This window comes from Tiliqua scincoides, chromosome 1 (genome assembly GCF_035046505.1).
Source record: "Tiliqua scincoides isolate rTilSci1 chromosome 1, rTilSci1.hap2, whole genome shotgun sequence".
NCBI classification, from domain to species: Eukaryota; Metazoa; Chordata; class Lepidosauria; order Squamata; family Scincidae; genus Tiliqua; species Tiliqua scincoides.
In genome coordinates, this window is record NC_089821.1 from 228686829 (window position 1) to 228757088 (window position 70260).

At 43.4% G+C, this 70260-nt stretch overlaps 1 protein-coding gene across 1 annotated transcript; it reads left to right on the forward strand.

Moving 5' to 3' along the window:
* Positions 1-5864: 5864 nt before the first annotated feature.
* Positions 5865-23737, forward strand: KCNK1 (potassium two pore domain channel subfamily K member 1). The gene is made up of 3 exons (XM_066611444.1): positions 5865-6219; positions 20908-21303; positions 23484-23737. The coding sequence occupies exons 1-3, from the start codon at positions 5865-5867 to the stop codon at positions 23735-23737; spliced, it is 1005 nt and encodes a 334-aa protein (XP_066467541.1).
* The last annotated feature ends 46523 nt before the right edge of the window (positions 23738-70260 follow it).

Below are 70260 nucleotides of genomic sequence, written 5' to 3' on the forward strand. Positions count from 1 at the left end.
GTAAGGTAGGGATGGTCAGCATAGTGTGGGAACTTTCTCCACCCTACAAACAGACTGAGGGGACAAGCCTTCACATTTAGCTACAGTTGGGGCTAAATAAGTAATTTCAACTCATTCTTGGTATACAAAAATTGGTATACAAAAACTGGACAACATTCCAGCTCAGGTTTCTGATATACTTCATAGGTCACACTTTTATGATATGTGAAGTTTATTGACTGCTGTTCATTCAAAGTATAATAGGAACATATGCATCCTGTCCTTTACAAGGAGAGTCAGTAGAATGTACTTCTTAAATACATTAAATAATGTATAAACTATCTCAGCATAAGTTTTTTAAAAGTGTGCTACAGTTCTTGGTTCACATTACTGTCTTCTATTTCAGTTTCACTTTTATTTTTATCCGCAAGTGATACATACTAATGCACAAAATGAACTTCCAAAGATGCAATACTAGAGGTGTCCTTGTTTATCTAGTGTGGCAGAAGAAAGCTGAATTTTGACTCTATTGAAATGACCTGCATTTAAATATGGAAAAGAAAACAGAAGTTTTAAAGCACAGGACTTACTATTAAAGGAAAGTCATTAGAATTAAAGTATGGATTAATCTACTGTTTATAGCTGCACTTGGCAGCCACAGTGACTTACATAATCTTTTGAAAGCCAACAACATGTAGTTAACAAACACCATGTATACCTAGAATTTAACCAGCCAGTCCTTTGAAATAAAGAGTAAGAAATAGGCCGATAATGCTTTAAAAATCAAATGAAATATTGAGAACTAGCCAGATTGGTGTATCTTTGTCATTAGCTGTAGGGTTGATCACCTTGTTGCTCCATTCCACTGTTCTCTTTTGTTGGTTATTTGGTGGACCATGGCAAGAGAAAGTGGACTTGCAGTTGCCTAGCAACTGTAGACCCTGCAATTACCACCTGAAGGAGAGACTGAAGAATGCATTCTGTAGCTGTTATACCACTAGAACTATCCTTAATCTGCTTCCCTAGCCTGGAAACAAAGTCAACAACAAAAAAAGTGGTTACCTGCACCTGAAGTGCAACAGTAGGGGAAGAATTTAAATATAAAGAATGAAGAACTGATTATAATTTGTCATAGAATTTTGGTTTCATGATTGGGCTAAATTTTTTTAAGCCATACGTGTGTACATACAGTGCAGGTGCAGGTGGGACCTCGGTATTCACTGATTTGGCATCCACTGGTTTGACTCACCACTGATACCGAGGGTCACCTTCAAATGCATTGTTACAAGGAAAAAACCCACCAAAATGCAATTATCTACCTTCATGCTATTAAATAATTATAATTTCATTCCATTACATGCCATTAGTAGAAATGGATGCTACCCCCTGCCTCATTGCCTGATATGTCCCCTTTTCTCTCTTCAGAACTACACCAGCTAAACAGCTGGCAGAAGTCTGAGGAAACTCATTGGTGAAAGGAAGGCTTATGGGGAGATTTTCCCCTACTTCTTTCAAGCCTCTTGATCTGCCATCCCCCCCATCATAGCATGCAGTACAACCCATTTTGGCACAGCTGCATGCTATGGTGGAGGAAAGGATAGGATTGGGCTATAGCAATGTTTTTCAAACTGTGGGTTGGGACCCACTAGGTGGGTCGCAAGCCAATTTCAGGTGGGTCCCCATTCATTTCAATATTTTATTTTTAATATATTAGACCTGATGCTCCGATGGTATGTGACTGTATTTGGGGAAATGTTATACACCTGTATTTTTAACAAGCTACTATGTATATTCTTTATACCTAGTAGGTAGGTAGGATTGCAGCCTAGGATTGTTAAAAATTTTCCTGCTTGATGATGCCACTTCTGGTCATGACATCACTTCTGATGGGTCCTGACAGATTCGCATTCTAAAAAGTGGGTCCCAGTGCTAAATGTGTGAGAACCACTGGGACTTACATGTGGACATGTGGACTTACTGCCCAATCCTATGCTTCCTGGAACTGTGAAGTACCCCTATAGGGTTTGTGGATTTTTCGTGAAAGTTTCACAACTCAGAAAACTACTGACCCATGGCCTACATTCAGGTACTTCCCTTTTGTTTGTGAATGTTTTTTTAAAAATCTAAATACTATAGTAGAGATTCTTGCATTTACAGTGGTTCCCAAACTTCTACACGGGAGTTGGGAACCTGGTATGTCCTGGTGGGGGGCAGCAATAGCACCAGTACCAAGGGGCTTTTAAACCTACTGGGGGGGGGTGCACTGGTCTACAACAGGGTGTGGAAGGCTTGCAGCCTTTGAGTCAAAAACTGGAAGTGGGCTCCAATCAGTCATCAGAGCTATTTACAGCAGTGGGGAGGTCCACAGAAGTGGCGGAGAGCAATTACTGTGGTGCCATCAGGGCACTCATTTCTAAACCCCTTAAGGGAGAATGGTCTTCTTCCAGTTCCCCTGGAAAGGCCAGACCCACCAGTTTGGGGACCATTCTGAGTTCAAAATTTTTATTCTGAAAAGGTTGGAACTGCTGTATGAATATAGAATCCATTATAACTTTCATTTTCCTACAAAGTCAATGGTTGTCCTTTTGTTGGGTGAAGGATACAATAGGAACCTGATTATTCACAACCATCTAAATTTAGGAGTCCTTGGAACTGCCCTTTTCTTTGGTAAGCTGAGCTTTACCTTCTTCCTTGAATCCTGCCACACACAATTTGGAAGCACGTGCAACTGACATCATAGTCATAGCCTGAACAAAAGTAGAATACTTATGTTCTATTGCAGGAGAGAGAAAATGGTTGGCTTTGTAAGCCTGCAGTTAATAACAACTTAGTTCCCACATGTTTCTGAATTGCCCAACTGTTAATGTTCAATTAAACCAAACTGGTTTGCTGCAGCTTCATCTACAGTCACACCTATAGACTACCCTTCAGCATTATTCTCCTAGCAACATTGTAAAATCAACAACGAAAGCATGCTTTGACCTATGAATCACTACCAAAAATATGTATATAATTACCACATATAACAGAGTTTGATTCTCCCAACTAAGATTCTGTTTCCGAGTATGTGTCACAAGCCAATTCAACTAGGTTTACTTATAGGTAAATATGCAGAGTATTGTAACTAGTCATGATCAAATGTGGTCAGTCCAGCATGATCAGTGTAGCAAGGATAATTTGTGATGTGACTGAAAGTAACAGCCTAAAATGTGAGCATTTGTGGTTGTGCTTAAGATGGGCAAATTGTTATTGTAATAGATGGAATATTACTTCTGTTATAACTAAACCTCTGTAGTAATTCAGTGGTGTATAAAGTTCTAATCTTGTGTAGCAACTTGATATTTCATACATGAGTTGATGCCAAAAAAAATTTATGGTGAAATGTTAGGGAATGCTTGCTTTCCTAATGCAAGGTTAAGGAAGGAGTGTGTCCCTAGAAACTGTCTGTCTCTTTTAGACAACACTGACTACTGATTTTTGTAGTACTGAAGATGGAGGCAAAGCTACCTATCAAGTATAGAGTTTGTGTGAGTCATTTTACATGACTTTCTATGGGTATCTTTCTTCCATGTATGTGCCCTCCACTTTATGATCTGGTTTGCATAGGTAAAAATGGAAAGGGAAATGGTGATACAATCTCTATTTGAGATATTTTTTGTGAAATATCACTCACAACCATAGCTAGCTGACTTGTCTTGGATATAAACCAGAAGCTTATTCCCTAAGCAATCTAAAGAGCAAGTAAGTGGCTCAAACTGTGCAGTAGCCATACCTAATGAGGCCAGTCACTCTGGGGATGTGAAACCAGAAGACAGAACCCCATTGCTCAGTCCTACTCCCATGATGTTATAGCATGCAGCCACACCAACAGAGGCTGTGTTGCATGCTATAGTGGTGGTGGTGGGAAGGATAGACTGCAGGAATTAAAAAAAAAACATACTTACCCTCTGGTAAGCTGCCTGATCACCTCAGACCCCCATCAGCCATTTTGCTGGTGTAAGACCAAGGAGAGCCTGAGGGCATTTTGGGGTGGGCTTTTGGGATATGATCTAGGAGCAAGTTGCTGCCACCATATTCACCCCTTGATTTCTCCTCCAACATGCCCCATTACTCCCGCTCCCCACCCACAGCTTGCCCCTGCCACCAGCTCACTAGGGCCTGTGGAGTCTCCCAAAGCCACTGCCACATGTGATACACCTCTGGCTATTTACAGCACTGGTCTGGCTTTCACATAACCTTAAAGCACCTCACACTGCCAGAATGCTAGTTTGGGCAGTGCAAGTCCTCAATGGGTCTATTCAAACAGTACTAGTGTGTCATAGGAGGTTGTGTGCCCACTTTCCTCCTTGTGTGAATGTGTCTATGGCTGTTTTTTCTTAGGCACTTTGCTTCCTAAGAGTTTCTTGGCATACTGTGAGCCCACAAATGTCATCAACCTTCCTTCTAAAACAGAAAGAGGTGAGGCAGTCATCCTTTGGTCATAATTACTATAGTGGGCTGGACATTTCTGGTGCCAAACCAGAACCACACAAAGAGTGTGATGTGCAGTACGGTGGCATTGCAACCTACTCTATTTTAAATGCAACTGCAGTGGCATATAAAGCTGTGATGGGGTTATGCTGTGTTGAGCATACATATATCATTCTAAAAGTCTTTGAAGCATAGAGAGCCAACTACACCACCATAATGCTAAGTAGTGATTTGCAGCAGCCTCTTATCAAGGGAATCACACCTGATAAGCTATATAGCAGCACTTTCCAAAGTGTGGGTCATGAGCCCAAGCACATTGGGTCACAATCTGGGTCTTCCTGCCCACGCTTGCACTGGTTTGGCTCCAAATAGAAGGCATTCTGGAAGCCCAATACTTACCAGAGGGTCTCCTGCCCTGGTAACCCTCTCTGCAGGCCTCAGAATGGCCCTCTGAAGCCACTTTGTGTTTGCTTCTGAGGCCTGTAGAGAGGGTGGCCAGGCCAGGACAGGACTCTGGCACCAGCAGGAGCATCAAGACCCATCCCAGAGGCAAAGGTAGGTTGCGGCGCAGCAAGGTTTGGGAACCCCTGCTATATAGCATGTCCCACTTAGCTGGGGGTGCCTTGGGAGTAGCTGACCCCCACACACACACCACTGCAGCTATAGATCTGAATAAAAGCTCAAGTAAAGGCCATCCTAGAGGGCTCTAATTTCAGGGATCAAGTGTGCCATTGGGGGCAGCTGATTTCCAGGCGCTTGTGCCAGCCTCCCACCTGCCCCCATAGGAATAATATGGGCCAATTCCACTACAGGGCGCAATCCGAACCAACTTTCTGGCGCTGACCTGTCCACAGTGCAGACCCCGGGTAAGATTCACAACCCTGCCCTTACCGTGGGGAGGGCCTGCAGGGTGCAGTGCACGCCACACTGGCAGTGCTGGCAAACTGGTCCGGATTAGGCTTGAGGGTCACAGGCTGTGTGTTCCCGGGCCTCCTTGCTGCGCCTTACTGGCGTGAGCCCTCCAGCAGAAGGCAGCGCAAGCAGCTCCTGCGCCCTCCAGAAAGGGGGTGGGATGAGCCAGAGGCCAGCGTGGAAGGCGACGGCGCCGGGTCCTGGCGATGCCTCCTGTGGTCCAGCCAGGCTCTCCTTCCCCTCCCGGCTGGCAGCAGCCTGTGCTGACGCGCGGGCCCATTCATTGCCTGCCGCTACCTGAGCGGGGAACCACGTGAGCGCCACATCATCTAGGCTCGGGCTACCGAAAGGAGGAAAGGAGGAAACAGGAAAGGAAGGAGGCGCGCGGCTGCCTGCTGGAGCCAGCTCTGCAGCCTGGCTGCTCCCGCGGCCGAGGAGAGGAGAGGAGCCGGGCGCGAGGCGGGCTGGCGCTGGCGGAGGCGGCCGGGCGCTGGCGGGAGAAGATGCTGCAGTCGCTGGCGGGCAGCTCGTGCGTGCGGCTGGTGGAGAGGCACCGCTCCGCCTGGTGCTTCGGCCTGCTGGTGCTGGGCTACCTGCTGTACCTGGTCTTCGGCGCCGTGGTCTTCTCGTCGGTGGAGCTGCCGCACGAGGACCTGCTGCGCCAGGAGCTGAGCACCCTGAAGAGGCGCTTCCTGGACCAGCACGGCTGCCTCTCCGAGCAGCAGCTGGAGCGCTTCCTGGCGCGCGTGCTGGAGGCCAGCAACTACGGCGTGTCCGTGCTCAGCAACGCCTCCGGCAACTGGAACTGGGACTTCACCTCGGCCCTCTTCTTCGCCAGCACCGTGCTCTCCACCACCGGTAAGGCGGGCCCTCTCCCTGCAGTGCTCCCGAAGGGAAGGAGCGGCCGCGTGCCTGGGCCCCGCTGCCAAGGGATGCCGGGCACTTTCCACCCCCGCCCAGGACAGATCCCGTGGAGGGCGGGGTGCCTGGACCTCCAGCCGTCGCACAGAAAGGGGAATCGGGGCTCAGCAGGGAAGGCTGAGCTGCACCTGCCCCCATCCCCTCTCCTGTGCAGTGGCTGAAGGTCCAGGCACTCCGGCCTCCGTTGCATCTGGTCACGCGGTTCGCAGGAATTCCCACCACTTGCTCTTCCAGGCCTCCAGCTGGATGCAGGAAATAACTGAGCAGAGCGGGAGTAGAGCTGCCATCCAAGCATCCCCACTTATCTGGGAGTAAGCCTCACTGGCTACTATTGAACCCACTTACAAGTAGACATGCATAGGATTGGGCTGCCAGTCCGTTCCGGGGCTCACCAGGAATCCTGAATCTGTCTTCTGTACCTGGAATAAGACCTGGAACAAGTGAAGCTTCTGAGCACTTGCAAAGTGCCTTCCCCCCCAGAACAAGTAAACTCAGGTTCCCCACTGCCCACCATGTAGGCTTAGAGGGCTGATATTCCACAGCAATTTACATGTCTTGCAATCATGTCAAGAGACCGGGTACCTGCTTGTTTAGAAATTAAACACGGGCAGAGTTTACAGAGTGAACCACAATACAGGGCAGAGTTCTAGGGTCCATTCAGGCATGAGGTTTAAATTAGATTTTACTTAGCTATAATGCAATGTGAAAGCCACCCTGGGCATGCTACATGTTCAGTCTCTCATCCACCATTACCCCACAGTGACAATGTAAATGTGTACATACAGTATGACAGTCACTAAAAGGGCTTTTTCACAGGTGCAGTTAAATTGTTTTTTGTTTAAAATTGACTTCAAGAAAATTAATATAAAATCTATATTGACTAAAAAAATCAGTTTCTGTTCTATATTGTGTTGCCTCTTGTGAAAACAGTCAAAGGTACTTTTAGGGCACAGCCCTAACCAACTTTCCAGCACCAAGGAAAGGGTAATGCAGCTCCAAGGTAAGAGACTGCCCCTCAACTGCAAGATGCAGCACATGCCCCAATGGCACAGCTATGTCAGTACTAAAAAGTTGGTTAGAATTTGTACCTTATTGTCATTGGTGAAAATATTTTACACAATTTCCTGAGTAATGTTTAAATGAATACAGAGGCTTGTACGTTTCCTACATCTACAATTCAAATGTAAAATTCAGAAATAATATGCAGTTTAAATATGACCCTATTCGGCTTTGTTACCCATGGTATGAGTATTCACAGTGAATGCATTCCAGGATAATAAGTTTTCTTAGCATTACGTGTGAAAATGTCTTAGGGAGCTGTGCTGGCTCTTGCTGCACATGAAATATAAATCAAGTGAAATGATGCATTTTTATTAACTTGAGTTTCTAAATGTGGGAAGCTTTTGGGTTGTAGATAACTCTTCATCAGCCCTAGGTGACTTGTCTGAGAAATATAAAGTATTTACTAACAATGTTAAAAATGTTCAGGCTTGATGGCTGTGGTCCAATAAAAACTCTTATCTCCTGACATTTTGCCTTCAGTTTTGGCAAGCATTTTTAAAGGTATAGGAGCACCAGACTCCAAACCATCCTGTTGGTTTGGAGCAGTGATTCTCAAATGTTTAGCACTGGGACCCACTGTTTAGAATGAGAATCTTTTGGGACCCACCTGAAGTGATGTCATGACTGGAAGTGACATCATTAACCAGGAAAACTTTTAACAATCCTAGGCTGCAATCCCACCCACACTTACCCAGGAGTAAGTCCCATTGACTATCATTGTTAAAAACATATACATAGTAGCCTGTTAAAAGTACAGATCTGTAACATGTCCCCAAATGCAGTTACATACTATGGGAACATCAAGACTAATATATTAAAAGTAAAATATTGAAATGAATGGGAATCCACTTGAAATTGGCTCATGACCCACGTAGCGAGTCCTGACCCCCAGTTTGAAAAACACTGGTTTGGAGTGTTCCTATACTCTGGTGTTCCTATACCTTTGAAAATGATTGCCAAAGCTGCAGGTGAAAAGTTAGGAGGTACTGTAGTTTTTATTGGATTGCGGCCATCAAGCCGGAACAGTTTTAATATTGTTGATCCTATCAGTCACAAAAGCCTGAGACTGTATGTAAAGCACAGTATTTATATTACTAGTTCACCAGTGTTCACGCAGCAATGGCCTCAGGCTTCCAAGGAATGAAAAGTTAGGTAATACTGTGTCATCTTGCTGATCAGGAAAATCAAGGGCTACTTGCTACATGTTTCCATTTAACAGCGTGTTCTTGTGTGGTTCTTGTTCTCAGGGCTAATTGAGGAACTGAATCTTGAGCAAAGACAAAGTTCTGTTGTTGGGTCCTCTTGATAAGAAGGTTGGCAACCATTGATTAGATGTCCTCTATTGATGTGAAACTAGAAATACAGTTTAAAATATTGAAATGCTGTCAAAAAGATTTACAGGCCAATTCTAAACACAGTTATTCAGCAGTAAATACTATCTTTTCCCTTGGAACATTCTTGTTATCTAGGGTAGCTTAGAATGGGTAGCTTTGGGAAAGAGTGGATAAATACTGACACATATTTTGAAGGGCAAGTTCTAAGGGCAAATTTTTGATGTCACTAGATCGTTAGGTTGTATGGGGAATAATATGAGGGCCTTACTGTTGAAGAGTGTACCATTGGAAAAAAAAAAATCTGCATGTTCCCAGGCAGTTTGAGTACTCTGAATCTTTCCAGAAGAACCCTTTAAATAGCTCTAAATGTGTGAAAAAACGAATGTGGTCAAGCATTTTTTTCAAGTACTGCAGAGAGAGGTTTCCAAAGATTGTTGACAGGAAGAGCAACCTTTGCCCTTTATCCAAAATGAAAGTCTCTGGTGCCTCTGATCTCCATTTATACCCATGGAAATACAAAGTATTTTACTGTAAAGCTTTTCTTTCTGAAAATCATATTTTGACCCAGGAGTCAGCAGGTTTGCCACTCATTTATGTGATGTGTAGAGTCAACAAGAAAAAGTTTCAAAGCCAATATTTTGCAACAATAGGAGAACTGATCTAGGTTCTAGTCTGTTTAGCTTCAGTGTTTTTATCTTAACTGCAGACTTGGAAAATTCAGAAGCCTCGTTTTCATACACTGAAACTGTAAGTTTTGCAAGTCTCATCAAATATTAATGCTCAGAAGATGGCTGAGCTGATGCAAGTTTGCTGCTGCACTTCTCTTGGTTTCTGAATAAGGTGACCTGGTGTGGTCAAGTGGGTGTTATGTTTCTGTTACAATGGAAAAACCAATTGCTCATCATGTGTGGCTGAAAAGAGGAAGCGCACCCATAACTAATTCATCAGTCTGGATAGCTTGTGTGACTCACATTACTGTGTGCTGTGGCCCAGTGTTTTAGATGTAAATTGTGGTTGTTTTTGCCCTGAACTCTTAAGATTCTCTTCATTTATGTATCTGTGTTTTCTCCTAATTAAAAATAAAACAAAGCAACAGCAAAGTTAAGCATAAAACCAAGAGGGAGCACAATAAATGAGGCACAAGGTAAACCAAATGCTTGCAAAAAAATAAAAATAAATCTTTAAATGATGCCAGAAGACTATCAAGGATGGGGCAAAATGATTCTCTGAAGGTAGTGTCCCCCCATTCTGGATGCTGTCATAGAAAGCTCTTGTCCTTACTCCCACCAGTCACACCTCAGCCCGCTTGGAGGCAGGCTGTGCAACATGGCCTTTCCCAGTTTGAAGAGACACTTGGCCAACAGTCTGAGGCTAAGAGGCAAAGAAGGAAGGCCCATAGACCAGGGACAGACTGCACTTGCTCCCAGTGTGGAAGGGATTGTCACTCCCGAATCGGCCTTTTCAGCCACACTAGAGACTGTTCCAGCACCACCTTTCAGAGCGCGATACCATAGTCTTTCGAGACTGAAGGTTGCCAACTACAACTACACCTCAGCCAGTAGTCAGACCCACAAAGAACCCACAAGAACTCCACTGCTGATTTCAGAGGCTCGTAAAAGAAAAAGCAACCCTATTTGTATGCACAACAATATAGGATAAAATACATGGCTCTCTAATCATAGATGCTATAGTTCAAACAATTTCAGAAACAGAGAAATAAGTATAGAGAGAGCAGAGCAAAAGTTTCTGTTCAGGGCTCTCAGTGATAGTGCTGCAATATGACTCTTCACTCTGACAGCAGTGAGGAAATCCCAAATGGGGCAGCAGTCCTCAGCATTGGTGCTTTTGCACTGGGAGATTACTCCTAAAGAGTTATTTAGGAGTTCCAAGAGGTCTTTTCAGGCCAGGAAGCTATTCTGAGGACTTAGCTATTCTGAGAGAGAGAGAGAGAGAGAGAGAGAGATCAGGGTGTAAGAGTTATTCCATGTTATATTGCAGTAACAGAGCATAGGATCAGGGGCTTCTGTCAGTGTTCACAGAGGGAAACTCTGTATTCTGGGGTGTAAAACATAAGGCCTGCAGGGCGAATGCAGCCCCTGGAAGCTGCATTGGGTTCTCCCAGCATGATGATTGGCTCTCTCATATCTTGAAAATATAAACAAGCTTTGCACATTTTCTCTTCTGTCATTTGCAGCTAATGACTTCCTAGGTAAGAACAAAATGTTCATTTCTGGCCATCATCTGCTTAATGATGTCACTTTGGCCCTCAGCAGGCAGGCCATGAATGCTAACTTCAGGGCTCTGTATGAAACATTTAACACCCCTGATCTATTCATTTCTTCCAGCACCAAAGGGCTTTGGGATTAGGGAATGTAAAGGAATGTAGGGTTGCCTAGGACCACACCCTAAGAGTTGTAGGAGTGAGTCTATCCTCGAAGCACTAATGTAAACTTGCATCAGCAAATGAATGTGGCAAAAAGTATATAAGGAGTTTTCTAGAGGCAGAGGCAAGAAATAGAAGAGGTGGGTGCTTTACCTTGTTCTGCGTCACATCGGTTGCTGTTTTAGCTATGCTACCTACCGGTAGTTTCACATCTCTTTCCTTTTTGGTTTTTTAGCTTTCAGTTTGCCTGACTAGCAGATAGTCAAAGTTTAAAATAGTAAAAGAAAAGGTCGAAGTGGAAAAAAGATAAAAATAAAAAACTTTACCATATAAATGGTAAAAATTTCTTTCACCAGATTTTAAAATGTATCTCCTTTGGTAAAGACTAGTAATGTTAATAATATTGTTTTAAGAAAAAGAAAAAAGCTGTACCTGGGTGCAATTAGTGTGTTAATTCACTGTGCAGGAAAGTGAGTCACTGAGACATTTTAACAAGGCTTCATAAGCATGAGAGGTGTTTTTGAAAATTGACTCACAGATTGCAATGCCTAAACTGAGAATGTTGACTTTCCAGTCATATTTAACAGGATTCTGGTATTTTAGCCTTCTTAGAAAGCACCTCATATTTCCATTGCACCCCAGCTGATAACAGGAGTAACTCTTCAAAAACATGGGGAGCAGTTTGCAGTGTTTTTAATGATTTCCATTTTAAAAGGGAAGGAGATAACACATAGTCTTAATTAATATAGCCTTGAAAATAAATTCACCAAAGTTACTGTTCCAACAAATACTCACTGTCGGAGCTATCTTTACATGATAGTAATTTGTGATCTTCAGGAACAAACTCTTTTAAGTTTCCTTTCGTTGTTCCCTGGAGGCAATCTATTATTTTTATGCCTTAAAATTAAGGTGCCCAAGGCAGGTGACAACATTAAAAAAAACCCAAAACCAATCAAAAACATCAATAAAATACAATAAAATCAGTACAATAAAAACAATAGAAACATGCACCTTATGCCCCTTTTGGAGGGGGAGCTCAGCAGCAACAATTAAAGGGAACAAGCTGAAATGAAAAAATAAGGTTTTTAGCCTCCGCCAGTAAGTCAATAGACAAAGAGCTGTTTTTAGCTCTAGTGGGAGAGAGTTCCAGAGCTATGGTACTGCCATAGAGAAGTCTCTCCTCCTTGTCACTGCCAACCTAGCTTTGGCTAAAGGCATCACATGTAGAAGGACCCCCCCCCCAATGACTTAGGGCATGCTTGTTTCATACCGTAGACAGTGGTCCTTCAGGTACTTTGGTTCTAAGCCACAAAGGGCTTTAAAGTTCAAAACAAACACACTGAATGGTACCTACAAATGAACTAGGCAGCTACCTGTAGTACAGCAGCGTCCTGACAAAGTCAGACTACCACACTCCCATTCACCCCCAAACGTCTGTGCCCACTTATTCTGTACTAATTACGATTTCTGGACTATCTTCAAGGGCAGCCCCACATAGAGTATATTACAGTACTCCAGTCCTGATGTCACCAATGCATAGACCACTGAGATCAGGTTTGATTGGTGCAGTTGGTGCACCAGCCTAACCTGATTAAATGTCCCTGACTGTTGCTGTCATCTGATTATCTTGGAGGAAACTCAAACTTTGAATTGGCTCCTGCAGGGGAAGTGCAGTCCCATTCAGAATTTTCAGATATACAATATCTGCACCATAGTTCACAGAACCAAGAGTTTTTCCAACTGTAATGCCTATTTCCTGGATGAAGCCCTCATTCACTTGCTTGATTCTTAACTTTTATAAATACATTCTGTAAGACTATGATAAATAATGCTTCTCATGATTTTTTTAAAATAATGTGACATCATCATGCAGAGCTGTGGTATGTTGGTGCCTGAAGCTCACACAGTTGGTGGAAACTTTTACTCAAAAATTCCTGTTAGGTAAAACAAAGTGTTTTACTAGACGTGGCTATTTCTCAGTATTTTCAGCTGTTTGAAGGTGCAGGGAGCCTTGCAGAGGGCTCTGCAGACTCCCCAAACCCCCTGGAGGACCTGCAGGAACCACAGTAAGTTAAAAACAAAGCAAAACAAAAAAACCCTTTGTCCATGGCAGTGCATGATCCTGGGGATCACATTGCTGCCTTCTCCCTACCCTTGCAAAGATTTGGTGCTTCCCAAATTTCTGAGAAGTTTGGGCACCTCCTTCAGTCTTGGAAGACTATGGTATCGCACTCTGAATAGTGTTCCGGAACAGAGTGTCCTCTCCAGTGCATGAAGCCTGGGTAAAGTAGATATGGAGGATAGACTGTTACCCATGCAGCAAATCCCCCCTCTCCACGTCGCTGGTCCAATGGAAAGGCAGAAGTCAATACGGCTGGTTCCAGCGACGTCGCAGGAGTTGCCAGAACGTGACTGTGTTCAGCCATGAACTGCTTCAGGGACTCCGGCTCCGGATTTTGCCTCGAGGTTGACTCCTGAAGCCTTTTCCATAACTGGATGTAGCCACAAGGCAGTGGAGGTTTGGGATCAGAGTTTTCCTTCTCTTGGTTTAGATATTTAAAGGGTTGGGCACAGGAAAATAGGGATAAGGTAGGAATTTTAGTGGATCTTCTGACTGATATTCTTCAGACCTGAAATAACTATATAAACTAGTGGAATGTGACAAAAAGATACATTATATATCACATTTGTAGTACTGTCTCTTTTTTCACTGTAAAGTTGTAGAAGATATTACTGATCTAACAAAAAAAAATGGATTATTGCAATATGGCAGCGGTTTTCAAACTCTCAGGGAGAGTTTGAACCGTAGTAAGTTCTGGCAGGGGTGGGGGACGAGGCAGCTACGTAATCCCCAGGATCGAGTTGCTCAGGGGGCTGCAGGGACTGGGATGCACTCACCAGTCCCTGCGGCAGCCTCCCGGTGGTGCGGGAAGCCCTGCATGAGTGTCTGCAGAGCTCCCCAGGTCTTGAAAAGTGAAAGCACAGCGATTGCGCTCCACTTCCACAAAACCAGAAGTGGAACATGATAGCTGTGCTTTCACTTTTCAAGATTTGGGAGCCCTGCAGACCCTTGCGCAGCACCCCTGGGAGGCTGCTGAAGGGACTAGTAAGTAAATGCCAGTCCCTGCAGCCCCCTTAGTGAGGCGATCCTGGGGATCGCATCGCTGCCTTCCCCCTGCCTCTGCTCCCGCCCCTTAAGGGGAAAGTGACCAGGGCTTACGCGACACCCCAGTTTGAAAAGCCCTGCAATATGGTATAGACTGTACATTACTGTTGGGGACAAACCGTGATGATGATTGAAAAAGTGGATGGTCTGAAAGCACTTTCAATTGGTGTGGTGTATTTCTGTCGTATATACACCCATAAAACAATTTAAGGGCACAATCCTAACCCCATATGTCAGTGCTTTCCAGCACTGGCATAGTGGTGCCAATGGGAGATGCGCTCCATCCTGCACTTGGTTGTCACTCATGGAGACCTCCTCAAAGTAAGGGTATGTTTATTCCCTTACCTCAAAGTTGCATTGCCCTTATGTCAGGGCTGGAAAGCCCTGACATAAGGGGTTAGGATTGTGCCCTAAGTGTATTTTCAAATGATTTATTTGGAGTTTTCCATGTGTGCTGTACACTGTGAAAATCAGGTGTAACTTACTCTCTGTTGCTTCTTTAACGTAAAGAAGTCCTTATAGTCCAAATATATATAAATTGGGCAATCATACTTTTCATATTGTTTTGGATAAAATCTTTGATGTGAATTAATGAAACTTCTACAGATATAAAATACCTTATCATTTCATTCTGTTTCCCCTTGTCCTTAAACATACATGCATACATGCATGCTTACATTATGTACCTTTAGGTCAGAAGCTGTCTTTTGAAATTCACTTTGTATACCTCTTCCAGGAGGAAGTTCACAAGGCTTCCTAGATATAGCTACCAAATAAATAGTATATTTCTGCAGATAAAAGAGTATGTCAGCTCTTTTACACAGAGATACATTTTGAGTACTGTACAGTGTATGTCATCTTTTCAGGTCATCTGAAATACATTTTTTTTTTCCAAAAATAGGCTGATGGCATTTTCCAGAAACTTGTGCAGCAGAAATCTGTCCATGTTTACTCAGAAGTCAATCTCATTTTATTTAATTGGGGCTTACTCCCAAATAATTGTTTATAGGATTGCAGCCATGATAATCAGATGGTTACCCATTGGTGACTCCAGTGGATAAGATGGAGTTACAGGCATGCCCCAGTATCTGCAGGGGTTCTGTTCTGGAACCCTCTGCAGATATGCGGGATGCCCCACTCCCATCTACTGGAGGGCTTTCCCAATGCCTTATAAGGCATTAAAAATGTCACTTTCAGTTTCCATGGAGAAACCAGAAGTAGCAGTTTCTCCATGGACGCGTGGACAGGCGAACATGTGCGGCCTCCACCATGCTCAGAAGACTCTCCAGAGGTGAGGGGAGTGCAGGATGGGGTTGGGGGCCCTCCTGCATCCACAGATAAGTGAATCCATAGATGCAGAATCTGCATATGTGGAGCCCCCTGTAATATACACTGTAGTACAACCGTGATGCAAATGTACATTTCTCTGGTGTAATTTGTAAATGCAGACATTCAGAAGGAGATGTAAATCAAAACCCTGTAGCAGTTATGTCTGTGAGATTGGTTGTTTACAGTATAATCCTGTGCATGTCTACACAGAAATAAATCCCACTGGGTTCAGTGAGAAGGGCAGCATAATCCTAACTCCCCATAGCACTGAGTTGCACAGGCTCTACCAGTTTTTTAAAAATCTGTGAGCAGATGGACCTGAGCTGCTGAATCTCTCAAACAAAGGAATAGAAAACCTGCTTGCTTTTCCACGGCCTGGGTGTTTGTTGCAGATCTAGCACAGTAAGGGTTTCTACACACCAATCTCTGTGTGGGAGGAGCAGGTTTGGGCCCTTTATGTTCTTTCACTTGCTCCTGGATTTTGCTTTTTCAGTTGCTTGTCAGTGTGCAGCAGCCACAGCTCCTCAACTAATTTTCCCTGCAGGCACTAAAATCAAAGCATTCCTGGTTTAAACAGTTTGTGCATCATTCCTTGCCATCCTTCTCTCATGCAACTCATCTAACAGGATGAGCATTAGGATCTCCTGCAACTCATCTAACAGGAAGAAATAACTCATCTAAGCTATATAACATTCCTGACTGGTTAGATACTTGATTTATTAAATACATCAGTAGATTGCAATGTATTACTGTCACGCTGTTGACCAAATCATACTGCTTGTAAGCTGGTGATAGATGCCATATATCGCTACTGGAAGCCTGATTTGGATTAATTGCACCTGACATTTGTTCTTCTCAGGCTGAGTCACCATCCTGCACAGGTGCTTCCCTCAGCAGGAGCAATGTCCACAGCTGGCACTTGCCTCAGTGGGCTAGGAATGAGCAATATTTTTCAGGAGCTTGAATTAATTAGGATGAGTTTTAAAAACTGATGCACATTTGTAAATGATGCTACAGGGGATGAATAATTATAAGATTTAAACTCATCTTTATGCCTCAGAGAAGCAATTGACTCTCCAAATTCCGCTATGTTCTGTGCTAGGCAAGATAACTAGTAGTTTTGTGTTTGCATACCCATGTGCTTTTTGTTACCTGTAGGAGGCACAACTAAGAGCAGGGCCTGATTGGTTTTAATGTACATTTTTAGTAAATGCTGATATTTCATGCTATATATCCATATGTTACTCCACAGCCTAAGTTTTTTAGGATAGGGCAAGCTGCACATTGAAATAGACAGTTTGTCTTGTAATGTTGGACTTACTGGATAATACTAGTCATTCTGCTTCCTTCAGAACCCTTTTGTATTCCTTGTAAATACCTTTGTAGTTAGGTGCTATTTATTGATTGAGCTGTGCCAGACAACAACCGCCGCTTGTTAGTAGACATTTCAGCCTGATAACAGGTCAACTATTTGCTGCCTAGCAGGCAAGAAAACCAATAAATGACTACATTGGGAGTTTTCCAGATTGAATTCTCAAAGGAACCTTTGAAGTCTGGCTTTGAAAGCTTTTGCCATTTTGATTGATTAGGGGTTCTTTGCACAGAAATGTAGTTCTCTTTCCTAGTTTAGTTGGTAATACGGGAAGGTCAAGATGACTGTCAAACGGAATGTTAATATTTACAAAGAATGCCCATTAATAATTTACCCTATTTTATAACTTTGTTTACAAAAATTTTATAACTTGGCATGCTCAGAAACAAAAGGTAATAAAAGTTACTATTTTTGGATTGTGTATTTGGATTCCCAAGTCCTGTTCTTATTCCTGCTTTTGGAATTAATTATCAGAATGAATCTGATTTAAATAAACATAAGGAATTAGGTCCAGTTTATGAAGTAAACCATGACATCCATGGCTGTTTCATTGTGTATTCAGGAGGCCAGTCTGGGGAAAATATTTGAAACTCATGACAATTTGCTTGGGTGGCTACATATACAGATATAGTCCTAAATATGCAACATTTAAAAAGGTGAAGTTTTTCCTGGCAGAGAGAAGTCATGATGGAAAAACATTCACTTGCTTTACTTTCTGTAACCTACAGTTAAAGGCTTAAGAGCAGAGAAGTCATTAAAAATTGGCAACTTGCATAATGTTAGGTTTGAGCAGCTAAGGCTATATAGGAAGTCTTCAAAACAACACTCAAGAATGGCTTCGATAACTTAGAGGTAGGAATTTTTTAATTAAAAGTTTACACCTCAGTCCTTTCACTGAGTTAACATTCTCACTGATATCTTTGGGTCATTATGGATACCCAAATTCATTCATGGGAAGTCTTTTCAATGTATATGCATTGACTAGCATGATACCCCTGCTTTGCTGTGGTTTTTAACTACTTTAAATTCGTTTTGACTCCAATAAACTTTCCTTTGATTGCAATTGCAATTTAGCACAACTACCCCCATGTCAAGGCAACACCCTGTAATTATTGAAAGTCATAGTTCTATCACATTTTTTAAAATTGTTATTTTTGTATTTTGAATTGGTTTTGTGCTATAACAGCATAGTACCCATGCTTTGTAAAGGTATTTGCAAAAGTAAAGGAAAACAAATTAAGAAAAAGTATATGTAGTTTGAATAAAGCAAAGCATGTTGATGCAGAAAAATGATGAAGTGAAATTCAAAATGTAACATTTAATGAAGAAATACCAAGAGAAGATTGTAGTGAAAAAAATCACAAAAAATACCTATGAGCTTTGGTTTTCTACTCAAGGACCTCTTTGTACAGAATATTGGTGGTTCTCTCCTCAAGTCCTAGGATCACCAGGCTGCTGGGTGAGCTCAGTATGAAGCAGACCATGTAGAACTGCCCATGTGTGAAGCAGCCCTCCCTCAAGTCAGTCCCTGCCACTTTCAGCGACTGCCCAGGGACTTGTTGATGGTCATAGCAAAGGAGACCTTGAGGAGGAACTGCAGCCTCTTGAACTCAAAGGGGTACTCTGATAGTATGTATGTTCTTACACTGACTCTCCCCAAGCACAGCTGGTGAACACTGTGCTTGAGCCAATGTCCCTTCTTAACTCTCCTCTAACTGGAACACAGGGATAAGCAGAGCAGTGACCTCGCTTCGAGAGGGTTCATGGGGGTTGGACCTGCAGGTTCGGGGACCTGCAGATATTGAAATCTATGGGTCCCAAATCCATGGATACTGTGGGCTTACACTGTTTAAATGTTGTTGTTAACAGTATTTATATACCGCTTTTCAGCAAAAGAAGTTCACAAAGTGGTTTACAGAGAAAGTCAAACAACTAAATGGCCCTTAATATAATACCTATACTTATAAATAAATTTATGGTTATAGTAATATTTATACTTATTAATAATTAAGTGTTAATGAGTATATTAATACATAAATATGTAAATATTACATACATATTTATATTAATACTTAATATAAAACTGTATTCTTAATGTAATATATATATATTGTGTCATAATGAACAATTGAAAAAAATGAACAATGATTTTTTTTATGTGTGGAGTAGCAGGACTAGCATTATCATTGAGACTTAAAAAAATCAGCTTGCTCACTGACTGCCCAGGTACAAAATGAAGAGCACTATTTCTGGTGCAGAATTCAGAATTTGGCCTTTTTAACATGCTTAAAGAAATAGCTGCAGTCACAGTGATTTTGCAGTCTTTTTTCCTCTTCATCTTCTTATGAGTGACTAGAGTGCATGTTTTCATATAGACTTGCTAATTAGGCTCTTACATTGTGATGGTTCATCCTGAGCTGACACTGCGTGCTGAGTTCATGTATAATGCAAGCTGAGCAGGAAAGCAAGCATGGAAGAGTATACCTTATTAGGAAGGGCTGGTGTCATTGCCCTCCACTTAGTCATTTCTGTTTTGGAAAAAAAGCGAACATGCATTTCTCTCTGGTGATGTAGCAGATACTACTTTCACATGTTTTTAACACAAGTTTACTTAATAATGCATGTCTGCTCCTGCTCCTGCTCCTGCTCCAGGACAATAATGCATGTCCTGCTCCATCATGGGGACTCGAACTGCCCATCACAACCATGGTGGGGAAGCATGCCACCAGCATCATAAGGCCAATGCATGAAATTATGGTTGACTGCAGTCACTTTAAAGATAGCATTAAGAATAGGAAAGGATTGTCTGAAGTTTCTGGGGATGTGGCAGGGTGGGGAAGAGAATGACAAAAACCATCCATACTGAGATTATCAGCAAACAGACAGGAGAAGTAGGTGGAAAAATGAAACCAGAACAAAACTCACACCAAATTTAAATGACTGGTTTTTGCCCAACAGCTATTTTTGGTAGATTGTAAATTGGTAGATTTGGTAGTGTTGTTCCCCTGGTTATACATATTCACATCACATGAAATCATGTTATAGGTAGCCCAATCCTAACCTATTCTGAAACAGGCAGGTCAAGTGGCCTGCGCTGTATCCAGCACAAGTTAGGAAGTGGCTGCGCCACAACTCAGAGTAATGGGATATTTATCCCCTTACCCTGTGTCACACACCAGCCACTCCATGGAGCTACTCTAATCTCTGCCAGTGAAGTAGCTGATTATGTAAATCTGGGCTGGCCAAGAGGGGAGGTTAGGATCCTGCCTAAGTTGCTGATGCCAGTCTCCCCCTTTCCTAGGTCTGGTCCATCCGCCAGCCCACCCTCCCCCCACCCAAAAATGCCCCTGTTCTGCCCTCCCACCACCCTCTCCCACCCCCTGCTCTAACCTCCCTTGGCTGGCATGAACTCACCAGCTCCAGGTGGCACAGAGGCTGGATCTGGTCTCAGGAAGCTGGCGCAGGTCTCTGTGCCAGCCCAGCTGACTGACAAGGAGATGCAAATGTGCCTTACAGCATGTTTGCGACACTCCTAAGCTGGCGTAGGGGGCCCGCACCAGGTCAGCTGGCACTCAGAATTGTGTTTGTAGTTGCATAGACAATAGTGGCTGCCATTCCTATATACATTTACAGTGAGAGAGTGGCACAGCTAAACTTTTATTTGACTATGTCCTCTGACTGCTGAGGCAACACTATGTTTTTTAGTTTCAAGAGTGAGTGGCTTGTGTAGAAATTTTTTAAGAAACCATTTGCCCCTGTGCATGGTTCTATTATTCCTAGCAGAGAAATATGTTTGAAGGAAATATTGAGAAATAGCTCCTCTGATTTAAAGATGCATTTCTTCATCTTTTTTAAACTCCATGAAACATATCCTTTAACAACTTGTGGACAGTCACATAAAAATGAAAAATGATGCACTGTGTTGCAAAGTGTCTGTGTTTTTCCAAGCCTCATATCTACTCTTCTTGCTATATTGCAGGTTATGGTCACACGGTGCCTTTATCAGATGGAGGAAAGGCCTTCTGTATCATCTATTCTGTCATTGGAATCCCCTTTACGCTGCTTTTCCTAACAGCAGTGGTGCAACGCATTATAGTCCACGTCACCAGGAGGCCTGTGCTGTATTTCCACGTTCACTGGGGCTTCTCAAAGCAGATTGTTGCCATCATCCATGCAGTGCTTCTGGGCTTTGTTACCGTCTCGTGCTTTTTCTTCATCCCAGCAGCGATATTTTCTGTCCTTGAAGATGATTGGAACTTTCTGGAATCGTTTTACTTTTGCTTCATTTCTTTGAGTACCATTGGCCTTGGTGACTATGTTCCTGGTGAAGGTTATAACCAAAAATTCAGAGAGCTGTATAAAATAGGAATTACATGTGAGTAGCAAACTCTTGGTATAAATAAGAAACACTTCACTGAGCATTTTTCAGAGGTTTGTTACCTCTTGTTGCTATGTTCCCCCCCCCCCCCGTAATAAATAGTTAGTTTAGCATATAAGCAATAAAATAAAATGCAAAAGGGATTAAGCTGCTTTGGCTCCCCTTGGAGGGAGAAAGGTGGGATAGAAATATGGTAAATAAACAGGTTATCACACTCCTGTTAAGTGTGTGTAAAAAGTATGAAATAATACACACTTCAGTTTCAGTATTCCAAAGTCCTGATTGCTATGGAAAGCATGCCTTACAGTTCTGTTAAAGAGTCTCAAGTCAACTAGAGTCTATTGATCGAAGCGAGTTCTGGATCAAAGCTGTAGTGATCAGTCCAAGGACCACTTGCCCTCTTATAGAGCTACTGTAATAAAGTGAGAATGAATCTACTATAGTGTGCCTAGGCAATTTCAGAATACTGGAGGTGGCCAGAACCTTACATGGCTTTAGAAAAGGATTAGATAAGTTCATGAAGGAAAGTGTGTTAATAAGCTATGATTAGCTAGAATTGCTACATAGAACTGTGATGGTCAAAGGCAGTATATTTGTGAATATACAAGATGATGTAGAGGGTATACATGCTCTGCTTTGAGCTTGCCAGAGACATCTGGCTAGCCATTGTTGGCTGCAAGATGCTGGACTAGGTAGACTCCTACTTGGTACTTTGATCTAGCAGGGCAACTGGTTAGCAAGGGTACGGAACTCTTTTTTCATGTAACAAACTCCAGAAGGCAGGACAAGGTGCACTTCCCCAGTAGCCAACTGGAGTTGGAGAGTTTTTCTAGTATTTGCTCCTTGCTATATCCCATGTTCATGGCTAAGAGGGAACACTTCCACTGCTACCTCCACAAAGTCCTGGCTCTTAGCAACTGTCAGCTGCATCTTCCCGTTGTTCCCCCTTTTTTGCAGCAGTAAATACACTTAATGCATTGAACCTGCTGGGAAAATGAGGCACAGTGACTCTCTTCACTATATTCTTTTGCTATCCATTACACAAACATATATTTTACACTTCCCATACATATATACAGCACTTTCTACAGTAGATTAATGCACATACAGGTCGTGCCTATTTATACGTGTGAGTTCCGTTCCGCGACCCGGCGTGATTAAGAAAAAACTCCTGCTAAATTCCATCGAGTTAAGCCAGTGCTATTCAAACTAGGGCGTTGCGACGCCCCAGCCTGAGGGCCCTGGTCTCTGCCCCCTTATGGGGCGGGGGCAGCCTAGAGGCGGGGGGAAGGCAGAGGCGCGATTCCCAGGATCGTGCCGCTCAGGGGGCTGCAGGGACTTGGGTGTACTTACCCAAGCCTCCTGCAGCCTCCCTGGGGTACGGGGAGCCTGGCACGACTTCTGGCAGGGCTCCCCACAGCAGGGAAAGTGTAATGCCTTTGGATGTACATAAGCTCAGCTCCAAAACAGTTGGAGCTCCAAAACTATAGCTCACCAGCTATCAGACACACAGTATGACTTTGGGCATATTGTTAACTCTCAGCCTAACCTACCTCATGGGGCTAAAATATTCTTCTTTTCATGGGAAAAGTCAAGATGCAAATATAATAAATCTAAATGCTATAGGTGCCATGGGTCATATGTAAGGACCTGGTGAGCTGCAGTTTATATACACAGCATATCTGTCCTCTGCAGATATTTTACCTCTCCATATGGCATGACTTAGGGCCAAATCCTAAGCAATTTTCCAGTGCCAGAGCAGCTGTGTGAATGGGGCGTTCACTGCAGTGTGGTGGGGAGGCAGTCACAGAGGCTTCCTCAAGTTATGGGAACATTTATTCCTTTAACTTTAGTTTAGCCATTTAGTTATTTAGTTTTTAGCCATTTAGTTATTTGATTTTTCTCTGTAAACCGCTTTGTGAACTTTTAGTTGAAAAGCGGTATATAAATACTGTTGATGATAATAATGATAATAATAATAATAATAAATAACTTGGGGCTGCACTGTAGCTTCACTGGTGCTGGAAAGTTGGATAGGATTGGGCCCTTAGCTTCATAATAGCTTTGAGTCCAAATCATGCATCCCTTTGCACCTGAGATAATCTCCAAGTTAGAGCATTGTTGTAATGTGCATTTCCCCAACTTGTACTTTAAGCGTTGTTTTCCTTCATTTCCAGGTTACCTGTTGCTGGGCCTCATTGCAATGCTGGTGGTTCTAGAGACGTTCTGTGAACTTCATGAACTAAAAAAGTTTAGGAAAATGTTCTATGTGAAGAAGGATAAGGAAGAGGACCAAGTAAACATAGTAGAGCATGACCAATTGTCCTTCTCTTCAATTTCCGACCAGGCAGCTTCCCTGAAGGAAGATCAGAAAGTAAATGAGCCTTTTGTGACTCAACCTGCAGTTAACTGTGATGGCTGTATAAACTAAGGGCTTCCTCTCTAATATTAACAGTGCACTTACATTCTTGCAGTTAGAACTAGTACTATTAGTGAAACTCTAGGGACAGGAAGGCGATATTATTGAGTATTCATTGTCTGGAGTATTTAAAAAGGAGTGGGCCAAATTAAGCTTTCTTTAGCTGGATCTACAGGATTGACATTCTGAGAATGTTGGCTGAAACATTGTATGCCACTAGGAACCCTTGGATCCATGGTGTGTAAATGGAACCGAAATAGGTGAGGCTAGATTTAAAGAACTGTTCAGTTCTAATTTCTCTAGCCTGTTGTGGTCTTTACATTCACATTCTCCCCTCCCCCCATCTCAGTATGTTGTTGACAAAATGTCAATGGTTTTATGCCAAGTATTTGCTTGGGTTTTGAAACATGTATTGGAAATGAAGTATTTGGAAAAACCATAATGTTTTCCGGGTAGTGTGAGTTGGAAGGCCATGTAGTTGTAGTCATAACCTCACTTGAAAAATGGGAATAGTCTTTGCCAGGCCCCTTTCAATGAGGGCCCCTAGGGCATGGTCAGTGCACTGTGAGTTATGGTTATATCTGTATCCAACAAAGATTAAAGCTTTCAGTTGTGGATGACCTTCCTCATTGTGATTCTGGGGCTCAACTGATACCTTCAAGGGTGCCAAACTCTTGGATCAGTACGAGTGCAGATCAGCACATACACATCCGAATGTATACCTGATTTTACTCAATGTATTTTGCAGTCGGTAGACATAACTGAACAAGAATTCTACATCCTACTTCCTGTAGGAAATCAATTTGGGTGCTTTCCTTCTGGCCTTAAAAAAAACACCTAGCAAAAGGATGTTTCACAGCTGATTCCAATGGATGTAGGATCAGGGATCCATGAGCACCAGCATACACAGCACTGTAGGTACAACATAGGGGAAAGCCATCTTCCTTAGTGTTCACATATCCCCCTTTGGCCCTAGTTTTGCCCCATATTCTCTGATTCTCAGATAGTGTATTTCTAAGTGGTTTTGAAGTTATAGTCCTCTCCGTTCAAAGAAGGTGAATACGTTGTTGTCATCATGCTAAATACTGACTTTTACAAGAAGAAAAAAATACTTGAAACCTAAAAGCACTGCATATGAGTGTTGTGAATTCCGAGTGTTATTAACAGATTTTATACCTTTACTGGGAAAGTTGACCTTAATGATAAATCTGCTTTAAAATCTATGTGAGCTGAAATTTATATTTAAAACAACAAACTACTCAGAGATGCTTTTTAAACCTGATTTGAAACGTACAGTAATTGCATGTTCTCATCCAAGTGGCTATTTTTGTACAGCTTACGTTGGTTTTGTTTAATGTTTAACCTTTGTTTGTGTACATAAATATATAGATTTATTTATATACTGTACATACATTGTAGATCATCAGAATTTATCTGACTCAGCTTTGAAATTTTAAAGATTTATTTCCACATAGATTTCTCTTTATAGAGAAGAAATAATTCCAACTGTGGTACTGAAAACAATGACTTTAAATCCTGACCAAATGAATGTGGGAAGGTAAGTCTGTAGGGCTGCAATTTTCAAATTCTTATTTTTTTCATAAGTCAGGTCCACTCATCTCAGTGATGCTACTCTTACATGGTTTGAAGAGTGTGGCCTTTATAGTGTGAAATATACCATGAAAATAAATCTGTTTCTCAGTGAAGTTTTTTTGAGAGCTTGTACCGATTGTAACTAGAAGCAGGTACAGTTTGCATAATTTCAGTATACAGCTAAACTGTGAGGAAGATGATATACCTAGTACAGGTTGAGTATCCCTTATCTAAAATCCAAAACTTTTGCAGTTTCATGGCCACAGGTTTTTTGTTTTCTTTGTTATGGTTGGTGCTCATGTTCTGTTCCTGCACCTTTAAACAGCAGCTTGACAGAAGTGAAGGTGAGGAGAGGCTTTTCCTTACTCAGAAAGTGGAGTCTAGCTTCTGTAAAAAGGATAGGAAAAGAACACGAGTTTCAAAAGGAAAGATGATTCCTGCTGCAATTTTTCACAGTTCCAGTTCCTGCATTTCCCTTCCAGAGCCCCTTTTTGTCTCTCCATGCCTTTTGTAGGGAAAGGCTTGGGTGTGCAGTGCTTATTTTACCTTCTCCCCTGTGATCCCTTCTTCGGTCATTGCCTTGTTGAGGACTCCCTCTACCTCTCTCTTTTTGTCCTCCAGATAGCTGAAGCAGGAGCAGTGTGCAAGCTTCATGTCCAGGTAGCATGTGAGGTGAGGCAGCATTCGAGACTTTGGTCTTTGACTTCCAAAGGGCAGGTTTCCCTCAAATGAGGAGTCTAGTTAGAAAGAAGTTGAAAGGGAAGGTCAAAAGAGTTCAATCCCTCCAGAGTGCATGGAGACTGTTTAAAACAACAGTAATAGAGGCCTAGCTAAAGTATATACTGCAAAGGAGGAAGGGCTCGACTAAGTCCAGGAGGGTGCCAGCATGGCTAACAAGCTGAGTTAGAGAGGCTGTAAAGGGCAAGAAAACTTCCTTCTGCAAATAAAAGTCTTGTCCTAATGAGGAAAATAAAAAGGAACACAAATTCTGGCAAAAGAAATGTAAGAAAGTGATACGGAAAGCCAGGAAAGACTTTGAAGAATGCATGGCTGGCAACATTAAGGGGAATAATAAAAGCTTCTTCAAATATGATAGAAGCCAAAACCCTACCAGAAAAGCAGTTGGCCCCCTGGTTGGTGAGGGAGGGAAAGGAGAGACAAAGGGAACATGGAGACTGTAGAGAAATTAAACAAGTTCTTTACGTCTTGACTTCATGGCAGAAGGCCTTGGGCAGATAGCATTGCCCAAACAGCCCCTCCTGACTAAGGAATTAAGGGCCTGTTCCTATCCAATTTTCCAGCACTGATGCAAGCATGCCAATAGGGCGTGTGCTGCATCCTGCAATGGGGAGGCAGTCACGGAGACCTCCTCAAGGGATTCACTGCGGCTGCATCAGTGCTGGAAAATGGGATAGGATTGGGCCCTAAGTCAAATAGAGGTTAAAAGATAAGACATTTCATACCTAATTGACAAATTAAAGATCAATAACAGCCCAATCCTGAGCTGCCTGGTGTGTGGGACTGCAGCGGTACTGAAAATAGCTGCCTCTGCATCCAGCGCACCCCAGGCAGCCACCACCACCTTCTCAGGAGAAGGGGATATGTGACCCCTTCCCCCAGGTAAAGCGAGTAGCCCTGCAATTGGGCTACTCAATTCTACAACAACCCAAGGGTTGGCATAGAATTTAGAGCCTCCGTGTCGGGCAGAGAACCCGATGCAGAGGCTCAGAATCCTGTCCTCCCCCGGAGTGCAAGTGGAAAGTTACCGAACCCTTGTCCCCTTAGCTTTGCTAGCCACTTTGAAATGAGTATAAAAAGCTAACTGGGTCTAGCTACACTTGCGCATGATCTGAGGCAACTGGCCTCCTTGCTGCCTTGCTTTGGTACCACCAATAAACAAGCTATTTTTTGCTATACCTTCCCTCAGAGTGTTAGAGATGTAGCACTCCAGGTAACCAACCTCACAATGCCTTTGTGGGTTCAAGGGCAACAGGATGATAAAGGGGTTGAAAATAAAATGGCCAATATTATAATGTCATCGTACAAATCAATGGTAAGACTACATCTGGAGTATTGTGTCCAGTTCTGGTCACCACATCTCAAAAAGGACATAGTGGAAATGGAAAAGGTGCAAAAGAGAGCAACCAAAATGATTAATGGGCTGGGGCACCTCTCTTATGAGGAAATGCTACAGCTTTTTGGGCTCTTCAGTTTAGAATAAAAGGCACCTGACGGGTGACATGACTGAGATGTAGCCAATTATGCAGGGGATGTATAGAGGAACGTTCTTTTCCCTCTTCAAGTCTTTGAAACTCACCAGGCCCACTTGTAATATACAAAATATTGTATAAAATTACTTTTAGGCTATGTATACAAGATTTATATGAGGCATAAATGAATTTTGTGTTTAAACTTGGATTCCATCCCTCAGATTTCTCATTATGTACATACAGATATTCCAAAATGGAAAAAAATCCCAAATCCCAAACACTTCTGGCCCTAAGCATTTCAGATAAGGGATATTCATCCTGTAAGTGTAGTGATGGTTGCAGGTCTTTTTATTTAAGCGTATGCTCAGTTGGAAAGACTCTGGATACTAAAGCACAAGCTGAACACCAGACTGTGTTATATATATTTGCTATCAGCATTTGAAACTTTTACAGTTAAATAAAGTGTGACTCTAATTGCTTGTGTGTGTGTGTTCTATGATGTTTAATCCCATGCATTCATGATTGCCCTCATCCAGAGATATTTGAGGGCATTCAGTGGTTTCACACTCACTGCTGTGCTCAAGGTTCCCTTACTCTTTTCATGCAAGATAGGCCAGCAGAACCAACAACCCAATCCTATTTTAAAAAAAACCTCCCCACTGATGCAGGCACAAGACCTGAGTGTGCACTGCATCCTGTGGGGGAGGGCAGTCCTAGAATTCTCCTCTGGATAAGAGAACATTTGCTCACTTGTCCGGGGATAAGCCCTTGCTACCCCGTGGAGTCTACTCGGACTGTGCCAGCAATTAAACCAGTGCAAGTCTGGGTGGACTTGGGAAGGTGGATCAAGGTGGGGAAAGGGAAGAGGATAGTGGCGGTGTAGCTGCCATCAATAGCATCCCCTTCCCAGCCTCAATTTATCCCCTCCAAACCCCAGCCTTCTTGCTGTTCCTCTCTCTCCCTGCCCTATTCCTACCCATTGAGGTCAATGGGACTTACTCACAGGTAAACTTGTATAGGATTGCAGTCTCATATTTTAAATTAAGGATTGTTCAGTTCAAGTTCTTACTGGTTAATCTTGCTAAAATGTTCAGTGTTTTATTACAAAGACTGCAATCCTAACCACACTTTCCTTAGAGTAAACTCCATTGAGCAAAAAGGACTTACTTCTGAGTAGACCTGGTTAGAATTGTGCCCAAAAACAAATATGTTTGATGTACTGGTGACAACAGAATAATTGTAAAACATCATAGTTTCATCAACACAGAGCTAGACAAGAGTAACACTGAAATGCTCATTTTCAATCAAAAATGGAGCCTATGATTGCCCAGGAAGTTCCAGTTCCTGTCAGTATAAAATCCTCCTTTGAAACCAAAGGTGCAATAACACATGGCATCAGCGTGTTGGTCCTGGTCTCAAGATTACCGGAAAGAGAGGAGATTACTCTGCAAAAAAAATCTCCTTTATAAATGGGAATTGTATTGTGTGCTTGTGAAAAACTAATCAGATGTCAAGCTGACAGGTGGAAATTGAAATGGAGGCCAAAGGCAGCAGGCAGGAAAAAAAATTGAGCTCTGTCAATTCTGGCATTTGACAGAAAATTGCAAGAGGAAGCAAGTGATATGTTTTCATAACTTTGTTCTTCACCTACACAACCTTTCTACTGTCAAGGACTCCAATGCATTAGCTTGTCCTAGTTCAGGCTTGCCTCGTATTTCTTTAAACAATTCTAAGAAAAGAGATGGCTCTGCATTCCCAAGCAAGTTGTTACATGATCAAGCTGCTTTAATAGTCACTTATATTAAAGTTTAACCTAATTCTACTATTGGCAGTGATGGTGATTTTAGGGATAGATGCTGTGGACTTTGTAATCTTGTCTTACTCAAAATGCTGGCCATTATTTAAAAACAAAACTACACAGCAGATTTTTTATTCAGTTCAGAGTGTCGGGGTAGGACATCTCAGAGCAGGTATCTCAGAGCAGGACATATCAATGGCTTTAACTCCCTTTGTATATTGTGGCCTTTTTGTACTGTAGTTGCATTTCTTTTCCCCATAATTAACCAGATGGTTAAAGATTTATATAGTAAAGCCAAATAGTGTCTCAGAATGTCACAAAGAGAAGGGGTACTTCAAAGTGGCAATGTGGTTAATATAGTACAGGGACCTAGCATGGAAGAAATCAGGTCAAATAATAACTTATTTGTTCAGAATATTCTCCACTAGGTATGATTTGTTCAAAGATGGGGAGGTGAGCTGAATTATTTGGGGCAATTAATAGTATTTGTATTATATGGCAACAACCAAGTAAATGGCATTTTACAAAGAATGAGATCAGATGTCACTGCCCAAGGAGCATATAATCTAGAAACTGACACCAAGAAGACAACAGAGGAAAGGAAGGGAAATAGAGGAAAGTGAACACAGGAAGAATATGTGTTTCAGTTCATTCTTGCAGTTGTCACAAACTAAATTACTAACCAATTTATAAAATGAGCAGATCTGTTTACCAAGTGGCTCTCCTTACAGTGATTCTCCCCAATGGAAAGATGCTAGTGTGATGAGGCTTTTCTTCTTATCAGCTGAACAAAAGGTTATGACACTTCTGTTTGAAATCAGTTCCTCTTTAATTGCATTACAGTTGCAGTACATCACTCTTTTTGAAATATCTTCTGTATGAACTTTCATTTCTAATAGCTTCATTTTGCTCTATGATCAATCATTTAGCATTTTGTAGTCATTTCTCTTACAAATTTATTCAGAAGTCTATTCTTTGATTATATCTTGAATGTTTTAGTCAATCCTATCGCGATTCCCATGCTGCAATGCAATGGTGCTAAAACAGCCTCCGCTGTATTCCCCATACCAATAGAGGCTGGTCGTCCCCCAAGGGGTCATTCATCCCCTTCCCCCAGGCTAAGCCCACTAGCTGCTGTGAGGCTCCTTGGGCTTGCACCAGCAAATCTGCTTGCGCAAGTTGAAGCAGCCATATGTTAGGAAATGAGGCCTGGGGATATGGCTATAGCCACTGCTGCAGTTCCTGCCCCCGTCCCCAGCCTGATCTGCCCCCTCCATGCCCTCTTCAGTTACACCCCTGCCTCCATTCTACCCGCTCATCCGCCGGCCCATGGAGAACTTACCTGCTCCAGCAGGCACAAGCCTTCGACTGGTGCCAGTAGGCTGGTACAGGACTTTCCACCAGTGTCATGAGCCTCTGCACTGCTGCAACGTGCCTTCCAGCACTTGCTGCATGCCCATTCCACCAGCACTGGGATCAAATGAACCAAGCCAGGCAAAGGTCAAACAAGTAGGCAGAAGGCCTCATTGTCCAAAGGATCCTGTCCATATCCACAGGTTGTACATGCCTTCTGGAAATATAAAGGGTGAGTCTTTGGTGATTCCCTCATCGTGGACAGTTGACTACCTGGTTTGTGTGGTGATTGTGGGGCTTTGTAACTTCTGCAGGTGTTCGAGACCAGTTAAAATGTTTCACCTATGCAGGCTATTGGATCCAGGGGATTTCCATTCTGCCCTTTTGAGAGCTTCCAACTGGCTTGGCAAGTTCTTCTGTAAATGTCCCGACTAATTCAAATATTAAATTGACCTGAGTTGTTGGTACAATGGATCCTAGATGGCTTTTACTGATTGACTGTGATCAAGAGTGCCAGTTTTGTAAACTGGTTTTCAGAAGGACTGTTGGAGATGAAGTGATTGGACACCACCTAGAGTGCAGGCAGTGGGAATGAATCTGAACATGGCTTAAATCCAATTTGAAGAAAACTCTTGCAGGCATGGTAAGGCAAACTGATACTGAGGGACCTGTATTTGTACCCACAGATTGGGAATGTTGCAACTGATGGTGTCTGTCGTATAGTATTATTTTTCAGTTTATCATACAGATATGCTAGAGCCATTACTTGAGTGACAAGATGAAACCACCTTGGACCATGTGAGCGTTGGTGAGGTGACAGATTTGATAATGGAAAAAGGTAAATACAGATGAAAAGATGGGAAAAGGCTGACAGCCAATTCAGTTGAGTGGCACTATGTGAAGGCTTCTTGTGATGGGATTGTAACTCAGAATGATAATTAATATCTCCATGAAAGTTCACTGACAGTTTGTAAAGTGTGGCAACCCATCTTAACCACAGCCATGAGATGACTGCAGAAGTGGGAGAGAAAGCTTGTAGTGCAAGAAATATATTCTTTAGACCTGTTAAGAGAATGTGTCTGTGACGTGGACTCGTTAACATTTTCAAAGCTGTGGGAGCCAAGAAAGAAGGCAGACAAGCTCACTGAAAGGCAGAATCAATTTAAAACCGTAACTTTTGGCAGTTGTGATAAGGTATCTTTTATCTTCTCTACACTCCCTAGGCCAAGTGAGTGCCTGAGGCAGGAACAAGATGTTTGCTCCACATCAGACAGTAAACATGCTTTTGGATGGCATATTGGTTGCAAGTGAAACACACTGTCTATGAAAAGGTGTTAAAAACACAAGAAGATGGAACCAGTTGGTTAACCTCAGGGTGCAGTCTGGGAAAATGAACAAGACTGGGAAATAATTTGTGTCTCAAAATGTGCTAGGGAAGCTACTACAATTTGTTTGTTTGAAAGATTTCAATGCAACCTTTCCTGTGCTCAGGGTGGTGTAATACTGAGAAACCCGGTTCCCTGCCTTTTGGGGGCACCCTGTGCATCATGCCGGATATGGGCAAGGGGAGAGGAGAGGTTGGGTGGCATGGCTGGTGAGTCCTTGGGCTGGGGCTGCTGCTTTGCAGTTGAGTCACCAGCTAAGAATAACCTGCCCTTCATCTGGCCAGCCTCGCAATGGTTGCCCTGGGGGCAGGATACCAGGGCAAACTTGAGACTTTGCTTTGGTCTACAGCTGGACTATAAATCCGGACTTAACTGAGGTGAAAGCCCACTGTGCCATTTGCTTTTAACATCAGGGTTCATTCAGAAAATGAAAAATGGCAAAATTGTAAAATACTTTATGCCCCCAAAATGTTCTTTGGAGTTTGGTCCAACTCCATCACTTTTTAAAGCCTTCATATGTATAGTGAAGGACAAGCAGTGGAGGCAAGTAGGCAGAGCATTCCCCACCAACCTGCTGCCTGAGGCAACTGTTTCAGTTGGCCTCATGGATGGGCCAGCCTTGCCCCAGGGAGGGAGCAGGCTACGGCCAACCTTCTATCATTTTAAATCACATTTATATTGTGATGCATGAAATCAAGTATCTTAGCAGTCGCAGCATTAAGACATCCACAGTTAAATTGTAGAGTAAATAACAACTGAACAATAACAGCCCCTGCAGCAAAATCAATGCCAGGCATAACATAATCATTTGCCCTTTCTGGATGTTTGCTGGCAGACAGGGCCTTCTCTGCATTGGCATCCAACAGGGATGGCACCAGGTCACCTTGAGCACCTGCTTTTATAGGTCCTAGTAGGCATGTATGCACAAAACACTCTCTTGCGCATGGAAATGCGCCCCCTTGTTCCTCCATGTACCTGGATGCGAGGCCTGTGGGATCAACTGAATTGAAGACTGTTTGCACAATGGCCAGTTTTCATCATCGTATATTGGACACCTTGGATTCGGTTTTCTGGGCCGAATTTAGCTCTTTAAAACAGCAGGCCAGCGATGTGGCAAGCCCAAGTCCTTCTTGACTTCAGAGTCCTCTGCAGCACTCTGGTGTCCTGCTGGGAATCTCTCTTCATGTTCCTGATTGTTTTCTGTTTATCAACAACTTACCTCAAGATGCTCATTAACTGTTAACTGTTACAAATTCCGAGCCATGTGTTTTTCCATACACTTGCCATTGTGGTCAAAGTGAGTGAATCTGTTTAGGCTGTTAGCATCTCAGATTTCAAAAGAGGCCCAGAGATTTCCTGGCATCTTACATTTTCCTATCTCACCCGGACTCGCTACCCATGTGGGATGCTGGGGGAACTACTGTGGGCATGGTACCGGCTGCTTCTGCAAGCCGTATGCACCAGGCTGAGGAATACATACATGACACTCCTTAACACAGTGTCAAATCTGAGAGGAAACTGGCCTGCCTCAGTAGCTCTTTGCTTGTGGATCCGCTTACCAGAGGGAATGTATAGGAGCCTGGGGACACAACTGTGGGATCACAGCGGCTGCAGAAACAAGTTTTGGTATGCACAGGACGCTTTCCATTCTAGTGTGAGCCAAAATACAATGGTTCTAATTTTTTTGCAGTTATTTTATATATTTAAAAGATTTTAGAGAGACTTAGGAGTGTTCTGGTTTTCCATATCACTGTATCAAGCTGCTGATGTCATGTGGGCAGTTAGACCTGGGCTCTGCATTGGGAAGTCTGGTAGACCTGAACTTCAAAGACTATACCAGCTGTTGCCACCCTCCCCCCATTTTGCCCTCCCCACCTTTGGGAATTGGCCCAAAAGAAATTTTGTACCCCTGAAAAAATTCCTCTCAGAGACCCTGTCAAAACCTTATTTAGGAAGGCTTTTAATTGATCCTGGGGGTTGGTAATTTTAAAGAGATATATTTTAATAGTTGTGATACTGGGTGGTGTTTTGTTTCAAAAATTTATGTTTTTAATATTGTAACGATTTTTGTTTTTACATTGTTAGCCACCTTGAGTCCCCTTCAGTGTGGGAGAAAGGCGGGATTAAAATCCTAAATAAATAAATAAATAAATGTGATATGATCTGTACAAAAGCTTTCAGACTGACTTGCTAAAGGTCTGAATAGCAAATAGGCTGTCTGTTGCTGTTCTCTGCAAGACCAAGGAGGGACACATCTCAACTTGCATTTCAAAAGAACAATTTTCTGATCTGATGACTGCAGAGGAACATGAGCTGTCATTGCGAAATCCTTCAAAGGTGAATTTTGGGTGAGGTATTCAGTATTCAGTGATCAGGATCTGAAGAGCTGACCCCACAGTTTTAATCCACCCCTTCATCATGCCTCTGCTCTTTGGGAAAATGTCAGGAGAGAAGCACCATGCTTCCTATCTCTTCATTAACCTTTAATTGAGAGGTTTTCATTGATCAGACAGTATGATACAGTAAAGCAAGGTTTGAATACTTTTTTGTTTGGTCTTTTCAGTATAGCGTGACTTTGGAGGGAGAGTTGTGTTGCTGCCTGGAACATTGTTACTGTATTTGCTTTTGCCATTGTACTGCTTCGAATTTATGCTGCTAATAGGGTTTTATTATTGTTGTGATGTATTTATTATGATTTTGATTTGATTTTGATTTTGATTATGATTATTATGCATTTATTATGATTTTATTGTAAGCCATTACAATCTCTTCGCATTACATTACAATCTCTTCACATTACAATCTCTTTGCATGAACTGGAGGTTGTCCATGACTTTGTGTACCTTGGCTCAACGATCTCCGACACTCTTTCTCTCGATACCGAGCTAAACAAATGCATCGGTAAAGCAGCTACCACGTTTTCCAGACTCACAAAGAGAGTCTGGTCCAACAAGAAGCTGATGGAACATACCAAGATCCAGGTCTACAGAGCTTGTGTCCTGAGTACACTTCTGTACTGCAGCGAGTCATGGACTCTTTGCTCACAACAGGAGAGGAAACTGAATGCTTTCCACATGCGCTGCCTCCGACGCATCCTCGGCATCACCTGGCAGGACAAAGTTCCAAACAACACAGTCCTGGAACGAGCTGGAATCCCTAGCATGTATGCACTGCTGAAACAGAGACGCCTGCGTTGGCTCGGTCATGTCGTGAGAATGGATGATGGCCGGATCCCAAAGGATTTCCTCTATGGAGAACTCGTGCAAGGAAAGCGCCCTACAGGTAGACCACAGCTGTGATACATCTGCAAGAGGGATCTGAAGGCCTTAGGAGTGGACCTCAACAGGTGGGAAACCCTGGCCTCTGAGTGGCCCGCTTGGAGGCAGGCTGTGCAGCATGGCCTTTCCCAGTTTGAAGAAAAACTTGGCCAACAGTCTGAGGCCAAGAGGCAAAGAAGGAAGGCCCATAGCCAGGGAGACAGACCAGGGACACACTACACTTGCTCCCAGTGTGGAAGGGATTGTCACTCCCGAATCGGCCTTTTCAGCCACACTAGACGCTGTGCCAGAACCACCATCCAGAGCGCGATACCATAGTCTTTCGAGACTGAAGGTTGCCAACACATATTGTAAGCCACCTTTGGTGCCCCATTACTAGAGGAAAGATGGGGTAAAAATAATTTAGGGCCCAATCCAGACCCACACTTGGGCCAATGCAAGTCCCTTGTGCTGGCCCAGGAGTGTCAGCTCTGGTAACGCAAGGGGCTTGGGGGGGGGCGTGTGGAGGGTGGGGAGGAGGCAGGAGGGTGGCATTTCTGGGTGGAGGGAGGGCAGGCGGTGGGGGTTCTTGGGACGGGCAGGGAGCATGAGGCGGGACCAGGATCCTGTAGTTATGCTGGATCCTGACCCGTTTCCAAGCAGTACAGCGTGGCTGCAAGCTGCTCAGAACTGCGCTACCTCATCAGGTGGCGCAGATCTGCGTAGACCCATTGGGGCCACTGCAGTGTGACATGGGATAAGGGAAATGGTTTCCTCTTGCCTCGGACTGTGGTGCTTTTGGCCCCAAACTTGCACTGGATGCAGCAAGGGCCCACTGGCCTGCCTGCTTCCAGTGTAAGTTAGGATTGTGCCCTTAATTAGTATAGGAACGGTTTAGAAAAGCATTACTATGGATATTGTAATTGTGTGACCAACTTAGGCCTGCAGCATGCATAAGAATAGGGTCACTTCTAAATCCTCCTATGACTGATAAAGAATCTATGCTATATTGAATCTATGCTGATGTAGCAACATTAGAAGAACCCTTCATCTGAAGGGAGAAATCTGAATGGAGTTGGAGGTGTAACAGGAAAAGGCAAGGATCCAGTTCAGTTCTTATATTTGCTTGGAAGGCTGTTTTGCTCCTCATGATGGCTTAATGTTATGCAAGTTAAAGGTAAGTTTAAACACTTCCACTGAAGTAAATGGAGAGGCACAGGTGAGTGCCCCCCACCTCACTCTTCCCCACAGCCACAGCAGAAGATAAGATTCCAACTAACTCTGCAGCCAGTCACTACACACCACCATAAGTATAGAGGCCCTGCCTAGCCAAGGAACACACTTTTGTATATGAGGGTGTGTGCTATGGGGTGGGGACTTGGGTGATGGCACACTTGACTGAAAAGGTGTCCTTGGTACAAGTTACAAAAATGTGCACTTGGTACACCCAACAACCAGGTAGGACCAAAAAAAGGTAGATGAATAGAAGATGAATAGAGTCCTAGGCCCAAATCCTAACCAACTTTCCAGCACGGGCATAGCTGTGCCAATGTGACGTGTGCTGCATCCTGCAGTTGGGAGGCACTCACAGAGGCCTCCTCAAAGTAAGAGAATGTTTGTTCCCTTTCCGTGGAGCTGCTTTGCCCTTCTGTTGGTGCTGGAAAGTGGGTTAGGATTGCGCCCCTAATGTCAGAACCCTCACAGATTCCTTGCCTCAAGATTTCAGATACTAACCAGGATGTGTTCTCCTTGTGGCACATGTGGCTTCAAGGACAAGGCACGTTACACTGGTAAGAAAGGAAGGAGTGCCTATAGGGCCAGCCCAAGATGTCCTGGCACCTAAGGCAGTGTGCCAAAAGTTGTCCCGTTCTGTAATGGAAGATCAGAAGATCATCAGGTGGATGATGTGGTGTTGACAGTGATCCCATGTTTTGACAGCTGGTTGACAGCTCTGGGAAGGGCAGGGCTGGCTCCACAGCTGTAATCAATCAAGGCCAATGGAGACCTGGATGGACACCTGAGCTTCATTTGACCTTGATGGGACTTTGAATTGACATGGACTGAAGGGATGGCTCACCTAAGTCTAATTTGGACTTAACAAGGAGCTGCAGGAATCAAAGACAGCCCCAGAAGACCAAGCAGTACCCCCGACCCAGACCTACAGGACACAGACAGACCAGGACCTACAGGAGAAGGGGACTGCCAGGACTCTGTTGCAGAAGACTGGACTGGGAAGACTGGACTGTGCTTTGGACACGACTTGGACTGGAAGCTTCAGACCTTTACCCGCTAAGTTAAGAGGAGTTTTGGGGAGGGGGAAGCCTCTGGACAAGAGGAATTGCAGGGAGTGCCTGTGTTTATAGCAATAAATTTGGTTAATTGCTGTAGATAAGGAGTTCTGTGTTCATTCCTTTGCACACCACAGCTGTTGTTTCTAGAGATAAGGATGAGTTAATTAGCCAAAAAAGTGGGCATTAGAAGGGAATATTTGGATGGGACACCTTCTTACCTGGTTCTCTGCTCCTCCCTTTGAATTGGAATAGAAAGAGAGGGACACAGTGGAAGAGAAAATATGGGAGAATTGTCAGCTAGAGATGTGTTCTACCCCACCACTCTCCCCCACACTTCCACTCTACCTCCTCTACCTTTTCCAGTCCAGGGAGTGGAAGGAGGAGCAATGGAGAAAAGGTGATAAGTGGAGCTGGGCTCTTCCTGCCAGTTTGCTGCCTGAAACAACTGCCACAACCACCCTGGTGGACAGGCTGGTCCTGAGGCATGAGGTGACAATATCACAAGGATGGCTCTCTGCACATTCATCCACATCAAGAAAAGAAATGGGTGTATAGAGCATTAAGAACACCCGTGACCACAGAATATCTCAGCCCTCTGCTCCTGCTGCTATGAAAGCTGAGTATAAAACAATCCTCCTTTATTCAACAGGTTGTAGCAGAGTCTTCCACACAGAAAAGAAGCCCCTGTTGGCCACAAACCCTCAATCAAAGCTAAGATCCCATCATGCAGAGCATGAGGCAATGGGAAGTCAATGGAAGCTCCCCCCTGGACCTAACAGCCTCAGGGACATTTTTTGTTGTTGGAAGTGTGGTGCAGTGGAAAAGCATTAAATACCCCCTCTGTGTGTGCCATGGTCTCAATCCAGATTGGGGATTCCCACAGCTGCTTTTTAATAAGAAAAGTCCAAAACACAGAGCCAAACTATGTGTCTAGTGTAAAATGTTTATCTGCTGCATCTTTTTTGTAAACAGTTTCACAAGCCCTCTACTTTAAATTCCTTCCTCATTCAGACTGTATTCATATTACAGACCACATACCCGTCAGTCACACATTTCAGACCTGTGGGTATTCTGCAGCGTGAATGTAAATCTTGCCTAATTTGTATTCGGTTCTTAACACTGCATGCATGGATCCATAAAACCCCGACCAAGGGGATTACACGGAAGTATTTGTGACAAGTTTTAAGTGTGCAGCTAATCAGACTAACAAGAAAATCAAATAGAAGAGGGCTTAAATGTGGTGGAGGTCCTTAATATAGGCTTTGTAACTGTGTGTGTTTAAAATAGGCTAGCTCTTCATGCAGCTATTGGTCTCACGAGACAGCTTGTTGACAAATTAGAGAAATTTGATGGTAGAAGTTTACAATTGCACAGTATTTAATTGCTGCACTATAACAGCTTCAACAAAGTTTAATGGATAGAAAGAATTCCATTGGGGGAAATGCCTTCATATAAATTTACTAACGATATTGACTAAGGGTGTGATAAAAATGGACTTGACTGTTAATTGTCATCTGTTATACCTGTGCACATACAGTGAATTCCTCTTGTGCCAAAATAGATATTCACTGAGAGAGAGAGAGAGAGCGCATGCTTGTGGGTGCACACACACATTTTCTTTGTTATATGAGAATCTAATATTTTCCCTATTAATCCAGTCTTCAGTTTTTTATGCATTTTAGCCATAAGCCATAACAAAATTATTTTAAAACAGAGGTATACAAAAAGCTGAGACACATGCCACATAGCAAAACACACTGGAAGCATCAACGGTCCAGTTTACAGGCCACAACGTGACTATCAGAACAATTGTGTTTACATTTTGCAGCTGCCAAAGCAAAACTGACTACTTCTAGAATCACCTCTTTGCTTTGTTTCTGTACATAGTCTCCCTTTAGCCCAGGAGACCAAGATCTTTCTTCCTATTAATAATAAAAAAAATCCTAATCCTAGCATCCTTAGTAATTGGCTGTGGAGCACAATGAGACAGTGAGACTGGGCATGGTCTAGCAGGGGACAGGTACAATGACAGAGATTGACAGGAACAGTATAACAGAATTTCATTTTCCAGCTTACTGAAATATTAAAGCAAACAAACCAAGAAAAGAACTCGGTATGATTCTACAAGTGAGAAAATCTAACAAATCTACAGCTCAGTTTAATACATATTTACTTAGGAATAAATGCTGCTGAGTTCAATGGGGGTTTATTCCCAAGCCAGTATGCTTAGACTGCAGCCTCAGGCAGTGCAGATATATCTCTGGTTACTTAAACAGGTTCTCTGTGTGAATTTGCCAGGACAAAGCTTTTCACCACTATAAATGTTTGCGTTTCTAAAGGCTAAGGAGTCTACCCTCCCTGAAATCAACACCTTTGTTTACTAAGATTTTAATGCTTAATAAGATTTTAGTCTTCCAGAATACTGTGTCAGAATTTCAGGTTTCCCCCCACCCAGGAATGGTGCTCTGCCATTTTCAGTGGAACTGCACTAGAGCCAGGCAGAAAGAGCTGCTCTTTGTGCATTTTCCAAGGCTCAGCCCAAGAGTGGATGCTGCATGCATGGATACAAGGCAGATGGTTATCTTGAATGAGACTATTTTTCTGCTACCTTACTCTTTCAAAGAAATGTTAGTGCTCATATTCTGTATATATTTTTGATTGATTTATCTTCACATACCCTCTCTGAGCTAATGACCTGCCTTTCCCAAGGAGGTTGCTACAGAGATTCAACTATTGCTGAAATCCTACGCCCATTTACGGGAGAGAAAGCTCCACTGACACTCATTAACAAATGAAGAAAGATAGGATGCAACTTTACATGTATTTGAGCTTATCCAAGTAATTTAGGGGCAAAGGTTAAATGGTGACTCCTGAATCCCTCCAACAGTGTATTTAATTTGGTAGCACTATAATTCTTCCAAAATACCACTGATCATTTGTTGTTTATTAATTAGCTGTCTATTGTGGGCAGTGTCACACATTATCCCAAAGGAAAGGGAGAGCAGTGCAGGTGGCTCATTCATTTTTTTAGTGACTACCCATTCTGTGACTGCCCACTCTGAACACTTCACAGGAAGCATGAAAACAAAATGCACCACCCCGCTAGCTCTTCCTCTCCGAGTTCATGTAAAATGCAAAGCCTGCCGCTTCCTAATCTAGTGGAGTCACCAGTAGCAGGATGACTGTCAGCTGTAAATGAGGAGCAAGAAAGATTTTGTACAAACTCTGAAGCAAAAGGCCTGGCTGGAGGGGCTCATGCAGAGTCATACCAGTAGAGCCAGTGGCATTGGAAAGAGCACTGCCATTGGGAGGGAGATACTGGAATAAATGAACCAGCTGCTTCAAAGAACACAGCAGCAGTCTCTGCATCAGGTGAAACAAGATCTGCTAATTTTCCTTAGAATGAAAGAGGAGGCAGTAGATCTCAGGAGATATCCCCAGCCTAAAGAAAAGAGATTGACTGACCTCAGTTGCATACATCAGAACATCCAATTCATTTCTCTTAAAGCTATGAAGACTGAAGGACAAATGACTCCCCAGCTATATTCCCTGTAAGGGGTCTGTGCTGGTGTGCAGACCCCTGTTCTTCCTATGTGGCATCGTGACATTGTCAAGACACCATCTCCAGGTGCTTGGTGACGATGTCACATATCATCACCAAACTTTTGAGACACCAAGTTTCATGCTGCGCGGAGCTTGGCTTCAAGCTGAGTAGCTGCACGGCCATGCAGTTTAGTGGGAACCCTGCTCCCCCAGGGAAGTTCCTGGATTTAAAAGCAGTAGTACAGGGAGATTGATAGTCAAAGAAGGACAGGTAAGGATGCCTTTGGTGAAGTGACAGGACCACTGCACCCTGCACAACTGGATCCTAGTCACGTGCACCCCAATATTGGACATTTGTGTCCCAATGTGTTTATATTTATATAGATGTACTTTTTAAGGTAGGTTTAGGGCTGAGATAAGAGGCTTAGTATATATAACATGGGGTTTGTTGCTCACTTATAATGGTATGCAAATAACTGGGATGCAAAAAAATAAAAAAAAAAATACCAGATGCAAATGTCTAGGGACACATTTTACCAGAACACAATGTCCAGGATGCAAATACCCTAGTACCCTTTGGGGATGAGCTGTTTTATTTGTTTTACTTGTTTACTTGTTTTACTAAGAGCCCCATCCTTTTGAGTGGGGGGAGGGGATAACAGAGGACAACACAAGCACTGTTATATTTTAAGGTTCTGCATGGTCTCACTCTGTACAGCAGCAAGAAACTGGTGGATTTTGGAAACTTAGTAGTACAAAATATAGTAACACCTACAGTTATTTTACAGAATAATTGTCAAGAAGGAAAATTGGTGTAGAAAAAGCAGTAATCCTGTTCAAATGTCATTCCTACCCTGTGGCAGCATCAGCATTATATTCTGCAAAGCTCCTTAAAGATTGATTTTGAAGTGATAACAATGTAAGGCTGCAATCCTATATACACTTTCCTAGGAGAAAGCTCTGTTAACCACAATGGGTCTTTCTTCTGAGTAGACATGCCTAGGACTGATGCCTGCTGTGATGCTTCTGCCAAGCACTTTGCAGATAAAATTGCTCTGATATTCTTCAACTTGACTTTGCATTGACAGGGTCTCTGGATGTCCCTTGCGCACCTGCCTGTCCAGTTAGTTCTTTTCAGTGTATATGGCTTAAGGATGTGGTCAGGATTCGCTGGAGTGCAAGACCGGCTGCTTATTCTCTCAATCCTAGTGCAGTGTGGTTATTATGGTGGGGGGTGGGAGTGATTGGCTGAATGGGTGGGGAGAACAGTAAATGCATCTCTGTGGAGACGGTACTGACAAAGGTGGTGGTAATTTGACAGCTCCTGAAAAGCCCTCCCTGTACCTCATGGTTTTGGATAATGTTTGACCAGTATCCAACCTTCCTTTTCTGGGAAAAGTATCAAGCAGGTGATTGTGCCTCAGCTCAAGGGAATTTTGGAAAAAACAGATTTATCTGGACCCCTTCCAATCTGGTTTGGGCCAGACTTCGAGACATAGATGGCCTCAGTCACCTCCTTTGAGGACCTGCTCTAAGGAATAGAAGGGGGAATGTGTTCCTGTTGATTGTACTGGACCTTTCAGTGGCTTTCTACACTATCTATTATGGTGTCCTTCTGGAGCAGCACAGTGGAGCTTGGAGGCACTGTTTTTCACTGTTTTCTCTTGGAAAGGCCAAGTCCCTTTTGCCACTATGGAAGAGCCTGTACTGGTTGCATCAAAATTGCAAATATCATACAAGAGGCAAGAGAAGTAGCTGCGCCTGAATTCCTCATTTGTTCCAAAAACATGAATAACCGGAGGTTGCAATCCTATACATGCTTACTTGGGAGTAAGTCCCATTGAACTCAGTGGAGCTAACTTCTGAGTAGACATACTTAGGATTGTATTGACAGTCTGGGACTACTTTCACCTGGACCAGCCAAAATGATACAAAGTTATATGCAACAAGAAAGCTTTTGACATCTCTGATAGTCTGGCAGTCCAAGAGCAGAGATAAGCAATGCTTTCGGCAATAATACAACCTGTTGATTCTTCACATTGTCCAAGAAGCAGGAAAAACCTCTTTCACCTGGTCTCTTGAAATACAAAAGCACAACATAGCTCTGGGTAGCATTAATTGTTGACTCTCATACTGCAGCTGTTTTCTATTGTCTTTGATTGCCACCTGGCAGAAAGATGATCAGGAAAACATTTATGCAATGAATTAATAAAACACCCTCTGCCATTTCTTTGTGAAACTTCAAATATATGCTAATTAAGATGAACATATTCAAGCCTTTTCATGTTGCTACCGCCATAAGTAACCATTTCATGGTCCTACTGTGGAAAATATTGTCCGCATTTTCTGATACAAATTCAATATTCATTTTTCTTTACATTTTGGAAAAAAAAAGGTTTTTCTACATTTGGCTGTTTCCTGAAATCTATTACTGTTCTGGTGCCTGTTGGTTAACTTGGTAGAAAAAATGATGTTAAGTGCTGTACAATTAGCCTGTGGTTTGCTGATCACCCTTTAGTCCACTGTCAGTTTGCATTTCATCTCTGCTCTGGTTCCAGTTAACAGTTCTCTTTGCTCTGAGCATAGAATTCAGTGCCACATACTGCACACCACTGCAGAGTTGTTTTCGTCCACTTTGTTAGGCAGGTGTCTTAACTCGTAATTGTTTTTGTTTTCCCCCAGTGATATCACCATATGGCTACATAGTACCATGATGACATCACATTCACCATGTGATCCCTGATTGACTGGGATCTATCAAAAAAAGAAAAAGAAGCCCTAGCCAGAAAAAAAATTGCATTGATGCACCAGCAGAGGTGGCGCAAACAGATTACAAAAGAAGTGAATAATAAGGGTTGTGGGGAGGTGAGAAAGAAATACTTCACATACACACCTAATAGTTTTTGGCATGGAAATCAAAAAAGGTAAGCATTTGCCATACTGCTAATTCATAGTACTCATTAAGTGCATTATGAATCAAAATCTGGCTTTGTGAACAAAAATGGTTTAGTTTGTCCTGTTTTTCTTATTCCAAAGGAAATCCCATACATTAATTACAATTTACATTGTACAGAACAGTTAATTATTAAATTAAACAGTTAATTTCAGTTAAAAGTGATTTTGGGGCAAGGGGAAGAGTTCCAGGCCCACTTTTGGCTATAGTAAAGATTAAACTGGAAAATCTTATTAGAATTTTTAAAAAATGTGTTGTGGCTACTTTTGTAATACCTCATAACTACAGCATGGCTATCTCCACACAAGGTATGCTGGACAACTGTTTTTTGTAGCAAAGGATGCTTTTGGCATACATAAGGCCCATTTACAGTAGTAATTGTAATGATAGTGTATAGAACAAGAACATAAGAAGAGCGCCGCTGGATCAGGCCAAATGCCCATCTAGTCCAGCTTCCTGTATCTCACAGTGGCCCACCAAATGCCCCAGGGAGCACACAAGACAACAGACACAACCTGTGTCCTGGTGCCCTCCCCTGCATCTGAAAGAAAGAAAGAAAGAAAGAAAGAAAGAGCTGACAGGAAACATAGGTACTTCTCAGGAATAATCTCATGTGATCTACCTTTCTAAATGGTAGCACTGTTAATTATGTCCGTAGCAGTGGCGTCACTAGGGTTCACGTCACCTGGTGCGGGATGCCAGAGCGTCACCCCCCCAGGTGGTGGGTGTGTTGATGTACCATCACTCTGCCCCCACTGGTTTTTTGGCCGTACCTTTTGATAGAACAAAGATAGAACACATTCTGCATGAAATTACACATTGACTGATATATAACAAGATGGTATTATTCTTCCAAATTATGATTTTAGTGATTTTAGTCACTAGTGGTGTCACACACACCCCAGGTGTCAACTTACTAACACCTTATTGCAGCAGTTCTCAAACTTTTAGCACTGGGACTCACTTTTTAGAATGACAATATGTCCAAGACCCACCAGAAGTGATGTCATGATGGAAGTGACATCATCAGGCAAATTAAAATAGATAAGTACAAATAATTAAAGTAAAACAAATAATTAAATAAGCAGAAGCCAGCCCTGGTCCACCAAGTGAATTTTCTCTGTAGCCTGCCTGCTATAACACCCCCTCCTCCAAAATCAGTAAGGTTTTCAGCCCTACCCAGTACCCAGTTCAATTTAAGAACTTCTGTTTAAACCAGATCACTGTCAGGATCCACCTGGCTTGGCAAGTCTCAAAAAAGTTCACCTTATCAGCTAAAGCCTGTTTTGCTCCTTTTTAGTGGGGGGGGGGGGAGGGAGGCTGCCTTCTGGAGCACTTGTTTAGCTGCAGGTGCATAGGATCAGGACCATTCTGGTAGCCTTGCACTCTCCTTCACCTGATCTTCCACACCAGCCAAAGCATGGTTGCTTAATCGTGAGTAAAAGCGACCGTGAGGCTTAGTTTCGCTTTCCATAGGGCTCAATACATTCATCTGCTTGGAGGGAGGGACTTCCTTCTCAGGTGTTTTTGGGGGCTGCATTCATTGGATCAGGACCATTCCAGTGTCGTTGGATTCCTCTCAGCCTACCCTTTCCAACGGCCTAAGGCAAGTTCACCTACTTGCGAGTAAACATGTGATACAGCTCAGTTTCACTTTCCATAGGGATCCATGCATTTTTTTGTTCTCTGGTTTTTTGGCCATAACTTTTGATAGAAAGGAGTTATTTCACTCTGGTTTTTTGCATTGCATTCCGCTCGAATTTCCACATTCGACGGTATATAATATGATGGGGTTACTCCTAACCACCGTGATTTTAGCGTGTCACCCCCCACTGCGCGTCACCCCCCCTGAACGCGCCACCCGGTGCGGCTCACACCCCCCGCAACCCCTAGCGATGCCACTGGTCCATAGTGTTCTCTACACACACGCACACAAAATCTACCAAAGCACGCAACAGCTTGAATCTGGACTCTCCATTTTCATGACTGTATTACAGTAGTATCATTTTTTTAAAAAACAGCATTAAATTGTTTTTAAGTTCACCTAGATAGGTTTTCATTTCCTCTACAAAAAGACAGCAATCAGAGAAGCTGTGCATGAACAATTTAATAATAACAGAAAGGAATATTTCACTGAAATGACAGCACATTAGTTTTTTGTGTGGCATATGCCATGTTTATTCAACTGCATGCATCTGTGACCCAGAAATCATTTTCTTTCTGTCTTTTGTCACATTCTAATTTGCCAATAGATAGCAAGCTCATCTGATCAGACAACAACCTGTGATGGCAAATACATGATAATGGTTTCACATATATCTGATAGATAGATAGATAGATAATCTTGGAAGACATGCTACCAGATTGCTTGTAGAATTGCTTACAGCATCCAACAAACTAATGTTTGAGGTTTCAGCATGTGGCTTGTCTGTCAGGCCACAGGAAGGAATTGTTGCTCTTAATTGGCTCCTCCTGGGCAGCACAACATGACAAGATCACTTCTAGAAGCCTACTAACTTATTAAACCTGCCCCTCAGCTGTGTGTTGGCAGGTGCACCGTCCATCTTCTTAGCTGGGGGCTGACAAGAAAGTGAGGCCCTTTGAGTGGTGGTGTGATAGAGCAGAGATTTCAGATTTCTTGCTAGACCAGGATTGAGTCTTGGTAGAAGAGGGACACTGAGTCAGGCACTGGGTTTTCCTCCTGAAGATGAGCTGTGGATTACTCCATTGTAGAGAGCTAACAGCCCAGTCCTAACCAGGGTGGTGAGCCTGACATGGAGGCTCAGGATCCAGTGGAGCAAAGCTCCATCGGTCCCGCCTCCCTCCCTCCCTGCTCCCTCCCCTAGCCATGCCTCCTCCCTGCCACGCCTCCTCCCTGCCCTCTGCCTGCCTCCCCCCTCCCCGGAACGCCTCCCCCCTGCCTCCCCCCACACCCCCGCTTTCCGTGCAGCAGCCGAGTGGCGGAGGCCGGGCACCCGCCCAGCAAGCCTTACGACATGTTTGCGACAGTGCACACCAGCGGTAAGCTGGCGCACCAAGCTCAAAATTGGGCTCTGTATCAGCAATTTTGCTGGCATTTACCTGTTAGGTTGAAGGAGACATGTTGGGTCCAAGACTGGGTCTCCAGACACCACTGCTGCCCCATCCTGCACTGAGCATGGCCCAATCCACCCCAAAATTACCTCCTTGCTGCCTGAGGAGTCTATTGAAGGCCTGCTGGATCTTGCACTGGTGGAAGCACTCCACAGAATGGCAAAGAGGTTGCCACATCAGCAGACAGCACAATGCACTTATGGGATTGGCGAGATTACCTAGTTCCATTGGGCTGGCTGAGGACATCTATATAGGCCTGCACGAGTCAGGTGACTGCGGATGTGATTATGACAAGAAATGGTCTAATTCTTCTTGACTAAAGAGAGAAAATTGCAGTTTATTATGCAAACCATAATAGCTTCTGACTTTGACAACTATGACAATCGCCAGGAGTCCTTAATTTCAGGGCTCATGATGTTTATTAAAAAAAAAAAATAACTCAGGAGTCAACTGTGTTTCACTGTATGTGAGTAATAAATACAAAGAAGAACAATGGCTCTGAAATAATTGTCACAGCATGGAGTGAGGGTTGCACACCATCAGAAGCAAGGGTGGAGAATTGCCCAACTGATTTTTTTTTCCTAGAAGGCCACTGTTGCTAGGAAAGAGATGGGCAAACCTGAATGTTTTCCTCTTATTTTGTTCAGTTTGATTGTTTTGACTCCCCCTCTTTTTTTGCCCTGCACATAAATGTGGGGCTTTAGCAAAGGTGCAGGTTGTTTTTTTGCACATATAGACAGCAAATTGTCAAATGGCCATCTCATGCTGCCTTAGCAGCTTGCCGTTGCCAAAAGCTGAACTGGAAGTGGTGCAGGCAGGCTATCCATGGTGGCAAAATAATGGAGCACTTTCTGCTGGGTTGCTGGATGTCCATCCAGTGCAAGCAGGAGACGCAGCTCAGGCTCAGCTCAGGCAAGCAACAGGCAGTCAGCAAGCCAGCTAGCAGCAGTGAAGCTGGAGGCATCACACATCACAGACAGACTGCTAAGCAGTGTAGCAGCCCAGGCTGACCATTTCAGAGACTCTAAGCTGGCCAACCCACCTACATGAGGTTAGCCCACAATACTATTATCCTGACACTAGCCCCCACCTGCCTAGACACTCACTAGGCAGGGGAGAGCAGAGGATGAGTGGCAGCTCAGTGTGACTCAGCCAGGAACAGAAGAGCAGCCATTGCAGAATCACACCAGGTCACAGCTAGAATTCTATCCCAGGATGGCCTTAGTGTACTGAAAAATGTCATTATGGATATCAACCCAATTTTTAAGGGAGATCACACTTGATGGTGGTGCTCATAGAAACTGGCTTCTGTGGAGGCTTCCTGATCGGTCATAGTCACATGGAAACACCATTGATGTGCATTGGCTGTCATGATTTCTCTAACAATAGCAGCACTTTCCAAATAGCCACAACTATACAAATCATACAAACGGACACCTGTATGGAGGTGGTGAAGCAGACAAACGGCACTCTTTCCATGAAACTGCTAGTGTCCTTGTACAGTCCCAATGGCTTGTGTGGATGCCCTGTTGATTGTGAATTGGGCTTATAACTTCTATCAGATGGATTATATCTGGGATTTCCTGCAAGGAAGGAAACAATCATATAATGAGTTTCCAGCCCCTGTTAGCGTCTGCCAGTGATGTTGATGGAAGTGGAGCTACTCATGACATGATTACTTCACCTTTTGTAGTGTAAACACAGGTGAGTACGCAGGTGTGTAGAACTCACTAATGGGATGCCATTTGGGCTGTCCTTTTTGTGGCAAGAACAGCACGTGCCCCAATGTATAGCTTCCTTTCCATTCTTTCTGACAAGGTGTTCTGAGTAACTCAAACGTAGCAACAGCATCTGGTGCAATAAAATGTAACCATGTTCATTGTTTTATTGTCTCAGTAGCATGGCTTGCTTCGACTGGATTCATCTGTTATGCTTGTGGCATGGTTGTTGTCAATGAGAATGCAAACCATGTCGCTGCTGCTCTGCCCAACAAGTAATATGTGTGAAGAGGCTTCCATTCAGGCTTGAGTTTAATGACAACTCTCCCCTCTTCAGGGTTTGGGGTATTTTTTTGACGCTGTTATTATAATGGGCCAATCCACAAGAAAGCCACTTCATGCAGTTTACCACATGGAGTGGCACCTGTTCCATTTGCATTTCCAAACATCTTGCATAACATATTAAATGAGACTTAGCTGATGGTCCCAGATTTGATTCACAGCTTAGTCACAGTTTAACAGATTCCCACCTTCCGTTTGGGTAATGTGCTCTGTTCATTTTATAAAGCAGGAATACTTCATAGCTAAACTATATCTGCCATGCCTTCAAGCCATTTCTGCCCAACGTTGCATATACAGAACAGGGATCAAATGTGTACACTTGTGGGCTGGGTAGAAATGGATTAAGAAAAGCCCTGCTGTGTTAGGTCAGAGGCCCATCGAGTCCAGCAACCTGCCTACCAGCTGCCCCTGGGAAGCCCACAAGCAGGAGAGACATCCACCCCTGCTCCACTACTATTAGTATCCACTGCCATATACCTGTTCTCTCTTATACCTGTACTAAACCAGGAACATTGCAACCAACAAGAGAAGGGAAATAGAAAATGTACGTGATCTTTTTGGACAATTTCACATTAGACTTAAGATGTAAATGCACGGCTAATGGGCCTGCGGCAATCCTGCACAGGCTTTTTCCTCCTGCAGTTAGCGACACTGTCTGTGCTGTGACTAAAAGATTCTCTGGCATTCAAATTGGGAAAATAAGAACTGATTAAGTTCACTTTTCATGTCTGTGAGGCATTCAGGCACTGTGACACGGTTAGCATTTTACATCCCTTTCTGCGGCAGCAAGAACAACAGAAGATTGGGATGCTTCCCCAGTGCTGTGCTGTACAAGTCAAAGGATGAGCTGATTGCGCCTTAGCCCTGGGAGCCATTGTGTTTTCACAGCTGCATCCTGGCATGTGAATGAGTTTCAGCTGAGACTCTACTCTTTTGAGCAAAGCCCAATGTGAAAATTATCCCGCAATATTTGTTTCGCATTACAAGAGATGTGCACAATATAAGGTACTTGTGTGCCTGCATGATGACATTTTCTATGAAAGAACATCTTTGACTGGTGTGAAGAAGTTGCTGTCATCCAACACTGCAGCAGGTTGGAAGTCCTAGTCGTTGTCTTGCTGTGACAGAACAGGCCTCTTAGGTCATGGCCGCATATAAGAAATGTCATCATCCTGCCTCCCAGGTTGCCACCAAATGGGCAGACCAGTAGAGCAGGAAAATTTCACTGTAGTGAAGAAGGTGCTATGGTTGAATCCTTGTGTGCATGGCAGCTCAATGCTACTCTCCCTCCATCAGTGCCAATGTAGCCACGGCATGGAGGAGCATTCTGCATGCTGTGGTGGGGGGGATCAGGATCTCTCCTTGAGGAATGGGAACTTATGTTCCATCTGATGGCCTATGAGTCTCTTTGGACCTATACCAGCTTTATAGCTGCTATGTTCAAGGAGAATAAAGTGGCAGCACAGGCTGAATTTGAGGGGAAAGAATCTGGCATCCCCATTTGCTACTGAGATTCACCCCACCCAGCTCCTATCCTCCCCCATACCCTCCCTGCCCATGAAACACCACCCATAGCCAGTTGAACCGTAAAAATTTTTTGAAATAGTGATGTGGTCCTAATAACAGCAACAACGGAGCATTCATATTTCAGATACATAATCTTGTCAACATACTGTCTGTCTCATAGACTGAGAACTGGTTGAAGACCAGGAAACAGAGAGTGGGTGTCAATGGGCAATTTTCACAATGGAGAGAGGTGAAAAGTGATGTGCCCCAAGGATCTGTCCTGGGACCCGTACTTTTCGACCTCTTCATAAATGACCTGAAGACAAGGTTGAGCAGTGAGGTGGCTAAGTTTGCAGATGACACCAAACTTTTCCAAGTGGTGAAGACCAGAAGTGATTGTGAGGAACTACAGAAGGATCTCTCCAAACTGGCAGAATGGGCAGCAAAATGGCAGATGCGTTTCAATGTAAGTAAGTGTAAAGTCATGCACATTGGGGCAAAAAATCAAAACTTCACATATAGGCTAATGGGTTCTGAGCTGTCTGTAACAGATCAGGAGAGAGATCTTGGGGTGGTGGTGGACAGGTCGATGAAAGTGTCGACCCAATGTGTGGCGGCAGTGAAGAAGGCCAATTCTATGCTTGGGATCATTAGAAAAGGCATTGAGAACAAAATGGCTAATATTATAATGCCGTTGTACAAATTGATGGTAAGGCCACACCTGGAGTATTGTGTCCAGTTCTGGTCACCACATCTCAAAAAGGATATAGTGGAAATGGAAAAGGTGCAAAGAGAGCGACTAAGATGATTACTGGGCTGGGGCACCTTCCTTATGAGGAAAGGCTACGGCGTTTGGGCCTCTTCAGCCTAGAAAAGAGACGCCTGAGGGGGGACATGATTGAGACATACAAAATTATGCACGGGAAGGATAGAGTGGAGAGAGAGATGCTCTTTACACTCTCACATAACATCAGAACCAGGGGAGATCCACTAAAATTGAGTGTTGGGAGAGTTAGGACAGACAAAAGTAAATATTTCTTTACTCAGCATGTGGTTGGTCTGTAGAACTCCTTGCTACAGGGTGTGGTGATGGCATCTGGCCTGGATGCCTTTAAAAGGGGATTGGACAAGTTTCTGGAGGAAAAATCCATTACGGATTACAAGACAAGATGTGTATGTGCAACCTCCTGATTTAGAAATGCGCTATGTCAGATGCAAGGGAGAGCAGCAGGATGCAGGTCTCTTGTCTTGTGTGCTCCCTGGGGCATTTGGTGGGCCGATGTGAGATACAGGAAGCTGGACTAGATGGCCCTATAGCCTGATCCAGCGGGACTGTTCTTATGTACTGAGGATTAATATAGTGTTTTCACATATCAACGCACTGAACTTGTGCTTTTTAAACCATCTCAATAACTTACAGCACATTTTGCAATATCCGGAGCTGGCAGTAAATGAAGAGTGTGCAGGGGTAGCTCAATAGTATGGGGCTACCAGGGCAGCAGATTGCAAGATCCACTGTCATAGGTTCTCCATAGGATTTGTCTGCTCATGAGATTGTGGCTAAGGTGAAATGTAAACTAGGAACCTTGTGTCCAAAAAAGGTCCAAACGAGGTCAGTGAAGTATTTCTGCTAAAAAGTATATTTAAAAACAAAATCAACCATAGCAAATCTTTTTAGCATATTCATTTAAATATGTGGAGAGCGATCTAATTGTGGCTCTCTTGGCTCATACTGATGGGGGAAGTCAGTAGGAAATGAAGAAGGATCATGGTACTGTGGAACTGAGTTCTCACTTCAGGGCAATTACAATTGCCTGTTGCTAAGCATCCATTGTACATTTCAATGAGGTTTGAGTGGGAGCTCTAATCTGAGGTCCTTTGAGATGATGGGATGCAGTACATAGGATTAGAATTCAGAGTTCCATTTCAGGAAAGAATTTAGTATGCATGGCACATCTAGATACTTCTAATTTTAGACATCAGATACACTCTTTCATTCTTTTTTATATTGGGTTCTTTTCAATCACAAAAATATATTCAAATAGCAAGATTGAAGTAGGGAATTATGAGGAAACAAATTTTGGATTAAAATCCATTTTAGTGGGAACAGAAGTAAATGAGATAACATACACTCCTTTGAACTGCACACTTAATTTTTTTTTTTTTTTTACATATTGAATGTTATGTTCCTAAATATTCCTCTTGATTACTTCTGTCAGTTAGAGCTTATTCACATAACCATCTGGCTGGATGCACAAGGCAGAAGCTGTTCATGCACCTGCTACCTTGCCCAGGATCTGGCTTTCAAGGCCTGGGTTGGAAAATGGTGAGAAAACAAGACTTCCTACCATTTACTAAAAGGCTAACCTTGTATATAGTTGTCATGCCATACAACTAGTTTACCATAGGCTGTGAGTTCACATTGTGAAAGCCCTTCTCCTGTGTGCAAAATTTTGGACAAACCTACCATAGAATCTCTTTACAATCTATGATCCCAGTTCTAACCCCCATCATTAGCATCAATGGGAGAATTGGACAGCCAGGAGGAGCTAAGTAAAAATGCTTTTTTTCTAAGTATTTTCTAGTCAAAATCAATGGAACTGAGGAACAAGACTGATAGCAGAAAGTCCCCTGCACTGATGCAGCAGCTCCAGCATGGCTTGCACTGCTTCCTGTGGGGGAATTTAGCCAGTGGCAGATCTCACCAAGTGAAAGGGACACTCATCCCCTTTCCGTGGGGTAAGGCCAGCAGCTATAATGGGGCAAATCGAACCTGCGCTAGTGTAGTTGCTGCTGCAAGTCTGCATAGCCTTGTGTGGCCAGATCAGGCTTGAGGACAGGTTGCAGCATGCACTGGGCTTGGTGGCGCTGGCACACACCAAGTCCTTTTCCCCCTCCTGGGCTTGGAAGCCCAACACGAGGATGCTCAGACTTGCACCAGCAATCTGGCTGGTGCAGATCCAAGTACCCCCATCACACAGGCTGGGGCTTTATCCAAGATAAGAGGACCAATGTCCCCTTACCCCAAGGAAACCTCCAGCCTGCTCTTTCCCAATGCTGGATACAGCATGTAGTTTTTCTATAACTTATTAATTCATTTAAAACAATCCCCCGTTTGTATTTGCTCAGGGTGCCCTTTGATTCATCCAGAGTTGGGGGAGTGATTAATTGAAAAGGGGAGGTACTACACAAGTTCCACATTCCTTCTCAATTTCAATTGCTATTTATCGGGGATGGGAACTCGAGAGTGACTCAGACATGAGCTGCAAAAACGTGCATTTTTTCAGTGACGCATTGGCTAGTGAGTCGTGCTTGGAAGACTCGGAAAAACACTTGAGTCAGGGGCCCCTTGACTCGGCACCTGTCTACACGCGTACAGACTCATGTCTGCCTGTGTCTGGGTGGGCTTGCTTACTGTTTTTGCAGCATGAAAAACCTCGTGGGGCCAGCATTCAGACTGGGCGAGCAGCAGGGAGGTCCAGCCACAAGGCAGGGAAGGGTTAATAATACATCTGAGCAGGAGGAGCGAGGCGGGAGAAAGCTCTTTTGCCCATCTCCCATAGGAAGGAGGGAACAGATAGTCATTGGACAAAGAATGGGTGTCTGATATTTTCTTCAGCTGAGGTAGAGCAGAAGGAGGAACCCAAGGGGGCTCTTGCTTTACAATTGGTTGCAGAAGCCCAGGGAGGGGGAGGGGGGGAGGAAGAAAGCTCTTTTGCCCATCTCCCATAGGAAGGAAGGAAGGAATCAGTATATGTGATGTTACACTGGTGTATCTCACTGATATGATTGGGCCATTATACTCTTTAAGCCCCATGGAAGAAAGGCAAGGTATACATGCAAAAAAATAGGCTGTTTCATGATGAGGTCCTATTTGGAAATATTTTTATCCATAAATCTGTACAACTGTGGGTGTACTAGAACACCAGTTTGTAAGAGTTTGTGTAGGAGGCTCTTTTCTTTCTTTCTCTTTGATAAACCTAATTAGTTTTTAATAGGAATTGTGGGCAGAAGAGTTGTTGGTATCATGCAGCTTAAGCAGATAACTTCATTTAAAACTTTTTCGAATAAAACTTTTAGAAAGGCCTTTTTGATGCAAAAAAATCAACCTCAGGTTCCACAATTATGACACCTAACACACTGAAATACAGATTAATTAATTATATAATAAACTGTGCCTGTAGACCAGAATTGAGACCTGATCTTCATTAACAAGTTCTTAACCATTGTCAATGCAAGAAGAAAATCCCAAAGAGAGCTGCAAAATGAGATATAAAGTTATACCTTAATAAAACTAGACTGACAGGCCAATCCTGAGCTCCTGTGGCATGAAGCTTCAGTGGCACAGAAAATGGCTGCCGCTGCATCCTGCGTGCCACGGGCTACCGCAGGCGGCACCTTGGGAGAAGGTCCTCCCAGGTAAGGGAAGTAGCCCCACAATGGGGCTACTCAAAAGGTAAAAGCGTTCGTGTAGGGCACCAAGCCCCACACGAACAGACAGGATCTGGTGGAGCAGAGCTCCACTGGACCCGCCTCCCTCCCTCCCCTCTTCCCCCCAGCACATCTCCTCCCTGCCCTCTCCCCACCTCCCGCCTACCCGTCACGCCTCCTCCCTGCCCTCTGCCTGCCTCCCCTCTCCCCAGAATGCCTCCTCCCCGCCTATCCCCGCCCCTGCTTACTGTGCCATGGCTTGGCGGTCGTGCGACTGCCGAGCGGCAAAGGCCGAGCGACTGCCTGGTGCTAGTCCAGCACCGGCCAGCGCTGGGCTAGCACAGGTGCTCACCCGGTGGTAAGGCTCGCAAACGTGCCTTATGGCACATTTGTCACAGTGTGCACCAACAGTAAGCTGGCATGCTGAGCCCAGGATTGGGCTCTTAGCTGCAATCCTAACCACACTTTCCTGAGAATAAGCCCCACTAAACAAAATAGGACTTACTTCTGAGTAGACCTGGTAAGGATTGTGCCCTTAATAAAGTCTGAAATTCATAAATGGCACATATTTATAAGAGTTTGTTTCCTGTTCCAGTTTCCTGACTGGGACGTAGTAAAAAATTCAGACTTCAGTCATTGAACTTCAGCTTGATTATACTGTACATGATGGTGGAGATAAACATATATGTATAAATCTTCTGGCAAAGCCTGGGCATTGCCCTTACATTTCCAGAGGAAGCAGGAGACAAGATAGCTGTGGTCCCTCTCTCTTATTACCCTCCCAATTTGCGATCTTTGTCATCCACTCACATCTGTTACCTGTTGCATAGAACAAATACCCAGGTGTGCTGCACAGAAGGTGAGGAATGAAGCAAATCCCTGAACCGCAGGCAGGAAGAGCCAAGGCTGACTTTTCTCTCACTTCAACTGGAGATCTAATTGTTAGCAACATCTGGCATTCAAGGCAAAAGGGAACAAGTTTCATATAATCTTCAGCAAGGCATTTCAGACAACTGTGGATGCACTTCATCATTTCTACTCTAACTTCACTGACTACCACTTTCTGTGCCATTCTGTTGAGCCCACAGTTCTCAAAGCCTGGAAGAGAGTGACTAACATGATTAGTGGGCTGCAACACCTCCCTTCTGAGGAGAGGTTACAGCATTTGGGGTTCTTCAGTCTAGAGAAGGCATCTGAGGGGGAACATGACTGAGACACTTAAAATGATGCAGGGGGTGGAGAGAATGGATAGAAGGAAGTTCTTTTCCTTCTTGCACAACACCAGAACCAGGGGACATACACTAAAATTGACTGGTGGGAGAACAGACAAAAGGAAATATTTCTTTAATTAGTATGTAATTTGCCTGTGGAACTTCTTGCTACAGGGTGTGGTGATGGCCCAGATGCCTTTAAAAGGGGATAGGGCAGATTTCTAGAAGAAAAGTCCATCACAGGTTACAAGTTGTGATGAGTATGTGTAACCTCCTGGTTTTAGAAATAGTCTACCTCAGAAGACCAGGTGCAAGGAAGTGGCAACAGGATGCAGGTATCTTATTGTCTTTTGGGCTCCCTGAGACATTTGGTGGGCCACTGTGAAATACAGGAAGCTGGACTAGATGGGCACTGGGCCTGATCAAGCCGGGTTCTTCTTATATTCTTATTAGAAAACATCTTATTTGAAATTGGGGAAGGGTTGATCAGCTGTCTGATTCTAACGTCACTGACATATACACACAAAGGGAAACTTTGACCATTTTATGGAGTGTCGAAACAAATGTTTTTATTCAAATACTGGTATTTATCATTGTGCTGCTATGTGTGCAGATGGGGAATAAATAATAAATATATTGCTTATAATATATAAGCCCAATACTGCTCTGTGCCAGGGTATCTTAGAGATCGCCTTCTTCCGCACAATCCGGCTCGTCCTCTTAGGTCATCAGAGAAGGCCTTTTTGCAAGTGCCGCCGCCTAAGGAGGTACGTGGGGCAGCAAGAAATAGGGCCTTCTCAGTAGTGGCACCAACGTTATGGAACTCTCTTCCCCTTGGTTGAGAATGGCTCCCTCTCTTGAGACTTTTCGGCGAGGCCTGAAGACCCTTCTGTTTAAACAAGCCTTCTGAGTTCATGGCCTTTTTAACATCTTTTTTACATCTTTTAGTATTTTTTACAGGCCTAATTCCTCTATGATCTGCTGCTTTATGCTCTTTTTATCTGACTACTGGTTTTTTTGGTATCTGTTAATGTGTTTTTTAATATGTTTTTATCTGTTTGTTAAATTATGTTTTAATCGGTTTTTAATATGTTGTAAGCCGCCCTGGGTCCCGTTAGGGAGAAGGGTGGGGTATAAATAAAGTTTATTATTATTATTATTATTATTATTATATTGCAAGTGGCACAGGGTTTTTGTCCCCATGTCCGCTCTGATTCTGAGAACAGTACTTTGTCTTCTCACATGGAAGTACCAATTCATTCCTGTGACAGAAAATCTCCAGGTTACCCCTTTGATGTGCGTAAAACCAAGAACAAAATCCATTAAGATCAGAAACAACTTCACCAGCATGGATTTTGCTCTTGGTTTTACTCACATCAAAGTGGTATCCCTGAGAGAGTTTTACTCACATCAAAGTGATATCTTTCTCCTGACATCCAGTTTTCTGTAAGGGAAACTTTACGGTCCAACCCTATCCTCAGCTGGCCCATAGTGTGCAATGGGACCAGCATGGCCTCTGCTGCACTCTTTGGGACAGGCAGGGACCATGGTGCAGAGGAGAGGTAAGTTAAAAAATATTTTACTAGCCTACTTTGCTGCCCCATGCTCCCCAATAGGCCCACTCAGACCTGCACCAGTAGGAGTGAGCCCAAGGAGGCCAGAAAGGGGGCATAGGATATTTCTAGAGCCACTGCCACCGATTTCAACCTCCAGCCAATAGAAGGCCCCCAGCTAGCCCTGATCTCTGCCTCTATTCTTCCCTGGATCACTCTCTCCACTGACTTACCTGCACCAGCAGGGCCTGGTTAATCTGTTGGTGTGCACGGTGGGGGGGGGGGGCTGGGAGTGAGTCATGCTGGTGACCCTGGCCCTTGCACCATTGCTGCAGCTGCCACACCAGCAGCCTGGGCCTTGCACTGATGGAACACATGTTTTGTCAGCACAAGGTCCACACGGGATTGGCCTGTTACTCTGTTGTAGCAAAAACAGCAGTCTAGCAGCAACTAAGGCTAACCATCCATTTTTGTGAACTACAGTCAACTTTTTTATGCATGGAAGAGCATTCAATCTTGTGACTGCCCCTTCCCAAGCAGGAAGAAGTATTACAGTCAAAGAACAAGTTAACCACCTCTTTTGCTGGTTGTGTGAATCCAGCCTCAAGAACCACGCACAATTCCTTATGGAACTATGGAAATGATATTCCATCATATGCTATTTCTTAGCCCTTATCTTTTATTATAAAGGCCAAAGTTCACTGATTACAGAAATGAAAACAATCTTTTTTTTGTTTTTTATCTGCACGTGCTAACTATAGTATTCATTTTGAATCTTGCCCAATTCAAATGCTAATTTTCAACCCTGCCATTTTGTCTTCTCTGTGTCCCTCTCAGGCTTGTTCTCATTCACTTGCACATGTATCAACTAGATTTGGGCTGTTGCTCCTGTTATGTAATTTGTATTCTTAACTTGCAAAATAATTATCTGCCAAAATTGCCTCTAATCTCGTAAAGGGTTTAATTGTTGAAATGATGCATATTCATATTCTTGCTATTTTCTGGCACCATCACTAATCTGGAAATGGGAGGCATTTGCTGAGAGTGCTTTGTTGAAAGTGTTGGTATCAAGAGAAGTTCCAACCTCTATTGAAAAATGCTTGACTGCACACTGGTTGAAATTATTCCCAAGATGAACATATCATTATGACACACTCTCCATTTGCTGACCTCTAGAGCCTGCCCCCTCACCCACCCCTGGGATTTGCTTAAAGATGCTGGGGACAGGACAGAGAGAAGGAAAGTAGCTAACACATTGAGCAATATCCACAGATTCCGAGAGGTAGTATTGTAGTAAAAGGGGACAGGGCAGATTTCTAGAAGAAAAGTCCATCACAGGTTACAAGTTGTGATGGTTATGTGCAGGGCTTTTTTTCTAATGGAACGCAGGGGGACGGAGTTCCGGCACCTTTTTGCAGGGGCCCCTCCCCTTTGGAGGCATTGGGGGGAGCAAAACAGAGGCATTCACTGGGTGGGTGCTGGGGGGTGCAGGGTGGGCGTGCGCCTGGCCCCTGCCTGACCGCACAACGACCCCCTGCTGCCCCCATCCCCAAACTCTTGCCTGAGCCCAGCCCGCCTCCCCTCCCCCCGCGCTCTGCTTCCCCATGCGGCTTCCAAGCCGGTGGAGGGCGTGGGGGACACGTGCTGACGCTGAGGAGGATGGACAGCCAGCCAGCCAGCCAGGGAGACGGGCTGCTGCACCCACGGAACGCCCAAGTACTGGCTTGGTGAAGGAGGAGGGAAAGGAAGCTGGCTGGTGCAGCCCCCGTGCCAATTTGCAGCACAAGCCTAGGCATGTCTACTCAGAAGTAAGTCTCATTGTGCTCAAAGGGTTTGCTCCTGGGAAAGGGTGTATAGCCTTGCAGCCTGAGAGCCCAAGCCTATGCATGTCTACTCAGAAGTAAGTTCCATTGTGTTCAATGGGGCTTACTCCCGGGGAAAGTGTCATAGCCTTGCAACCTGAGTAGACAGGCAGAAGAAGGGCTCTGAGGCTGCAGTCCTCTCCACACCTTCCTGGGAGGAAGCCCCATTGACTCTAATGGGACTGACTTCTGAGGAGACAGGCACAGGGTTGTACTCTAAGGCTGCCATCCTATCCACAGTAAGCCCCATTCACTAAAGTGGACTTGTGAGTAGACATGCATAGGATTGGGCTCTTAGGCTGCAATCCTAGGCACTTTCCTGGGAGTAAGCTCCATTGACTAGAACAAGACTAACTTCAGAGTTGACATACCTAGGATTGGGCTCTTAATCCTGGCAGAGATATATATCTGCACCCGTTTTCACATGCTAAGGGCAAAGGGATTCTACGTGTGTACAACATGCTGTCCAGCCTTGCCAGAGATCCTCCTCGTCCTTCCCCCACAAGCATGCCCTCTGCCAGCCAGCATTTGCAGCTCCTCTCCAGCAATGCACAGCAGCTGCTCAGGGCAGCAGAGAACATACAATTGCATGTCAAGCGCCTTCCCAAAGACACAGAGTATTCTGATACCTAAATTAAACCATATTTAATCGCTTGTTTGCAAACATAGCTGTTTCTATGTGCACCTAAGGACCCCTCTCGTGTAAGAATTCCTTTTTTGTTCTTACTCCCACAGTTGCTTAGAGTAATTTTACTACATGGAACTCATGTAAACCATTTTTTGGAATCCATTCACTGCTTCCTCTCCTCGAAGTAGTGCCACACTACATACTACACGCTACAAGTGCACCTGTACAGTATTTTTCCCCATGTGTATAAAAAGTAGCTAGGGGGAAGGGCATGTGGAGATTGACAGCCCAATCCTATGTATGTCTACTCAGAAGTAAATTCATCTTTAGGGGGGAAGCACATAAAAAATATTTTATTTCTCCAATAAAAAATGGTTTAAAAATAAATAAATAAATAAATAAATAAATAAATAAATAATCAAGAAGTTGTGAGTTCCTGCACCTTTTTTCTTACAAAAAAAAGCACTGGTTATGTGTAACCTCCTGGTTTTAGAAATAGTCTACCTCAGAAGACCAGGTGCAAGGAAGTGGCAACAGGATGCAGGTATCTTATTGTCTTTTGGGCTCCCTGAGACATTTGGTGGGCCACTGTGAAATACAGGAAGCTGGACTAGATGGGCACTGGGCCTGATCAAGCCGGGTTCTTCTTATATTCTTATTAGAAAACATCTTATTTGAAAGAGTAAAATTTGATACCAAGAGGTAGTATTGCCAAACAGTGCTTGTGACACTGTGTTTGTAGTAACAAAACATGAGCACTAGGTGGCAGCTTAAGCAAATTCTTGACTAAAGTTTAGGGCGGCTGGACCAAGTAGAATAGTAGATCCTTTCTGATCCCTTTTGTTGTGTGAATCCTCCCCACCCATTCATATGGGCTGCTTTGCAGACACACATCGCCTCCATTTATATCCAAATGGGTAACTCTTACCATTATTTTCTCCATCAACAAAATAAACTCCTGGAAGAGGAGGAGCCAACAGTGGATGAACAGACATGTCCCCAGGAGCTCCTGGGAGACAGTTTGTTTTCCCCCAAATACTGCAGGTCTGAAGAGGATCTGAAGATCTTTGTTCGGAGAGACAAGATCTTCATCAGTGCAGGTATCTGGGAAACTGAAAGCCCGACTGGGGCAGGGGCTTTCTTCTCAGAGAAATCTAACCATTTGTGACAGTATTGGGGGAGATGCAGTGATCTGCAATCAAGCTGCTGGCTCCGTGCTGAGATGCCATATGAAGGGCGGGGGGGGGGGGGGAAAGCGTGAAGTGTAAAGTTTAAGCTGGAAATTTAAGATAAGCAAGTGTTAATATTGTCCCCGGCTCTGATTGACTGATTTGACTAAAAGCCCTGGATATATTGGAGGTGTTAATGTGAGACTTTTTAAGGAGGTTGAAAGTGCTCTTTTTCTCTGTCATGGAAAAAATTGGTGGTGGATTATAATTACAACTATAACTTGGGTGTGAACTAAAATCCAGAGTTATTCTTGGACATAATTGGATATAAATATAATTCTCATTAGATTTGAAAGAGCTTTGTATTCTCTGCAGATGGTGAGACTGTTTTCTTTTGTTTTGCTTTTCTCTCCATTAACCATACTGGACTGTTATCTGCAAGAGGTATATAAGGAATGCGGATGGCAGAGTAGTAATGACGCGGTGCAAGTGAGGAGAATAATATGTTGTGGACATCTAGTGGACTAGAGAGAAATTGCAAAATGGACTCTGTTCCAGAAATGTGGATACAGAAAGTCTTGATTAATATGGAGAGATTGCTTACTATGGAGCGACAACAGCTGAATTGGTCCTCGCAGATTCAAGCCAGTCTGGAGACTCTTTCCCAACAGATAGATGTCTGTAAGGAACAATTGGAAGATGTGAAGAAACAAGCAGAAGATAAACAAGGGAGTGAAAAAGCGGACAAGGAGAAAAATCAACAGGATAATCAACAGGACAAAGAAGAGGCGCTGATGGAGATTAAGAAAAATAAGATGGATAGAGTAACAGGAGTGCACAAATCACAAAATTTGTTGGAACAAGAAGGAGAAAATATATCCCAGTTAACTGGAAGAATGAACACACCTTATATAAGAAAGTGTGGATTTATCAGATTTTGTTATAGAGATAAATTATTAAAGATATTACAGGAGAGAAAATGGAAAGTAAGAAAGAAAAAGAACCCTGAGAAGTAATCTGAGGGTTAAAGAAAATTGGAGGATTTATTCAGCTAATAACAATGGTCCAAATTTATTTGAAGACAAAAAAAAGTGAATACGTATGAAATTGAGAAATATGAATTAGAATGTATTAAAAATGTAGCTGGAAATGTAAATGTGTGGAAGAATTGTTTTATATGTGGTTATATGTCAAAGAAAAAAAGTGTAATTAGATTGGAGAATTAGATTGGAGTTGAAATAGCTGAGGTGATAATTTTGGTAATTAGATTATTTTGTTTTAATATTAGTGAGCAACTGAAGTTAGTTTATGCTTGGTAGAAAGTGAATATTTAGAAAATATAGTATAGGGCATTAGGGAAAATTTATAGTATATTATATAAATAAATGGATAAATCAATAAGAGGTAGAAATAGATGAGTAAGTAGATTAGGAGATATAGTATGTTTAATTAGTAATGGTATATGGTATTTAGCACTCCTAAATGTATGTTATATGTTTGAATGTTTGTATGTGTTAATTAATTAATTAATTTAAAGAAATTTAATTAATTAATTAATTAATTAATTAATTAAAAGAAATTTAGTTAATTAATTAATTAAAAAAACCAAAATAAACTCCTATATCTTTCCCCACGTGAGTAGCATTTCTGTAAAATGGAGGAGGTGGCAAAATACCTAGCTGTTAGAATGACTGTGTTTTGTAATGTAACCTTTAAAAAGTCAGCATCTAAGGCCAAAATCCTAACCAACTTTCCAGCATTGGCATAGCAGTGCCAATGGGACGTGAGCTTCATCCTGTAGGTGAGTGGCTCTCACAGAGGTCTCCTCAAAGTAAGGGGATGTTTGTTCCCTTACCTTGGAGCTGCATTGCCCTTATGTCAGTGCTGGAAAGTGGGTTAGGATTGTGCCCTAAATCAGGCTATCCAAAGGATATAGTATGTATAAGAAAACAAAATACTTGGTTTCAAAGCCAAACCCTTCAGTAATGATCATTTCTGCTATTACAAAATGTATTTAAAAGTGGCAGAATGAATAATATTATCAAAAGGAATACTATCAGGAATACAAAAGGAATACTATCAGTTTTCCAGATAACTGAATTGGCAAATCTATTTAAATGTAGAGCAAAACAAAGAAAACTGACAACAAAGTGAAGCAGCAGCGTCTTCTTCAAGTGCTTACTTGGTCTTCATGTTGCTTACTTTGAGGATTAGATGTGATCACCTGATTTCCATATTTCATACATGCAGAACCCTTTGGTCAACATTTGCACCTACCTGCCCATATTTGGGCTGATTGCAAGACTGTAGAGAATTATACACTCTGTAAGGTGAGTTCCCCACTCCTTGTGCAGTGGCATGGTCCCATATGCCTTTCCTGGATTATTCACCCATTATTCTAGATGTGTACAACAGTGATGAACCTGCTCTACAAGCAAGGCACACTGCAAACTATCCAGGCCAGATTCAAAGCCTAGTGACATTTGGGTAGTGTCACAGATCTTCTCTCACCCTCTAGTTTTCCTGACGTCTTGGTGACATTTGCCAGGATTCTAACAACTGTCTGACTTTCTTACTCTCTGATGCTGATGATCTAAATGCAGCTCGTGGATTGCAAGCAGCTCAAAACCATTGTTATGTGTCACTCTTGTAGACTGTTGAAAATCAATTTATTTGCATATAATTTACACACTCATAAATAATATTAAGACTGATGCCAAAAAAAATCTAAGTGCTGAGCAGAAGCACCATGGGATGTCTAAAAGGCTAAGAAATATGAAAGTTGTGCTTCTAAATATTGTAGGAGCTTATTAAATCAATCCTTTGTCATCTAATTAAATGTGACCAAAAGTAACCTTTGAATGTTTTCACTGTTTGACTAGCAGATGATGAATATCTGATTTGTAACCAGTGACACTAGGAAGAAAATGACTGTGGCATGTATTTATTGATGCACTCTAGTGATCTAACAGAAAAGAGGAAAGTTGTTTATTTCTACATTTTATATTCAAAATATACTGTGTTTCCATAAAAACATTGTTCTGTATGTTTAATCTTTTTGAAGAAAGCATTGTCACGCAACAGTATACTGTACTGTACTGTGCTTCTGTTTGAAAGATTATCAAATTTATATGAGTTGCTGACAGATGTTTGATAAGCAAAAAAAAAACATGGCTAACAAGTGACTCCAACAGAAGTCACGGATTTTTTCAGATAGTCCCCATGGCTCTACTTTGTTCCATTGACTTCTATAGGATGTCAATGGATGTCTATAGGATGTCAAAAATCCAACCACAGATTTTTTCAGATAGTCCCCATGACTCTACTTTGTTCCATTGACTTCTATAGGATGTGACAATACTGTAGCCATGCATGATCTGTAGTGGCCACTGCTAAAGATCAGTGGGGTAGTGGTAGATCTGCTGCTGTGGGGTACTCAAAACCACCGCCTCTGAGATCATGGCCACTGAGGTGAAAGGGAGTCAGCCTCTGCCCCTTTCTGTGTGACTCATGCTGCAGTTCCACACAGGTGCACAGTGGCAAGCCCACCTCTTCATTGCTTTTCTGCAGTGGCGTCACTAGGATTCGTGTCACCCGGTGTGGGAGGCCTGCGCGTCATCCCATGCAGTGGGCGGGGCAACGCCCCAGGTGGTGGGCGTGGTGATGTACCATTGCCCCGCCCCTACTGGTTTTTTGGCTGTACCTTTTTTTAGAACACAGATATGTCAATGTGGTTTGTTTCATTGCATTCTGCATGAAATTACGCATTGATTGATATATAACATGATGGTATTATTCCTCCAAATTCTGATTTTAGTGATTTTGAAAACTTGTAGAGTCTCTCTCTCTCTCTCACACACACACCCATGTCAACTTACTAACAACTTATTGCAGCAGTTCTCAAACATTTAGCACTGGGACCCACTTTTTAGAATGACAATCTGTCCAGGACCCATTGGAAGTGATGTCATGGCCGGAAGTGACACCATCAAGCAAATTAAAATTAATAATAAATAATAAAATTAAAATAAAATAATTAAATAAGGGGGAGCAAGCCCTGTTCCACTCTCAGGAAAGTGTGGATAGGATTGCAGCCTGTGAGCCCAATCCTATGCATGACTACTCTGAAGTAAGTCCCATAGTGGTCAATGGGGCTTATTTCTCAGGAAAGTGTGGGTAGAATTGCAGCCTGTGAGCTCAAGCCTATGCATGTCTACTCAGAAGTAAGTCCCATAGTGGTCAATGGAGCTTACTCTGTAGTCTGCCTGCAATAACACCCCCCAAAAAGAATCAGTGAGATTTCCAACCTTCCCAGTGCCCAGTTTAAAGTTCTTCTGTTTCAGGCATATCAAGATAAAGACCCTCCTGGCTTTGCAAGTGGAAAATAGAAAACCTTTCCCTTACCAGTTCAAGCCTCTTTTTTGTCCTTGTTAGTGGGGGGGAAGGCTGCCTTCTGGAACATTTGTTGCGCTCCAGTTGACTTGCAGCTAGGAGGGAGGGACCTCCTTCTCGGGTGTTTCTGGGGGCTGCATTCATTGGATGAGGACAGTTCTGACGTCCTTGGACGTCCTCTAAGCCTGCCCTTTCCGATGCACTAAGGCAAGTTCGCCTACTCATGAGTAAACACGGCCATGTGACTTCGTTTTGGGCTCAATAGACTCAGCTGGGAGGGAGGGACCTTCTCAGGTGCTTTTGGGGGCTGCATTCATTGCATTGGGTCCATTCTGGTGTTGTTGGATTCCTCTCAGCCTGTCCTTTCCGACGGACTATGACAAGTATGCCTATTTGCGAGTAAACGTGTGATGCGGCTCACTTTCACTTTCCATAGGGCTCCGTGCATTTTTCCTTCCAGTTTTTTGGCCATAACTTTTGAAGGAAAGGAGCGATTTCACTCTAATTTTTTTTCATTGCATTCCGCTGAGAATTCCGCATCCAACAGTGTATGCCATGATGGGGTAGCTCCTGAAGCCGCAAAGTTAACGCGTCACTCCCCCAGGGCGCGTCACCCCCCCACACGTCACCCGGTGTGGCCCGCACCCCCTGCGTCCCCCTAGTGACACCACAAGGCACACAAAGAGGTTGTTGCTACTCCTTTTCCTTGCCCCTCCACACAGGAGCATAGATCTGGGTCTGGCTATGCCAGTGCTCTGGCTAGATCCAAAGTAGTAGAGGGGTGCAGGATGGAGGAGTAGCAGCATGTGGCCACTGGATTGCTCAGCTTACTGACATCAGTGCTGTCTATGAAAAAGAACGAGAAAAGCAATGTTTCAGGGCTGTCCAGAGCCACTACACCTCTCCTAAATACCAGCTGAAGAAACACTGAAAATGAAATTCTTGATGGAACCCATACAATGCAGCCAATTCACTTTCTGAAATTTCAGTGTGATTCTGTGAAAGCTATTTCAAAGTTGCATTCATAAGAACAGCCTTATAGAATACCAGGTAGCAGCATTATGATTAAATCTCTTTTTCAGAAATAGTGTTTTTCATTATTGTCACCAAACTCCAACTGCTTCAACAAGGATCACACACACACACATGCATGTATGTGTGGGCACATGCATGAACACACACACACTGTATAGCCTGGTGAGTCTGGCGTTTTGAGATTCAATTTAGATGGCTCTAATAATGTATATATCCCATTGCAGAAAATTAGTGATATATCTGTCATGGGGTGAAGATGATAGAATAAGGTATTTTTAGGCCAGGAGTTTGCTGGTGCAGGTCAGAAATTTTGACAGCTAATTTACTTGGATCAGTAAAAGCTGAATGAACAAAGTTTGGTTGACTTTTCCTATTGTTATTTCTGCTTCATCCATAGGATAAGCTTGGCAACTGAATACCAATTTATTTTCAGAGCTTTTTTACACACCAATTTGCTTTGATGGCAACAACATTATTTGTGGGGAAGAAGATACGCAGTTGTATGCCATAACATTCACTTCTCTAGCGCACAAAAGAGAAAAGGCTCAAAGTGAACCCAAATGAAGCAATGATTCATTTCTCAGTGTCGCTTTCCCTGCCTGTACCATAGAATATGAAAGACTCTGCATATAGTACCATAGGCGGATAAACTAGGAAAGTTTGAGCAGCTTCAGTGGTGGAGTGTGACACTTTTAAATAGAATTGCAGTGAACTCAGTGTATGAAACTGTAAACTTTATATAAAGGGAAAAGGTGCATACTTTGACTGGATAAGGTTGTATGACTTTGGAATAATGAGCCATAATCAAAAACATTTGTATGATTTCAGCTTCGATGAACCTACATGCTCTGTTAGACTCAGTTAAAGCAGCTGCTGCCATCCTAATCTCCAACATCACACCATAAGGACCCTGCCAGACCACAAAAAAGTCAATCAAATCCAGCAATCTGTTTCCACTTACAGTGTCCAAAGGATGCCTCTGGAACAACCATTAGCAGGTCACTCTTATTCTTCTAGAACAGGGATATCCAAACTTTTTGGCAGGAGGACCACATCATCTCTCTGCACTGTGTCGGGGGCAGGGAAAAAAAGAATTAATTTACATTTAAAATTTGAATAAATTTACATACATGAATTAGAGATAGATAGAATTCATTAGAGAAGAATGAATGAATGAAGGTCTTGCAGTAGCTCAAGGCCTATAAAAGGCCTTGCACAAAGCAAGACCCACCTTTCCTTCGCTGCCACTGCTGCATCACAGACATTAAACACCAAGTAGTGGAGGGAGCCCTCATCCCACAGCTCAGGTGAGAGGTTGAACAGTCGTCCTCATGCTGAGAGCAGTTGCATCGGGCCAGCATGGGCTTTAGCAAGTCTCTAGAGGACCAGAGGTTCATTGGAGACTGGGGGCTCCCCGGGGGCCTGATTGAGAGCCCCCAAGGGCTGCAAGCGGCCCTTGGGCCAGGGTTTGGGCACCCCTGTTCTAGAAGACACACAGGTTCTTTCCTTAACTACCATTACCTCAGTTCCTCGGGCAAAAGCCATCACAGTTAAACTAGTTTTAAAGTTCCAGTTGAAGATCTGACTTTTGGCTGGTAAAAGACTCCTTTCCTCTTGGTGGCAAAGGTCTTCAAACAGGTTTTGGAGCACTACAAAACCCTGAAAAAATCTATGCACAACGGTTGGCTCCAACCTAAGCCAACCCCCACAAAAATATTACTCACCTGAGTAAGGTAAAGTTGGCACTATAAATTCACAGGGCACTGCAATTTTTGTTTTATAAAAAGGGGAAAAGTATGATTATTTTTTCCATAAAAGAGGAGTTGTAACTCTGCAGGAACCCATGTTGCACTGCATCTGCCAGTAGACCACTCATGCTAGCAGATTATTAGCACACTGGCTGGCAGCATGTCATTGGCATACAACCCAATCCTACCTAAATCTCTCCTGCTGATGCAGCTGCACCAACAGAGTACATGCTGCATCTGGGTGGGTTAGTTCGAAATATCTCCTCAGGGATATTTCATTCATTCACTTACCCCAGGGAAAGCCTCCTCCACTCCATGGGACTCCTCAGATTTACACCTACTATTTTGCAGGCGTTAGTCTGAGGTGTGTAACAGTGGCAAAAAAGGAGGCAGGAGGGGCTAGGATATCATACAAGTCTACCCCTTGTACCTCATACAACCCCTGGGCTAGGATATCATACATATCAAACAAGGATATCATACAAGTGCATACAAGTCTGCCTCTCTCCCCAGCCTCTGTCCTGCCTGGGAAATCCACCTCAACCCTATTCTGCCTCAGCTGCTATTGGACTTACCTTTCCCAGTCTGATTGTGGGCCTCCTGTGTTGTCACCAGTTGTGGCAGCGCACACAAAAAGTGGCAACACAGTGCATTGGAAGCCTGCTGGAAGCCATTTTACAACAGCAGAACTCTGTTCTTTTGTCAGAAATCCCTCCGCATGCCGGCTGAATCCTGTCATAAATCCTGTGTGCATGCACATATCACAGGCAATGATTCCTGTATCTTAAGAAATATCTCATCTGTCTCCAGCCTCAGTTATTTAAAAAATCAAAGAAGTTTAAGGCTCATTCTTGCTTTTCAAATAGTAATTATCAAGCTGCTTTAGGACGGCCAGCAGCCTAGTACAGACTGGCTGCATAGTCTGCCTGGTCTCAAGATGCTGGGGGCCCTGGGGCAAAGCCCTAGACTGAGCTTCCTATGGCACCCCACCCATCTCCTGATGGAACATTGTGTACTACTATTCCCACTGGTACTAAGGTTCAGGGGCTTGTCCTGGTTCGGTGGACTCTCTGATAGTTATGCCCAATGCCTGACCTGGTCATTGCCTGCACTAAGCAAGGGGTTGGACTAGATGATCTTGAAGTTCTCTATGATTCTATGATCCTTGTCACCACCCCTGTGTGCAGCCATCACAAATCCACCATATGTTGGTGCTCCAGCTAGCACTGCAATGGTTGATCAATCACTGTTTCCCAGCACTCAGACTACCAGTTGCCAGAAAACAGCACTTCTGGTCCCAACAAGCACAACAGTAATAATACATGTTTTTTTTCTGTGTCATGGGCACCTGTTGTATGTCACCCATGGCATCACTGCCTGGTGCTTCACAAGTTTCTTCCCTGCCCTCCTGGCCATTTTTAATGGCACACCCACTTTCAGTTGCTTCTCTAGCTGTTTTCCCTG

What these genes read in the sequence shown, in the direction of transcription:
- KCNK1 (XM_066611444.1), top strand. Translation starts at nt 5,865, where the DNA reads ATGCTGCAGTCGCTGGCGGGCAGCTCGTGCGTGCGGCTGGTGGAGAGG. An exon ending in CACCGTGCTCTCCACCACCG is followed by an intron (nt 6,220 to 20,907) that starts GTAAGGCGGGCC and finishes GCTATATTGCAG; the next exon opens with GTTATGGTCACACGGTGCCT. An exon ending in GTATAAAATAGGAATTACAT is followed by an intron (nt 21,304 to 23,483) that starts GTGAGTAGCAAA and finishes CTTCATTTCCAG; the next exon opens with GTTACCTGTTGCTGGGCCTC.